At 45.0% G+C, this 70,938-nt stretch overlaps 5 protein-coding genes and 2 pseudogenes across 5 annotated transcripts in view; all 7 read right to left on the bottom strand.

Annotated features, from left to right (window-relative positions):
* LOC139262589 (ferritin heavy chain, oocyte isoform-like) overlaps window positions 1–330 on the bottom strand; it is a 15,591-nt gene extending 15,261 nt beyond the window's left edge. The window contains exon 1 of the mRNA XM_070877750.1: window positions 229–330. Within this exon, the coding sequence (XP_070733851.1) occupies window positions 229–330 (102 nt within the window). The remainder of the gene's footprint in view (window positions 1–228) is intronic.
* Window positions 331–6,728: 6,398 nt separating this feature from the next.
* Window positions 6,729–9,943, bottom strand: LOC139262588 (ferritin, higher subunit-like; annotated as a pseudogene).
* A 4,043-nt stretch (window positions 9,944–13,986) lies between these two features.
* Window positions 13,987–18,276, bottom strand: LOC139262215 (ferritin heavy chain, oocyte isoform-like; annotated as a pseudogene).
* Window positions 18,277–28,312: 10,036 nt separating this feature from the next.
* LOC139262587 (ferritin, higher subunit-like) lies at window positions 28,313–30,863 on the bottom strand. The gene is made up of 4 exons (XM_070877748.1): window positions 30,753–30,863; window positions 29,192–29,338; window positions 28,840–28,965; window positions 28,313–28,468 (listed from the first exon to the last, which is right to left on the bottom strand). The coding sequence occupies exons 1-4, from the start codon at window positions 30,861–30,863 to the stop codon at window positions 28,313–28,315; spliced, it is 540 nt and encodes a 179-aa protein (XP_070733849.1).
* A 5,022-nt stretch (window positions 30,864–35,885) lies between these two features.
* LOC139262586 (ferritin heavy chain-like) lies at window positions 35,886–44,858 on the bottom strand. The gene is made up of 4 exons (XM_070877747.1): window positions 44,757–44,858; window positions 37,087–37,233; window positions 36,350–36,475; window positions 35,886–36,041 (listed from the first exon to the last, which is right to left on the bottom strand). The coding sequence occupies exons 1-4, from the start codon at window positions 44,856–44,858 to the stop codon at window positions 35,886–35,888; spliced, it is 531 nt and encodes a 176-aa protein (XP_070733848.1).
* A 7,691-nt stretch (window positions 44,859–52,549) lies between these two features.
* LOC139262585 (ferritin, higher subunit-like) lies at window positions 52,550–55,154 on the bottom strand. The gene is made up of 4 exons (XM_070877746.1): window positions 55,053–55,154; window positions 53,471–53,617; window positions 53,101–53,226; window positions 52,550–52,705 (listed from the first exon to the last, which is right to left on the bottom strand). Exons 1-4 carry the CDS (start codon window positions 55,152–55,154, stop codon window positions 52,550–52,552), a joined length of 531 nt encoding a protein of 176 aa, XP_070733847.1.
* Window positions 55,155–60,233: 5,079 nt separating this feature from the next.
* LOC139262214 (ferritin heavy chain-like) lies at window positions 60,234–68,921 on the bottom strand. Its single transcript, XM_070877360.1, has 4 exons — window positions 68,820–68,921; window positions 65,902–66,048; window positions 60,699–60,824; window positions 60,234–60,389 (listed from the first exon to the last, which is right to left on the bottom strand). Exons 1-4 carry the CDS (start codon window positions 68,919–68,921, stop codon window positions 60,234–60,236), a joined length of 531 nt encoding a protein of 176 aa, XP_070733461.1.
* Between the last annotated feature and the right edge of the window lie 2,017 nt (window positions 68,922–70,938).

The raw sequence follows: 70,938 nt of genomic DNA, 5'->3' as shown, positions 1-70,938 counted from the left end.
GCAGCTAGGCTGGTTTCAGATATTAAACTTCAACAGAGGGCAGCTGCTACAGGGAGCAGTCCATGAACTCAACAAGTTCCCCCTGTATTACACACCTGAAGTCCTCACTGCCCAAAGACTCTGCTCCCCCAGGGAAGGAAGTCCAGAGAAAAACAACTTAAAGCCAGTTCATTGAACTGGAGAATTAACAACTTTTCAGATTGCAGGAACAAGGAATACACAACTCACCATGGAGAGATAAACATAGGAGGAACAGAGCTCCATGTTGATCTGCTTGTTGACAGCAGCCTCACATTCCTTGTGGTAGTTCTGACACACTTGGGAAGCCATCTTCACCATCTATATTTCACTGTCACCTACACAGTTCGAGAACTCACTATGTCTGACACAAGCTCCTGTAGTTATACGATTGGAACGGCTGCATGCAAACAGAGTATGACATCACCAATGATGATTAACAATCCCTGAGAGCCAATCAGGAATCTTCGCTGAATTCAGGCACCAATTAAAAAACGAGAGGGAGTTTGGGGGAGGGGTCTGGGGAGATCAGTCTCAGTGCTGTCACTGCCTTTGGGTTCCTTGAACCTCTTCAAATCTGAAAGTGTGCCGTTGTTTAACACTCTCACTTGAATGAAATGATAATTTTCTACTTTCGCCAAAGGGGTTTTTCATAATCTGGTGAAGTTTGTTACTTGCAAGTTTCTGTGGCACTGAGACAATATTCAAAGCAATCAAGTCGTCTTGGTGCATTTACAAACCAAGCATTGGCCAGTGGAATGGGAATTCCATCCTGTGGGTGGTGTGAACTGCCCCCAGTTCGAATATAGAGAATGGGCATGTGTCTGAGGATTGGCTACATGGGGGCATCAACGATCTGTCATTTTTATTCTCATGGAATGATGCCTGGTAAAATTCAATATAGTGAGCGAGAATGAGAGGGAGTGAACATTACTGAACACATTGTCACCCACATCTCCATTTGATAGAGATATTCAAAATCATGAGGTGTCTGGACAGAGTCGACAGTCAGTAACTGTTCCCATTGGTGGAAGGGTCGAGAACCAGATTTAAAGTGACTGGCAAAAGAACCAAAGGCAACATGTTTACGCAGCGAGTGGTTGGGATCTGGAATGCAATGCCCGAGAGGGTGGTGGAGGTAGACTCAATTGTGGCTTTCAAAAGGGAATTGGATAAGTATCTGAAGGAAAAATTAACAGCAGGGTTGCGGGGAAAGGGCGGGGTAGTGGGACAAGCTGAACTGCTCTTGCAGAGAGCCGGCACGGGTTCGATGGGCCGAATGGCCTCCCTCTGTGCTGTACCCATTCTAAGATTCTATGATTTCTCCGCCGTGTTTTGCGGCAGGCTTGATGGACCAGCTGGTCTTTTCCTGCCCCTCAATTTGATGTGTTGGACGTGTCCTTTTACAGTCGGCTTTCAGTGAGGCAAAAGAATATTTAAATCTGATTGAAATGATGAGGCTCAGATATGCTCTAACTGTCTGGCTCATCATAGATTCTATCAGCACAGAAAGAGGACATTCAGCCAACGTGCCTGTGCAGGCTCTTTCAAAGAGCGGTCTAATTAGTCTCACTTCTCAGCTCCGTCCCCATAGCCCTGCAACTTTTGTCAAGTATATATGCAATTCCCTCTTTAAAGTTGCTGTTGAATCTGATTCCTCTGCCCTTTCAGGCAGCGTGTCCCGGTTCACCACAACACGCTGCGTAAAAATAATCGTCCTCATCTCTCCCCTCTGGTCATTGGCCTTTCATGTTGGTGTTTCTGGGAGATCCAAAGCCGTGTCATCTGGTTTCAGTGCAGAAGTGGTTCAGTCCTGGATGAGCTGATGAGAGATGTTCCCTTGGATTAAAACTCTGCTTTAGATTGGGCAGAGAGTGCGGCAGTGATTGAGATCCAGAGCCACCAATCACACCACAGGCACTGCCCTTTTGCGGGAGATGCCAACAATGAGCCCAGTTGACCCTCCTGAATCAAACATGTGTCTGTGTATTTACACCTGTATTGATCGAAGGAGCAGGGAGGTCTTAATGCAGTTGTACAGGACATTAGTGAGGTCTCACCTGGAATATTGTGTTCTGTTTTGGTCTCCGAAACTGAGGAAGGATGTTCTTGCTGTTGAGGGAGTGCAGCGAAGGTTCACCAGACTGATTCCCGCGATAGCAGGACTGACATATGAAGAGAGACTGGATCGACTAGTCCTGTAATCACTGGAGTTTAGAAGGATGAGGGGGGATCTCACAGAAACATATAAAGTTCTGACGGGACTGGACAGGTTAGATACAGGAAGAATGTTCTCAATGTTGGGGAAGTCTTGCATCAGGGGACATTTAGGACTTAGATGAGTAGAAACTTCTTCAGAGAATTGTTAACCTGTGGAATTTACTACCACAGAGAGTGGTTGATGCCAGCTCTTTGGATATAGTCAGGAAGGACTTAGATATGGCCTTTATGGCTAAAGGGATCAAGGGATATGGAGAGAAAGCAGGAAAGGAGAACTGAGGTGAATGATCAGTCATGATCTTATTGAATGATGATGCAGGCTCAAACGACCAAATGGCCTGCTCCTGCACCTATTTTCTACATTTCTATGCAGTGAATGTCCTCACAAAGGGCTGCGAGCAAATTGATGGACATCACATGGTTACACTCAATGGCCACCCCGGTGAGCACCAGATACTGCCATTCGATATATGGTGACTGGAAACTTCTTCGTGATGCAAATACATGGAATGACACAACAGCAATTTCATTGCACTCACTGCAGCTCTGAACTAATTTTCTAAAATTAGTTTGTGTAAATGGGAAGTTGAGGGGGGATTTCCTGTAGTGCATGTAGCACACAAATCACTGACTCCACACAGTCTGGTGTTGATACAACTGCTGTGACCTTAGTCCTTTATTGTGTAACTCCAGAGTGCCGCTGAGGTGTGGTGGACAGCCTTTTATACTCTGTCTTGCAGGTACCCCTAGGTCTCCCACCACAGCGCCCTCCGTGGTGCACCATTGTACTTATACATTTAATGTACCTGAACAATACATTACATCTCACTACCCCCGCCAATTCCAAAAGCCATTGCCCGTGACCTTGGCCTTGTTCGCCCTGGTTGATTTCTGAGTGTGAGTCCATGACCATCCACTTCCCTCTTCTCCCCCATGTGGAGGACCCGGTGCAAGCATGTGGTATTTGCAGTCCTTACCTGGGTGATAAGGTACACGAGCATAACCTCCAACAGAAAGCAGGTATACATAGACGGTACATTTGTATGGTACATATAATATGTGGTACAGATGTTATGTCAAAAGGTTGCAGGTCCACTAAACAGTTATTTAATCCCAACTCCTCTGGGTGAGATATGGTGGCAGTACACAGCCCCTTTTTGCCCAAGGTAAAAACTCTTTCCGTAATTCATATCCATTATTTTAAACACAGTAACCATTCAGCATTAAAATCTTAATTCTCATCATAAATACGTCATCCTACATTCTCATAGCTCATTTAGACTCACTCTTGCCTTCCAAAAGTCTTTATGTGGGGACCGCCAATGGTGTAAGGCCCTTTTAAGACTCCCACGTCCATTTCCCTTTTAGGACGCCATCTTGTGGCTCCCACGAGGCTTCCCTTGAGCGCCGCCATCTGAGGTGTTCTGCTGGCCTTTGTCTACAGAGCTCCGTTGCCACGAGGCTCACCACCATCTTGAGCTCGCTGGCGAAGAAAGAGCAGAAGGGACAAGGAAGAAAGGAAGGTAAAAAAACAGCCCAGAGCAACCCATCTTTGCAGAAGTGGCTCCCTGGACTCGATCAGTCACAGTCCCTGTGAGTCCCTCTGTACTTGCTGCTGCATCCATCACTCTGGCTCGCGTTCTCCCGAGTCATGCCAGCCGCCGCCGCAGCCTCCGCTCTTACCGCTGTCTCCGCACTTGCCGCCCCTCCTGCGGCCGCCGTGGCCACCTCTCCTGTGGCCGCCACCATTGCAGCCGCTAACGTCGCCTGGCTTTTCCTCTGCGTGGGCCCCCGGATCCGCCAGCCCTCGATGGACCTCCCGCTCATCGCCCGCAGCGCCCCGCCGGCCAGCACCCCAGCAATCGGCCCGCACCTGCAAACTTGCTGTTCCACGGTCTGCTCATCTGTGGAGGCTGAGGCTGCAGAATTGCTTGAGGTCAGGAGTTCTGAGCTGCTGTCGCCTGTGTGTGGATTTAGGTTGCAGCTCCAGCTCGGTCGGCGCTGCTCGTTGGGAACCCGGGGAACAGTAGTCTGTGGAGGAATGAAGTCTTCCCATTTCCCATGGACTTTTCCCATCCATCTTCTGCCAAGGAGCGTCGGCCCATCGCTGCAATGACCCACAAAAGGTAAACCGTGCGCCTCGCCCCCCCGAGATACCTGCACTCCCGCTCTGCCGAGAACAGGTATCAGTTCCTTGGTGTAGGTACGCTGCTTTGCCGTGTCGGGACCAGTTTGGGTCTTGCAGCCGGGTTACCCCACAGTTTCTCAAAAGTTCTCTGACTCATCAACGACGGACCCGATCCCATATCCACTGCCATACTCACTGGGACTCCGTCAATTTTTACTTCCATTATCACTGGGAGCAAATCGTCATTACACGTGTGCAGTCCCAACACCTCATCTTCTTCTGCCTGCTCCTCGCTGAACAGTGGATCATCCACCATCTCCTCAGCCACATGATGAGTCAGATTTCTTTTACACATATGCTGAAGGTGGCCTTTCAGGTGGCAGGTATTGCACGTATACTCCGCAAACCTGCACCGGTGAGCCCTCTAGTTTTCTCCGCAGTGCCAGCATGGTGCTGCTTGATTGGCCCCCCTCAGAGGACTCTGAGTTCTAGGACCATGAGGTCCGTGGTCTCTGCCCCGGGCAGAGCCACGTTCTGCAGTTTTGTCTGTGGCGGGCGCTATCCTGTGGACAGTGCCTGCCGGTTTCGAGACTGTGTGGATCATTTGCTTGGTGCTGCAAGTCGAGATCATATCGGCCCGGTTGATGATGGCTTTTGTCAGGGTGACTCTGGGTTCCGTGGCTAGGAACTTGTGAAGGAGGCACTCATGGCCAATCCCTAGAACAAAAACTTCCCGCAACGCCTAGTCAAGGTGTGCGCCAAAATCACAAGGCACCGCGAGTCTCCTGAGGTCCGCAGCATATTTGGTGACATTCTGGCCCTCGGGTCTGCAGTAGAATTTGTATCTGGATGCTCTCCTTTGGTTTCAACTGGTCACGAATGAGAGCGACCAGCTCCTCATGTGATTTGGCTTTGGCGCTCGCGGGTGCCAGCAAATCCTTGACGAGACAGTAAACCTCATCGCCACAACTGGAAAGCAATATCGCCTTATGCATCTCAGTGCGTCTGTGTCCCCCTTCAGGTCGTTTGCTGTGAAGTAGTACGCAAGCCTTTCGGTAAAAGCCTCTCGATCATTGCCCACGGTAAAATCCTTTAGCGAGCCCAGAGTAGCCATGGTTGCATGGAGTTCATCCACTTCCTCGTTGTCACTGTAATGGATGTAGTACACACATCACTGACTCCACACAGGCTGGTGTTGATACAACTGCTATGACCTTAGTCCTTTATTATGTAACTCCAGAATGCCTCAGGTGTGGTGGGTAGCCTTTTATACTCTGTCTTGCAGGTACTTTCACATCTCCCACCACACCACCTTCTGTGATGCACCATTGTACTTATACATTTAAGGTACCTGGACAACACATAACATTTCCCAGTCACCCAATTGTACTTCCCTTGCCCCATAATATCATGGCTCACTTAATGAGCTCAGATATTGGGAGTCAAAATCAGCATTCTGTGCTACGTTGCCCACAAAGCAGAACAGAAAGTCAATAGCAGCAATGATGAGTTCAGTTGAGTAAGCAACCTGCAGTGTAGTCTACAGGAGTAACTGAGTGGTGTTGGTAGCTTACTTTAAATAAATACCTAAACTGGGAGTGTTAGTTTGGAATGAAATGGTTAAACACTAATGGACTGGAAAACTCTCCATGCATTGAACATTACAGCAGCTGACATTTTGTTGTATTGAGGGGTTAAATTGTTGCCATTGATGCAAAGGGCAGAGAGAATATTCATCATTAGTGGGAGCAGTTACTTGTATTCAGCTGCCTTGGCCCTCTGCTCGAGAGTTCCCTCCCTAAGAAATAGGAGCAGGAGTTGGCCATTTGGGCCCTCGAGCTTAGTGCACTATTCAGTAAGATCACAACTGATCTGATCTTAGCCTCAACTTCACTTTGCTGCATGCTCCCCATAATCATCAACTCCCAAAGAGCATACGTTTATAGGTACTACATCAATGCAAGTTGTTAGATTACAGCATTGCAACAATCAGTGAAATGCACCAAATAATTTACTCGAAATGGACACACAGAATTGGAATGACATCTTCAACACAAGACGTTGACAATGCCGCTCAACAAGTCAGATGTACACCAGCAGGAAAGAGGAACAATAAAGTGGTTACACAGCCCAGTGTAATTCTGGGCTGATGTAAAGTTGAAAATAAGCAACCACTCACTCAAATTTACAATGAGACAAAGTCCAGTCCCATATTGAACAGTTTATATACACTTCACATCACGAGGCCAAGTCTCACAGCCTGCATAAAGTCACAGGCTGTCATTCTCTACAGGAATGAGTCTCACACACAATTATATAAACACTCGTACTGAACACAATAAGCTTGTTCCTGGCAGTCAGTTCAACCGCTCATCCCTAGCATGTGCTTATCAAACAGGTACTTCCCCAGGCCATTTTCAGGGGCTCCCAGTCTCTTCAGGTTGGTGATGTGATCTCCAAGCTTCTTGATCATCTTCACTTGTTCATCCAAGTAGTGGGTCTCCAGGAAGTCACAACTGCAGGAGAAGAGGGAAACTAGTTGTGACCAGGAGCAGATATCAATGAATATCAGAGCTTACCCATCAAGAGTTTGGATTTTAATCCTCTTGAACTGGAGGTTAGTTAAGTGGTGCAATTGAACTTAATGGAATTACTGCATCATTTCGATTAAACTTGCTGCACGAAAGTTGCTGGCACACATTTACTAGTCAATGTCCACAGTAGGCCAACCTCCTGTCCCTTCCTACCACTGCTCCACTCCCCCCACCAAAAAAATACACACCAACAGGAAGCTATTGGGCAGAGATTTTTGTAATAGGCTCAAGGACAGCAAGGTTCAACCGCCTCCAACTTACCCAGAAACCCACATGAGGAACTTACATGAGGGTCAGTGCTCCCACTGGAGTGTTTATGCAGATCCAGCAGACTCTGGTTCACATTCTACGCCATCTGCAGAGCTCTCTGCATCATCTCCAGACCATTGCTCCACTCATCCTGCTCTGGTTTCTGAAGAGGAACGTCACAGTTCCTTTACAATGGATTAAACAAACAGTATTGAAGGAATTAGGGATGAAAAAAATGCAATCAGAAGTCAAGGATGCGATGAACCTATGTGTTAGAATATAGAATTACTGCATTAAGCCATCAACCATTGGAGTTAAATTGATCAGGTGAGTAGAATAGATGTATTGCATGGGGAGCTAAATAAGTAGACAAGGGAAAAATAAATCAAAGGATATGTTGCTGTATAAAAGCAAGGTGGGAGACATCTGGAGCCTAATCACCAGCATAGACCAGTTTGTCCAAATGGCTAGTTTCTGTGCTGTAAATTGGAACCAACTGCTTTAGAATGTATGGGGAGCAATCAGTCCAAGGGAAGCCAGACAGAAGGCCCATTGTTTATGGAGCCAAACCTTGATGTCCGCCAAGATGATGCGGCCCCCACGCCGATTCTGGAATTCCATCAGTTTCTCAGCATGCTCACGTTCCTCATGTGACTGCTCCTTGAAGAACTCAGCAAAGTGACACAGGGCAACATCATCCTGGTCAAAGTAGAAGGACTGCAGAGAGATCGGAAGAGTAGTTGGGTATCGCATGGCAGATCCATTATTGTGCGTATTGTACATAAACTCAATTTTGCTTCTTTCAAAGGGTACAATGTCTCCCTGAATTTCCATGTACAATGTTATACAAGCTAGCACCAGCCGACTGACTTCACTAATGTGGTAGAGAGGGGATAATCCCCTAGCAATAGGGAAGCTGGATAATGGAAAATCAAAAGGTGATTGGCAAATGGACCAGAGGCAACAAGAGACAACTTTTTTTTTTAAATAAATGCATGGGGTGCTAGAAAGGATGGTGGAAGTAATTTAAATGGCAACAGCTTAAAAAAAAACAAACAGTCACTTTTGCAGGGCTATGGGATGGAGCAGGGGAGTGGGACGAGTTGGATAGCTCCACCCAACATTCAGCACAGGCAGAATGGGCCGGATGGCCTCCTTCACTGCTGCATCATCCCATGGTTATCAATTCAGCTTTGATAGAACATGCTCAAAGCTATAACCTTAATCTTGGCACCCAATGCTCAAGTCTAGGTTTAGAAATTAGTGAATGATTATTAACAGTACCATTCCAATCATGGTTTATTGACCAAGATCCATTTTGTACAGGCTATGCAATGGGCACTACTGGAACTAGAAGCAAAGCCCTTAAAGTAGAGATCTAGTCACAGCACACAATTCATAGTACATCTGGCTCAAGTGTTACTGGCTACATTCATCCCGTGGAACCAAAACTAATCAGCATTCATTTGGCACCTTCAAAACTAAACATCAAGGCATTCCAGCAGACAACCAGATACTACCCTTCAGTTGGAGGTCACCAATGAAGGTCAAGGCAGGGAAGCAGAGGGGTTAAGGGAGAGCTCCACCGAGTAGGGGGGAAATGGCTGAAGGCTTTACCACCAATAAAGCAAAAGGGAGTTAGAGAAAAAAACAGAAGGGCAAAAACTGGTAAGTAAAGCGAGGAGATCAAGAGTAGGCCATTCAGCCCCTCAAACCTGTTCCACTATTCAATTTAGTCAGATCTGCAGCTTAACTCTATTTATCCAGCAAGTAATTAGGAAAGCAAATGGTATGTGAGCTTTTGTTAAAGGGATTGGAGTTTATGTAAAAATGTAGCTATAATTGCACAGGGCATTTGGTGTGTCACCAAAGTATTGTGTACAGTGCTGGTCTCCTTACCCAATGAAGGACATACTTGAATTAGAGGTGGAACAACAAAGTTTCACGAGACTGGTTTCTGGAATGATGAGATGGCCTGATGGGAAAAGATTGAGTAGACTAGGCCAATGTTCTAGAGTTTAGTAGAATGAGATGCAAATCTAATTAAACAAAATTCTTAAAGGGGCTTGACAGGGTTAATGCAGAAATAATGTTTACCCTAACTGGGGAAATCTCGGACCAGGGGGGTCAAAGTCTGAGAATAAGGGGTTGGCCATTAAAGACTGAGAGCAGTTGAAATTTCCTCACTCACAGGGTGATGAATTTATGGAATTCTCTACCCCAGAGGGCTGTGGATGCTCAGTCATTGAGTATATTCAAGACAGAGGTCAATAAATTTTTTGAAACTTAAGAAATTATGGCCCATGGGGATAGTGCAGGAAGGTGGAATTGAGGGGAGAGATCAGCCAAATGGCCTACTCCTATTGCTGATGTTCCAATCCCTTGATACCCTTAGCCAACAAAAACCTTGCCCAGGCAGCCACAGCCTTGGGTAGGTGGAATGTGGGAAGCAAGGAGAGAGAGAGAATATGTTCCAGACTTCCACCACACGAGTGAAGATTTGTTTCCCAACCATTATAGCAGAGCTTTAACAAATGAATTCACTGTGCATCAAGTGAGGGTGGGCCAGATACAGCACAGAATCTAGTAAATTGACATTGCAGCAGGTGCATTGTGAAGTGCTCAGAAATACAAGACTCACCATGGAAAGATAAACATAGGAGGAACTGAGCTCCATGTTGACCTGCTGGCTGACAGCAGCCTCACAGTCCTTGTGGTAGTTCTGAGAGGCCATCCTAATTTGCTTTTCCAAAAATCTGAGCCTTGTTGAAGCATGAAGCTGAGAGTTACCTATTTTCAAACTCCTGTCTTTACACTGCTGGATAATCCAGGGCGGGACAGTCTAGCTGTGAGTGTCATTCCTCAATACCCAATCACAAGTTGCAGCCTCTGTCAGAGCACCAATCAAGTAAAGGGAGGAGGGGCCATGACTCCCAGAGCCAGTCATGAATTTTGAAGAATGTGCATCTTTGGCTGACTCTTCTTTTTGTCGGCGGCAATTGTCAATTAAAAGTCAAGCATGGGCCCCTTTTTCAAAAGGCACAACCAATAAAGATTGCAACTTCACAAAAGATGTTGAAAGAAACTTAAACTTAAAGGAGGCTTGGGAACGTTTATCCTCTTAGAAAGAAGAAAGAATTCCATTTATATAGCCCTTTCATGGCCTCAGGATGTCTCAAAGCTCTTTACAACCAATCAAGTTCAGCAGTATGTTAATGACCAGATAATCTGTTTTGGTTGCGGGATAAATATTATCAAGGACACCGGAGAGAACACTCCCTGCGCTTCTTCAAAATAGCAACCTGAGAATTTTTACGTCCACCTAAGAGAGCAGACAGCCTCGCATCTCATCTGAAAGATGGTACCTCCGACAGTGCAGCAATCCCTCAGTACTGTCCCTCCGACAGTGCAGCAATCCCCTAGTACTGCCCCTCTGACAGTGCAGCAATCCCTCAGTACTGCCCCTCAGACAGTGCAGAACCCTGACAGTACTGCCCCTCTGACAATACAATGCTCCCTCAGTACTTCCTCTCCAACACTGCAGCACTCCTTTAGTACTGCCCCTCCGACAGTGCGGCACTCCCTCAGTACTGCCCCTCTGACAGTGCGGCACTCACTCAGTACTGTGTGAGTGTGTGTGTGTGTGTGTGTGTGGAGGCAGGGTCATTGAATACATTTAAGGTGGAGATAGATAGATTTTTGAACAATAGGGGAGTCAAGGGTTATGGGGAACAGGCAGGAAAGTGTTGAGACCAAGTTCAGACCAGCCATGATTTTATTGAATGGCGGAACAGGCTCGAGGTGCCAAATGACATTGCATGTTATTATGTAAACCTCTCTGCCTCCTTTAAGACACTAACATTTACCTGTGGTCCCACTGCCTTATGTGGCTGAACAAACGTGAACATTTTCAACTGTTGTATTGCAGCATTGCAACGCTAGATTGAAATGCATGAATAGAATTTGCAAGATATTCTCTTATGTATTAATGCGTGGGGGTCACAAGACACCAGAGGGTGCCGCGGTCGGAGGTCGTCGGGCTGTACACATGTGGCATGTGTGCTTGATCACCTGTATGTAAGCTGGGTGTAAGCTGGATGTCTTTGTCACACTGGCACTCTTGGGCTGGAATAAAGATGGATGATGTTGCACCTGAGTGAGTTTACAGTAACCAGATTTTTGAGTCATTACATATAAGTACAATTGAAATTAGGTCTTCAACATGTCTGAATAACTGTCGTAGATTGGGTATTATGCAATGAGAAGGAGTTAATTAATCGTCTTTTTGTGCGGGGTCCTTTCGGGAAGAATGATCATAACATGATTGAATTCTTCATGAAGATTGAAAGTGAAGTTGTCCAATCCAAAACTAGGTCCAAAATCTAAACAAAGGAAACTACGAAGGTATGAGGAATGGCTATGATAGATTGGGAAGAGTCATTAAAAGGCATGATGGTGGATAGTCAATGGCTAACATTTAAGGAACGAATGCATGAATTGCAACAGTTATACATTCCTTTCTGCTGCAAAAACACAAAAGGAAAAGTGGCCCAACCATGGTTTACACAAGCAATTAAGGATAGTATTAGATCCAAAGAGGAGTTATACAAAGTTGCCAGAAAAAGTAACAAGCCTGAGGATTGGGAGCAGTTTAGAATTCAGCAAAAAAGGACCAAGAGATTGTTTAAGAGGGGGAAAATAGTGCGAGACTAAACTTGCAAGGATCATAAAAAACGACTGTAAAAGTTTCTCCCAGTATGTAAAAAGAAAAAGATTAGCGAAGATAAATGTAGGTCCTTTACAGTCACAAATGGGATAATTTATAATGGGGAACAAGGAAATGGCAGAACAATTAGATACCTCGGTTCTGTCTTCACAGAAGAGGACACAAGTAACATCCGAGGGTCTGGTGAGCAAGAGAAAGTAAAGGGAATGATTATTAGTCAGAAAACAGTGCTGGAGAAACAAATGGGACTGAAAGCTGATAAATCCCCAGGGCCTGATAATCTGCATCCCAGAGTACTAAAAGTGGTAGCCATGGAAATAGTGGATGCATTGGTTATTATCTTCCAAAATTCTACCGATTATGGAACAGTTGCTGCAGATTGGAGGGTGGCAAATGTAATCCCACTATTTTATAAAGGAAGGAGAAAGAAAAGAGGTAACTACTGCCTGTTTAGCCGAACATTAGTAGAATGTGATAAAGGGACACTTAGAAAATATCAACGGGATTAGACAAAGTCAATATGGATTCATGAAAATCAAAGTGTTTGACAAACCTACTGGATTTTCTTTTGAGGATGTAACTGAGATTAGATAAGGGACAACCAGTGCATGTAGTGTATTTGGATTTTCAGAAGGCCTTTGATAATATCCCACAAGAGGTTAGTGTGCAAAATTAAAGCACATAGGATTGGGTGTAATATACTGGCACGGATTGAATATTGGTTAATTGATAGGAAACAGAGTAGGAATAAGCAGGTCTTTTCCTGGGTGGTGGCCAGTAACTAGTGAGAAACAACAGGGCTCAGTGCTTGGGCACCAGCTAGTCATATATATATATATCTTTATATAGATATATATAAATAAATAGATTGAGAGGAGGAAACCAAATGTAATATTTATAATTGTTCACAGTACAGGAGCAAGGATGTCTTACTACAATTATACAGGGCCTTGGTGAAACTACACCTGGTGTATTATGCACAGTTTTGGGTCTCCTTAACCAAGAAAGAGTGCAGCAAAGTCCCACCAGACTGATTCCTTGGATGGAAAGATTATCGTGAGAGATTGGGTTGACCAGGCCTGTATTCACTAGAAGAGTGAAAGGGGATCTTATTGGAACATATTGGATAGACTGGATGTGGGGAGGAAGTTGCCCCTGGCCGTGAAGTTGAGACTAAAAAGTGTCACAGGCTCAGGATATGGGGTAGGAAATTTAGCACTGAGATAAAAAATGTTTTCACTCAGAGGATGGGGAAGCTGGGGAACTATTAACCACAGAAGGCAGTGGAGCCCAATCACTGAATATATTTAAGAAGGAGATAGATATCTTGATACAAAAGGCATCAATGGCTATGGGGTAAAAGCATGGTGTTGTTAAAGGATCAGTTATGATCATATTGAATGGGATTGCAGGCTTCAAAGGTCCAAATGGGCTGCTACTGCTCCTAAGTTCTTATGAATATAAATGTCAATATATTGAAATTACCCCAGCAAAAAGCGAAAAATTATAGGACTGTTCCCACTGACAGAAGGGACAAGAACAGCAGACACAAATTTAAGGCAATTGACAGAAGAACCACAGCTGACATAAGGAAAAACTTTTATGCAGTGAGTGGTTAGTATCTGGATTGCGCTGCCCAAGAGGGTGGTGGAGGCAGTTTCAATCATGGAATTGGACAAGTACCTGAAGGAAAATAATTGCAGGGCTACAGGGAAAATGCAAAGGAGTAGGACTAGCTAAGGTGCTCTTGGAGAGCCGGCACAGGCTCGACGGGCTGAATGGCCTCATGTGCTGTAACCAATGTATGGCTGTTGCATAGCCGAGTGCAATACTTGTGCTGCAACCAAGTTATGGTAAATGGAAAATAAGCAGCCAGTCAAACTTGCAAGGAGACAAAAGCCAGTCCAATATTAGACAGTTTATTTACAGTTAATTATATTTCACATCAAGCGTCCAGGTCCCAGGCTGTACAAAGCCACCATTCTATGTAGGACAAAGTCTCACACACACACACACATTGTTTAAACACGAGTACTGATCAGAAGCTTCAGTCACTCTTCCCCCAGAGTGTGCTTGTCAAACAGGTACTCTCCCAGGCCATTCTCAGGGGCTCCCAGTCTGTTCAGGTTGGTGATGTGATCCCCAAGCTTCTTGATCATCTTCACTTGTTCATCCAAGTAGTGGGTCTCCAGGAAGTTACACAACTGAGAGAGAAAAGACGGAAACGAGTTATGACAGTAGTAGATATCGAGGAACATTGGAGCTTACCGCTTACGAGTTTGGATTTTAATCCTCTTGGACTGGAAGATAGTTAAGTGGTGTAATTGAAATTGATGGAATTACTGCACCATTTAGAAGAAAACTTGCTGTACAAAAAAAGGTGCTGGGATCTCACACATTTACAATATCGACCCCGAAAAATAGATCCAACACAAAGCTGTTGGGCATGGAGATCTTTTTAAATTAAGTTCAATGACAGCAACTTACCCAAAAGCACACATTGAAGCATGAGGAACTTACATGAGGGTCAGTACTCCCAGTGGAGAGTTTGTGCAGATCCAGCAGACTCTGATTCACATTCATCTCCATCTACAGAGCTCTCTGCATCACCTCCAGACCATTGCTCCACTCATCCTGCACTGGTTTCTGAACAGGAAATTATTGTTCACTTACAATGGATTAAACAAACACAAGTATTTTTTGTGTCTTCAGATGCTCTGGTAGTGACTCCATGAGGCAATGTATTGTACTCCAACTGTAGTGACTATAGTCCATTTAATGTAACTCGAGGGAGGATCACACCTCGTGGCCTGCCTTTTATACTGGGCCTGGCACACCTGTGCAGGTAAGCGACAAGTCTCCGACTGCAGTGCCCTCTGGTGGCACATATGTAATAGTACAACCAGTAAACAGCACAGTATTGAAGGAAATTAGGGATGAAAAAAAAATGCAATCAGTAGTCTAGGTTACCATGAACCAATTTTAGAATATTGATTTACAGCATTAAGCCATCAACCACTGGTATCAAATTGGAGGTGATTGGCATAGATGTATTTAAGAGGAAGCTAAATAAGTACATGAGTGAAAAAGGAATATAACGATATGTTGCATAGGTCAGTTTGTCCGAATGGCTGGTTCCTGTGCTGTAAATTGGAACTGACTGCTTTCGAATGTATTGTGAACAATCAGTCTAAGGGGAGCCAGACAGAAAGCCACTTTTTTTATTGAGCTAAACCTTGATGTCCACCAAGATGATCTGTCCTCCACGTCAATTCTGGAATTCCATCAGTTTCTCAGCATGCTCACGTTCCTCATGTGACTGCTCCTTGAAGAAATCAGCTAAGTGACGCAGGGCAACATCATCCCGGTCAAACTAGAAGGACTGCGGAGGAATCAGAAGAGTAGTTGATTATTGCATGGCAGACCCATTATCATAGGCACTGTACATGAAGCCAAACTCATTTTACTTGCTTTCAAAGGCTCAGTCTCACTGAACTTGTATGTACATAGTTATGGAAACTAGCACCTACTCAACTAACCTGGCAAAGACATTGAATAATCTCACCTCCAGCAATAGAGAAACTGGCAAATGGAAACTTCCTATTTCTCATGTTCTTGTGATCAGGAGTAGGCCATATGGCCCCTTGAGCCTGCTCCTCCATTCAAGATCATGGCTGATCTGATCATGGACTCATCTCCACTTCCCCGCCCGCTCCCCCATAACCCCTTAGCGTTTAAGAAACTGTATTAGAGTCTTAAATTTATTCAATGTCTTAGCTTTCCACAGCTGAGGCAGCGAATTCCACAGATTGACAACCCTCAGAAGAAATTTCTCATCTCAGATTTAAATGGGCAGTCCCTTATTCTAAGATAATGCCCTCTAGTTCTAGTCTCCCTCATTAGTGGAAAGGCCCTCTCTGCATGCACCCAGTCAAGCCCCCTCATAGAAACGTGGTAGATTATAAGATCACCACTCATTCTTCTGAATTCCAATGAGTAGAGCCCCGCCCCCGCACCACTGTACTGTGGCACTTTGCACTCTTGCTCCATTTAAATAAAACTTTGCTCTTTGATTTTTTTTTTCTGCCAAAGTGCATGACCTCACTTTCCACCAGTCAAATTTTTGCCCACTCACTTAGCCTGTCGATGTCCTTTTGCAGAACTGTGTGTCCTCCTCACTCATTACTGACAATACAAAGATGGGAGGAACAGAAAACTAGGCTACATTACCGACTTGGAAGAAGGGACCGAGTGCAATATAGATTGTAAATAGTTGGGGTCCCAGCACTGATCCCTGCGGCACTCTACTAGTTGCCAACCAGAGAATGAATCATTTATTGCAACTCGGTTCTTTAGCCAATCCTCTATCCATGCTAATATATTACCCCCAAAGCCCGTGAACTTTTATCTTGTGCAGTAATCTTTTATGTGGCACCTTGTCCACTGCCTTCTGGAAGTCCAAATATACCACATCCACTGGTTCACCTTAATCGACCCTGTTTGTTACATCCTGAAAGAATTCCAGCAAATTTGTCAAACACGACTTCCCCTTCATAAATCCATGCCGACTCTGCCTGATCAAATTTTCCTTTACCAAATGTCCTGCTTGTTTAATAATGGACTCGAACATTTTCCCAAACACACATTTGGCCAACTAATCTAAACTTTAGTTGCCTGCTTTTTGTTTGCCTCCTTTTTTTAAATGGGGGCATTACATTTGCAGCTTTCCAATCTGCTGGGACCTCCCCAGATTCCAGGGAATTTCAGTTAATTACAACCAATGCATCCACAATCCCTGCCGCTACTTCTCAAGACCCGAGGATGCAAGCCATCAGGTCCATTTATCTGCCTTTAGCCCCATTATCTTACTGAGTACTACCTCCTTAGGTGATTGTGATTGCATTAAGTTCCTCCCCCCTATAGCCCCTTGACTATCCACTGTTGGAATATTGTTAATGTCTATCGTAAAGACAGATACAAAATATTTGTTCAGATTTTCTGCCATCTCTATGTTCCCCATTACTAACTCCCCAATTTCATCCTCTTAGTGATTTGCAAAAACTTGCAGGCTATGGGAACATGGAGTTGTATCGCTCCACCCAACATTCAGCAAGGCACAATGGACTGAATGGCCTCCTGTGCTGCATCATTTCATGATCACCAATTCAGCTTTGATTGAACATGCTCAAAACTGGAAGCTTAATCTCGGCACCCAATAGTCATTGTAGCTCTGGAAATTAGTGAAGGAATTGTCACAAGATTTATACCCTGGTCACCAGTAGCATGCTCCAATAATCATTGTTTATTGACCCAAATATATTTTGTACAGGCTAGTTGATGGGCAGTATTGGAAATCAAAGCAACACGCTTAAAGTACAGTAGAGATCGAGTCACAGTGCAGAATTCATATCGTACAAGAAAGAAAACCTAGCTGAGTTTTACTGGCTACATTCATGCCAAGGAAATAAAACTACCACAAGCAGCATTAATTTGGCACAGTCTACACAAATCAAAGCATTGTAGAGGAGAACCAGAGACCACAGAATAAAAGTTATGAGAACCCCTCAGAATTTGAGGTGCTTAGTGAAGGTCACAGGAGTTAAGGGAGAGTCCACTGAGTACAGACAATTGATGATTAACTTTCTTTGCTTTATTGATGCTAAAAGTTAGAGGAAAGACAGATGGATGCAAACTGGTATTTAAAATTAAGAGGTTAGAAACACTAGGAACAGGAGGGAAGCAGAAACATTTGTAACACTTTCTTCCCATCCTCCCCCTGTGGAGGTGAGGGATGGCTGGGAAAGAAAGTGTTTCAGATTTCCACCACACTGGTGGGAAAGAATACTTCCTAACTTCCCTCCTAAATGGCCCAGCTGTATTTTTATGACATCATCCATTGAACCAACAATGTAAGGAAAGTCCATGGAGTGATTTAGAATGAGGATACAAATTCTGAATTCCTTGCATTGAGTGTAGAATGTATTCCAAATAAACTTCATCAAGCTCAAGATCCCAGGAAAAAAGAATCAAGATAATCAGAATATGATACAACTGCTGCAAGGAACAGAGAGAGTTTGTTAATGAATACACTGGAAAATAAATTGTATCATATTATAGCTTTAAAAGCGAATTCACTGCATAGATTGAAGGGGGTGGGGGTGTGGGGGGCACAGCACAGGATTTCATAAATTCACATTACATAGTCTCCATTGTGAAGTGGCAAAAAACACAAAACTCACCATAGAGAGATAAACATAGGAGGAATAGAGCTCCATGTTGATCTGCTTGTTGACAGCATCCTCACAGACCTGATGGTAGTTCTGACGCACTTGAGAAGCCATCTTAATGTTTTATTTTTCAAAAGTAAAAACTTCGTACAAGTACAAAAGTAACATTTAGCCAGACTCAAACTCCTGTATTATCCTGAGGGATAATCCAGCATGTGGCACTCTTGATGAGTGACAGTCGTCAATACCCAATCAGAAGTTGCATCTTCTCAGAGCACCAATCAAGTAAAAGGAGGAGAGGAGTTGGACTCCCAGAGCCAATCAGATCTTTGAAGAATGAGTATCATTGGCTGACATCTCAATGGGGATCTCAATTATCCTAACTTTCCTCAAACACAGTTCAAATATCCAGAGACACAGGTTTAATTGGATCCTCTATTCTTTGGGCTAATTAATTGGAATGATTAAATCAGCTATCGGAAACACTTAAACCACAAGTGCCCCCTTTATAAGGGGAAATAAACTGTCAGATCCACATTATGACAAAACTAACATAAAAACTTAAAAAATTTTACATTATTTCCCTGTATCTGCGCTGCACTCCACTTCCCTTTGGTGCCTACCAGTCACGGAAAGCCTCAAGCATACCGGCGGACACCGCGTGCTCCCTCTCCAGGGACACCCGGTCACGGATATAGCCGTGGAAGAGAGGCAGACAGATGGAGAGAACACCCCATCGACCGTGCTCTGCCTGGACCAGTTAATGGCCACCTTGAAAGAGTCAGTGTCTTTTTAATAGTTCTGGATTGTTCAGTGGTTTGGTCATTTGCAGGTATCTGCAGGTTTGAAACAACATCCAAACAACTCATTGGATATTTGTTGATTGTCTCTATTTCTAGACAGAAGTCTGAGAAGTCGAGGAAGGGAAGTGAAGTGACAGAGATGGACCATGTGAAGGTGAGTGAAGGGTGGAAATTGGGAACATAGTGAATAAAATTTTCCAGTTTATTGTGAGAGCAGGAAAAGGCACCGATGTTATCAATGTGCTGGGAAAAGAGGTGAGGGAGGGGCCATGGTGGGATTTTAATACAAGGATAAGAAACTTGAATTTGAGGCGCTGTCAGACCGGGAGCCAATGATAGTCCACAAGCACAGGGGTTATGGGTGAGTGGGACTAGGTGTGTGTTCGGATACAGGCAGCAGAGTTTTGGATAAGCTTAAGTTTATGGAGCATGTAAGGCCAGCAGGAGAGCATTGAAATAGTCAATTCTAGAGAGATAAAAAGGCACAGATGAGTGTTATCCATTAGCGCAGTTCTGAGCTCAGAGCGAGGAATACCTGCAGCTGAACCCATCATCATAGGCAGTCCCTCATCATCGAGAAAGACTTGCTTTCACTCTTATAGTGAGTTCGTTGGTGGCTGAACAGTCCAACATGAAAGCCACAGAACCTGTCACAGATGGGACAGATATTCGTCAGGGGAAGTGGGTGGGTGGCACTGATTTACCACATGCTCCTTCCGCTGCCTGAACTCTTCACGCTCGCAGCATTGAGACTCGAAGAGCTCAACGCCCTCCCGGATGCACTTTCTCCACCGAGGGCTGTCTTTGGCCAGGGTCTCCCAAGCATCAGTGGTGCTGTCGCACTTCATCAGGGAGACTTTGAAGGTGTCCTTGTAACGCTTCCGTTGCCCACCTTTGGCTCGTTTGCCAAGAAGTAGTTCCGCATAGAGCAGTTGCTTAATGAGTCTCATGTCTGGCATGTAGGCTAAGTGGCCTGCCCAGCGAAGCTAATCGAGTGTGGTTAGTGCTTCAATGCTGGGGATATTAGCCTGGGCAAAGACACGGACGTCGGTGCGTCTGTCCTCCCAGGTGATTTGCAGGATCTTGCGGAGACATCTTTGGTGATATAGCTCCAGCGACTTGATGTAAGTCGTCCATGCCTCTGATCCATACAAGAAGGTGGGTATTACTACAGCCCTGTAGACTGTGAGCTTGGTGGTAGGTTTGAGGGCCTGGTCTTCCAACACTCTTTTCCTCAGGCAGGCGAAAGCTGCACTGGTGCAATGGAAGCGATGTTGAATCTCCGCAGCAATGTCTGCCTTTGTTGACAGCAGGCTCCCGAGGTATGGGAAGTGGTCCACATTGTCGAGGGCCACGCCGTGAGTCTTGATGTCTGGGGGGCAGTGCCGTGTGGCGAGGACAGGCTGGTGGAGGATCTTTCCCTTATGGATGTTAAGCATAAGACCTATGATTTCATATGCCTCGGTGAATACATCGACTATATCCTGGAGTTCAGCCTCAGAATGTGTGCAGACAGGCATCGTCCGCATACTGCAGTTCACTGACAGAGGTTTGGTTAATCTAGGACCTGGTCTGGAGATGGCATAGATTAAACTGCTTCCCACTGGTTCTGTAGTTTAGTTCCACACCAGCGAAAAGCTTGTTGACAGCGAGGTGCAGCGTGGCACCAAGGAAGATTGAGAAAAGCGTTGGAGCGATGAAGCAGCCCTGTTTGACCCCGCTTCGGACGTGGAATGGGTCTGTAACAAATCGCCTGGTAAGGATCACGGACTGCATGTCGTCGTGGAGCAGGCGAAGGATGTTGACAAACTTTTGGGGGCATCCAAAATGGAGGAGGACGCTCCATAAGCCCTCACGGTCGACAGTGTGAAAGGCCTTTGTAAGATCGAAAAATGCCATGTGTAAGGGCTGGCGCTGCTCCCTGCATTTTTCGGCAGTTGGCGTGCTGCAAAGATCATGTCCGTTGTTCCCCGTAGGGGACGAAATCCGCACTGTGACTCCGGGAGGAGCTTCTCGGCCACAGGGACAAGACGGTTGAGGTGAACTGAACCACATCCCTGTGCAGCATGTTAAATTTATATAGAACCTTGGCGAGACAACACTTGGAGTATTGTACACAGTTCTGATCTCCACAGAATTATATAGAAAGTTAGAATTAATAATCGAAGAGAGACTTCAAAAGAAACTTCTTTACTCAGAGAGTGTTTCGAATGTTTAGCTTGCTATCGAAAGGAATAGTTGAGACAAAAAGCATAGACGGTGTTTAAGGATACTGGATAAACACATGAGGGAGGAAGAAAGGATTGGAAGGATATGCTGATAGGGTTAAATGAAGTTGGAAGGAGGCTCAGTGTGTGAAGTCAAGTCCTCTCAGTACTTTGCTCTCCATGCTCATGATTGAAAGACTATTAAATCGATCTTGTCCCATTCAGTTCCTCACCTCATCCTTGATGCATTTTACGTTTGAGAAGGACCACTCACCACTGAAATTTGACAGGCTGAATGGCCTTTTTCTATGCTGCAAATTCTATGTAATTCTTAAAACATGAGCACCTGTAAAGTTTTTCACATCGAGTGAGCTGAAGAATTTGTTTTGTCTGAAACATGAAGCCGTCGAACCCATCAGCACGCAACGCCAAGCCAACCTGAATTGTAGAATTGTGCGTCTTCAGCGTATGAATTGTGGTGACATCGATACTCCAAAAGTGCCATTGAGAGATGTAAAGTGTTATGTATTTAACCCCTTGCACCCTGTATTAATCACCACCAGAAGGCCTACCTGTTGGTGTCCAAAGGGATCCCAGCATCCCTTGGGAGCACAGTATATAAGCAGGCCACCCCACGGTACCTACACTCTGGAGTCTTATTAAAGAAGCTAAAGTCACACTTGCTCATTGTTCACAGTACTCAGTTTTATCCTTTATAGTGAAAGCATCACACAGAGTACGGTAACTGTAGTGTATGTAGGCATCTTTAGTAATGACTCCACGAGGCAGGGTATGATACTTAAACTGTGCAGACCTGCAGTCCTTTGTTTGCAGCTCCTGAGTGAAGACAATAAGCTGTGTGTTCCTTTTTATACTGGGTTACCTGTAGTGTGCAGTTAACCCTTAGGTCTCCAGCAGCAGCACCCTCTGGTGTACAGGCAAGGGTACATTCAGTGTTGCATAACAGTGTTACAGACATCACACAGTAAACAGGCATGCAGACACAACACTTCCTTCCTAAGCATTTTTCATACCATTATTATCGTGCCCAGTGGAGGCGAGCACTGGTGGGCTAGGGGTGGTTGCAGTGAGCATTGTGTGGTCGCTAGGTGTGACCCCTGTGCTTGAGGCTGGCCTCATGTTTCCCCTCCCTCACACACAGACCATGTGTGTGTTACTGTTGTGGGATCCCTCGGTGGAGGGGCGGGTAGCAACGGCAGCAGTGGGTGGTGTGTATACACTGTGAGATGGGTAGTTGTGGGCAGGGCCACAAGACTGGGTGGGCTCCTTGTCCATCAATTGGGATAAGGGTCAGGTCATTCCAGGGAAGCTGGAGGGTATTGATCTCATGCTCCTGGTCTTGGCCCTGGTGGCCAGGGGTTGGAGGGTTGATCTGGTGCAGGTTGCCATTGGTGGTGGCTGGGCTGCCCATTGACCACTGTCCCTGAAGTGGGTGTGCTCTCACTGGCTGTGTGTGTGTGTACTGCAAGGGGCATCACATTCTTTCCAAAACTCCAAGTTACATGGTCAGCTAGCCTGCTAGAGCTGGGGGGTCTCCCACCAGGGAATTTTTATTGACAAACATAGTCCCTATAAGACCCAATGTCCTTTGGCAGTGTCCTACCGCTATACATGATACATTGGCTCTGATCACACATTCAGGCCTGCATTATACATTCTAGCATTTGCATCACTTTTGGGTGTCCTAGTTTCAACAGACATGGTTACATTAGGCATTTTGTATTCTCTATCATTATCGTTAAGCGCAACAAACTTGTTCTTAACGTGACTGACACCTGCATTCATCTCATTAGTCACATTAGTTAAACCAGCATCACAATTCATTGTTACATTGCATACATTTTCATATTTGCATCCTTTAATCGCATCTTTAGCTTTAAAAGTCTGTGTACTCAAATAGTTGAAACGTCCCCTTTATATTTATTTGGTTACCGGTCTCCTTTCAGGGAGCTTTCAAATCCAATTGGCCGCTCGGTGTCACGTGACGCTCCTCCATGTTCACTCGTGGCATGGCGGAGTTCATTTTGATTACAGGTTCTGCTGCTTGTAGTGCTGCAGCCATTTTCTAGTCTTGCTGCAGGTCGGCTGTGGTGCTCTTTTCTTCCACATGTTCAATCCTTGATGTTAGGAATCCATTTCTTTCATCGATGTTCACCTCTTGGAGTGCTGCCCCGGCCCGGAAAGTGGAGTTTAGATCCTCGTTCTCCGAGATTTCTCCGGGGTGCTGTGGGCAGTCAAGCTGGACCGTGGAACCTCCAGATACGGTGATGGATCCATGTTCGAGGTCGATTGCCGGAACCCGGAGGCCTGAGAGCAGCTTCGCTTGGACAGGCTGCCGTTGTGGTCGATTGGTGGGATTCATCCCACGTTCTTCAAAGGTCGCTTGGCTTATCGCACACTGGCTCACCCCTGTGTCGCTCTCCATAGAAAGCAGAACCCCGTCGATGTCTACTTCATCGGCCACCGAGAACTTTTAGTGGAGCAGGTATGAGTTCCATACTCTTCTTCCAGGGGTTGAGCAACTTCACCTTCCTCTGTGTCGGAGCCCCGGGTGATCAGCCAACTCATCAGAGACACGGTGAGTAAAGCTTTTTCTACACATTCTTTGAAGGTGCCTTTTCTCTTTGCAGTGGTACTGGGCTAGGCGGTTTGCCCCATGTGGCGGACTCAGGTTTGCAGGACTCGGGGCAGCATTTCTGCCCTTAGAAGTATCAATGCCGTGCACTGCTCTCGTTGGTTTAGAGTCCTGGGGTCAGTATTCACCTAGGTTCGCAGGCCGAAACCATGTAGGCCTGGCTCACTTGAATTGCTTTCTGCAGGGTGACCATGATGTCAGCCGAGAGTAATTTGTGTAGGAGGCCTTCGTGGCCGATTCCGATGACAAATATGTCCCTTAGTGCTTCATTAAGGTGGTCGCCAAAATCACATGGTGCAGCTAGTCTTAAGTGTGCAGCATACTTGGCAATTTCTTGGCCCTCAGGTCACCAGTAAGTGTAGAACCGGTGCCTGGCTGTGAGGATGCTTTCTTTCGGTTTGATTGTTACAAGTTGCTCATAGCGCTTGGTGGTTGCCTTCTGCTGGGCGAGTAAATCCTGTAGATGGCGGGCCCACAAATGCAAAGCATGGTGGCCCTGCGTTTCTTCGGTAGTGCAGCTGGTGTGTCCCCGTCCAGGTCATTGGCTATAAAGAAGTGATACAATCTTTCCACAAAAACATCCCAATCTTACCCATCTGTAAATTGCTGAAAGTTACTAAGGTTAGATATGTTGAGCGTGTACTTTGTGACCTTGTATTCCCGTCGCCAGTTGTAGTGTATGTAGGCACCTTTAGTAATGACTCCACGAGGCAGGGTATGATACTCAAACTGTGCAGACCTGCAGTCCTTTGTTTGCAGCTCCTGAGTGAAGACAATAAGCTGTGTGTTCCTTTTTACACTGGCTTACCTGCAGTGTGCAGGTAACCCTTAAGTCTCCAGCAGCAGCACCCTCTGGTGTACAGGCAAGGGTACATTCAGTGTTGCATAACAGTGTGACAGACATCACACAGTAAACAGGCATGCATACACAACATTAACATAGTGGTTAGGTTACTGGACGAGTAATCCAGAGGCCTAGACTAATGATCCAAAGTCCCACCACGACAGCTGGGGGAAGTTAAATTGTTAATTAAAATTGTTAATTAAATTAAAATCTGGAATAAAAAGCTAGTATCAGTAATGTTGCCCAAGGGCCTATCGGATTGTTGTAAAAACCCATCTGCTTCACTAATGTCCTAAGGGAAGGAAATCTGCTGTCCTTACCTCGCCTATATGAGACTCCAAACTCAAAGCAATGTGGTTGAGTCTTAACTGCCCTCCGAAAAGGCCTAGCAAGCCACTTAATTATAACAAACCACTACGAGAAACAAAAAATAAAACAGGACGGACCACCCCACATCGACATCGGCTTCTGACATGACAATGGTACACACAACCCAGTCGACCCTGCAAAGTTCTCCTCACTAACATCTGGTATCTTCTGCCAAAATGGAGAGCTGTCCCACAGATTAGTCAAGCAACAGCCCGACATTGTCATAATCAAAGAATCATACATCTCAGCCAATGTCCCAGATTCCTCCATCACCATCCCCGTGTATGTCCTGTCCCACCAGAAGGGCAGACCCACCAGAGGTGGCGGTTCAGTGGTATACAGTCAGGAGGGAGTAGCAATAGGAGTCCTCAACTGTTACTCTGGACCCGATCAAGTCCCATGCGTTCAGGTCAAGCATGGGCATGGAAACCTCCTGCCGATTACCAACTACTGCCCTCCCTCAGCTGATGAATCATTACTCCACCATGAAGGCTACTTGGAAGAAGCACTGATATTAGCAATGGACTTGAATGTCCATCACCAAGGAGGGGCTTGATAGCACTGACCAAGCTGGCTGAATCCTGAAGGACATCGCTGACAGATTGAGCTTGAGTCAATGGTGAGAGAATGAACACAAGGGTAAAACTTACTAAACTCGTCCTCACCAATCAACTGTCACAGATTCATCTGTCCATGACAGCATTGATTACCACAGTCCTTTTGGAGACAAAGACTTGTCTTCACACTGAGGACACCTTTCTTCGTGGGGAGTGTCTCAACCACAGTGTTAAGTGGAATAGATTCAAAACAGATCTACCAGTTCAAAACTGGGCATCCATGAGACATTGTGGGCAGTCAGCAGTTGCAGAATTGTATTGCACCACAATCTGTAAATTCATGCCCACACCTCTAGCCAAGCTCTTCCAGTAGAGACAATGACATCTACCCAACAATGTGAAAAACTGCCCTGGTACATCCTGTCCAGAAAAAGGACAAATCCATTCAAGCCAATTACCTCCCCATCAGTCTACTCTCAATCATCAGCAAAGTGATGGAAGATTTTGCCAACAATAATCTGCTCACCGATGCCCAGTTTGGGTTGTGCCAGGATGACTCGGGTCCTGACTTCATTGCAGTCCAAATATCTACAAAGGATCTGAATTCCCAGTGAGGAGAGAGAGACTGCCTTGGATAGCAAGGCAGCATCTGACGGAGTGCGGCATCTTGTATCCCTCGTAAAATTGATGTCAATGCGAATATAGGAAACTCAACGAGCTGGAGCCATATCTAGCACAAAGGAAGATAGTCGTGCTTGTCGGAGGTCCATCATCTCAGCCCCAGGACATGGGTGCAGGAATTCCTCAGGGTAGTGTCCTTGGCCCAACTATCTTAAGCTGCTCCATCAATAACCTTCCCTCCATCATAAAAGGCCAGAAGTGGGGATGTTTACTGATGATTCCAGTGTTCTGTTCCATTTGCAACACATCAGACAATGAAGCAGTCCATGCCCATATGCGCCAATACCTGGATGACATTCAGTGTGGGGCTGATAATGGGCAAGTAACAATGGCACCACACAAGTGCCAGGCAACGACTATCTGCAACAAGGAAGAATCTAACCACCTTCCCTTAACATTCACTGTTGCTGCATTCCCCAGCATCAGCCCCTGGGGGTCACCACTAATCTTTAATTTAACTAGCCCGGACGCATAAATACTCAGGTAGGAAGAGCAGGCCAGAGGCTGGGTGTTTTGAGTAAGCGTCTCATCTCCTGACACCCTAAAGTCTTTCCAGCATCAACAAGGCACAAGAGTGTGGTGCAATACTCTCCACTTACCTAGTTGAGTGTGACAATAAAGAAGCTCGACACCATCTAGGACAAAGCAGCCCACTTGATTGGCACCCCATCCACATACACTGCTTCCACCAATGGCGCACCATGGCTGCAGTGTGTACCATCAACAAGATGCACTGCAGCAACTCGCCAAGGCTTTTTCAGCAGCACAAGCTATGCCACAAGCTCTAGCAATTAGAAGGAAAAGGGCAGAAGTTAGGGAATACTATCACCTTCAAGTTACACACCAACCTGACCTGGAAATATATCACGGTTCCTTTTTTGTCACTGCAGTAAAATCCAGGAACTCCCTGCCGAAAAGCACTGGGAGTACCTTCCCACCAAAGCTGCAGCAGTTCAAGAATGTGGCTGACCAGCACCTTTACAACAGCAATTAGGGAGAGGCAATCAATGCTGTCCTTGAGCTCAGACATTGCTGATGTCAATAGCTGTTACTCACTTCATTGCACACACATCTGAACACAAAATCTGCAGCAGCAGCACATTTACTGAGCTACCCACAGTAATAATTCTGAATGCCAAGAGTATAGATGCATTTAAGGAGAAGCTTAATAAACACAAGGGACAAAGGAACCACACCCACTAGGGTATCCACACTAACCAATGAAGCTGTGACAGCAAGCTGATGGCACCTGTTGCTTTCCCTCCTCGCCCAATTGTAGTGGGCAGAGTTCCATGAGCTGAGACATTGCTTGTCTGCCGACAAAGCTCAACAGAAAGGCTACAGCAGCAGTGGTGAATCCCATTGCTTAACTACATGGATAACTGAACAGGATCTAGTGCAGCTACACAATACCAACAACTTCACAAGACAGATACACAAAATAGGAAGCTAATCCAGGACTTTTTCTTCACTGGATTGAAATGGTGCAACAATGATTTAATGGCAAATCAGCCCCCTGTTTCTTGTTGGATTGAATTTTCATTTATGCAAGGGGAGATAGCAGGAAGTCAATTTTATGTAGCTTTTAAGTCCCCAGCTCTAGAGATCCCTCCTTAAACATCTTAATACATACCTCCAATCATGCTTTTTGTCACTGAGCCAATATCCCTTGGGGCTGTCAGTTATCTGACCACACCCTTGAACATTTTAGATCTTACAACAGGTGCCTGCATATCCTAGTCAATATAGCAACATTACACTAGAGAATAAACACATTTCATAGGACTGAATCCCATATAACTGTTGCCCAGATCAACATAATTCTTGTTTGATGTAAACAATGTTAAGTAAAATGAAAAATGAGCAACCACTCAAACTGACAAGGTGACAAAGCACACTCCAGCATTTCCATTTAGTCACAGTGACAGGTCTCAGCTCTTTACACAAAGTTACAAGGCATAATTCCCTCAGGACAGGGGTCGATTATATAAATACAAGGACTAAGTATAATAATCTTGATCCAATCAGTCAGTTTAGTCACTCTGCCCCAGGGTGTGCTTATCAAACAGGTATTCTCCCATGCCATTCTCAGGGGCTCCCAGTCTCTTCAGGTTGCTGATGTGATCTCCAAGCTTCTTGATTATCTTCACTTGTTCATCCAAGTAGTGGGTCTCCACGAAGTCACACAACTGAAAGAGTGAAATGAGTTATGGCCAGCAGCAGATAATGGATGAGCATCCCCTGGATTTGGAATTTTAATCCTCTATGAGTGAAGAAGTGTCAAGTAGGGAAATTGAGATTGATGTACATTTGCTCTAATGATCCAGTAACTCCTGTACAATGAGCTTAGATCCTGGAAACATTGGGACACATTTATGTCTCAATGTCCACAGTAGGTGAACTTCACAATCCTCTCCCCCACCCCCTGAAGAACCCAAGAAAGAAACCCCCCCCACCCACAAAAACAAAGCTATTGGGCATGGAGCACTTTTGAAACAGGTCAAGGATAGCAATGTTCCACCACCTCCAAGTTACCCAGAAACCCACATGAGGAGCTTACATGAGGGTCAGTGCTCCCAGTGGAGATTTTGTGCACATCCAGCAGACTCTGGTTCACATTCTTCTCCATCTGAAGAGCTCTCTGCATTGCATCCAGACCATTGCTCCACTCACCCTGCTCTGGTTTCTGAAGAGGAAAGTCACAGGTAGTTCACTTACAATGGAAGGAACAAAATACACAAGACATTACAAGGAAAATAGGATGAAAAAGCAACCAGAAGTCCATTTTACCATAAAAATAGAATTACTGAATTCCACTACCACAACCATGGAATCAATTGCTTTCAGAGGTATTTGAAACAATCAGGTCCAAGGGTATCCAGACAGAAGGCCACTAGATAATTGACTCCAACCTTGATGTCCACCAAGATGATCCATCCCCCACAGCAATTCTGGAATTCCATCAGTTTCTCATCATGCTCACATTCCTCATGTGACTGCTCCTTGAAGAACTCAGCAAAGTGACACAGGGCAACATCATCCCAGTCAAAGTAGAAGGACTGCAGAGAGAAATTAAGACAGCTTATTTAGACCTTGATCTTCATATACAATGAAAGTTATTTTTCCCTGAGTGAGTGAATTCTTAAAAGATAGACACCATTTGTAAACTAGCAAAATGCCATTGACTTCATCAATTGGAGTTGAGCCTCACCTCCCCATAGCATGAAGAAAGTTTTTCCTTTGCTGGTTGAACATATAAAACGAAAGTTCAGGATTATATTTCATGTCCAGTCAAACTAAATTCTACTCCTGGATAAGCAATACCTCCTCTACTTTCTGGTCATTCACACAAGAGTGTGTCAGTCATCAGGTGGATGTGAAAGATCAAGGAAGAGAGATTGAGCAGACTGAGCCTCTATTCTAGAGGTTCAAAGGATGACAAGTGATGTCATTAGGAATGTACAAAATTCTTATAGGGCTTGAAGGATTGGATGCAGGGAGGATGGTTCCCCTTGCTGGAGAGTCAAGATCCAGGCGTCAGTCATTGAGGACTGAGATGAGCAGGAATTTCTTCACTCTGATGACTGAACCTCCACAGCTTCTGGGGTAGAGAATTCCAGTCAGAGTATATGCAAGAGCAATAGATTTTTGGATCGCATAGGATGTGGGGACAGTGCAAGAGGTGGAGTTGAGGTACAAGATTAGCAATGATCTTAGTGAATGACAGGAGTCAGCCATTGGTTCCTCAAGCCTTCTCCATGTTCTAGATACTACTGCATGGAGCTCTCTGCAGTGTCCTGGCTAATATTTATTCCTCAACCAACACTATAAAAACAGATGATCTGATCATTATCTCATTTCAGTTTGTGGGAGCATCCTGTGCACAAATTGGCTACTGCATTTCCCACATAACAGGTAACTACACTTAACTCCATGGGCAACAAAGCACTTTGGATATTCCAAGGTAGTCAAACACATTATAGAAATGATTATTCTTCCATTCTAAATCAAAGTTTGGGCATGGAGCGAGAAAAATCCTCCACCCTAGTAGTTTACACAGCAATAGTGCCATAAAGATCTCAGCAGTGATCAGGGCTCCAACACCAGGATTCTCAGTACATCACCTCCAATTAATGAGAGCACTAGTAAGAACCTACCCACATTTCACTCACTACAGTCCCCCACTGAAACAGAACATTGTCTCAGGTCAACAGGCCGCTGACCAGGTTTGTGCTCTTCTGTCACACTCAGGCAGCAACTGAGCTGGTTTCTGATATTAAACTTCAATAGAGGGCAGCTGCTGTTGGGAGCAGTCCATTAACTCAACAAGATCCCCTGTATTACACACCTGAAGTCCTCACTGCCCAAAGACTCTGCTCCCCACAGGGAAGGAAGTACAGAGAAATACAACTTAAAGCCAATTCATTGAACTGGAGAATTAACAACTTTTCAGAATGCAGCAACAAGGAATACACAACTCATCATGGAGAAATAAACATAGGAGGAACAGAGCTCCATGTTGATCTGCTTGTTGACAGCAGCCTCACAGTCCTTGTGGTAGTTCTGACACACTTGAGAAACCATCTTCACTGTCTATATTTCACTATCCTCTGCACAGTTCTGAAACTCACACTGTCTTGCACAAGCTCCTCTATTTATACTATTGGAACAGCTGCCTTCAAACAGGGTATGACATCACCAATGATGATTGACAATCCCTCAGAGCCAATCAAGAATCTTCCCTGAATTGAGGCACCAATTAACAAAGGAGAGGGGATTTGGGGGAGGGTGCTGGGGGAGATCAGTCTTGGTGATGTCACTGCCTTTGGGTTCCTTGAACGTCTGCCGTTGTTTAACGCTCTCACTTGAATGAAATGATAATTTTCTACTTTCGCCAAAGGGGTTTTTCATAATCTGGCGAAGTTTGTTACTTGCAAGTTTCTGTGGCACTGAGACAATATTCAAAGCAATCAAGTCATCTTGGTGCATTTACAAACCAACCATTGGCAAGTTGAATGGGAATTCCATCCTGTGGATGGTGTGAACTTCCCCCAGTTCGAATATAGAGAATGGGGATGTGTCTGAGGATTGGCTACATGGGGGCATCAACAATCTGTCATTTTTATTCTCATGGAATGATGCCTGGTAAATTCAATATATTGAGCGAAAATGAGAGGGAGTGAACATTACTGAACACATTGTCACCCACATCTCCATTTGATAGAGGGATTCAAAATCATGAGGTGTCTGGACAGAGTTGATAGACAGGAACTGTTCCCATTGGCAGAAGGGTCAAGAACCAGAGGACACAGAATTAAAGTGACTGGCAAAAGAACCAAAGGCGACATGTTTACACAGCGAGTGGTTGGGATCTGGAATGCAATGCCCGAGAGGGTGGTGGAGGTAGACTCAATCGTGGCTTTCAAAATGGAATTGGATAAGTACCTGAAGGAAAAATTAATAGCAGGGTTGTGGGGGAAGGGCGGGGGAGTGGGACTAGCTGAATTGCTCTTGCAGAGAGCGGGCACGGGCTCGACGGGCCGAATGGCCTCCCTCTGTGCTGTACCCATTCTATGATTCTATGATTTGCTCCGGCATGTTTTGGGGCAGGCTTGATGGACCAGCTGATCTTTTCCTGCCCCTCAATTTGATGTGTTAGACGTGTCCTTTTACAGTCGGTTTTCAGTGAGGCGAAAGAATATTTAAATCTGATCGAAATGATGAATATTTTAAACTGATTGAAATGATGAGGCTCAGATATGCTCTAACTGGCTCATCATAGATTCTATCAGCACAGAAAGAGGCCATTCGGCCCATCGTGCCTGTGCAGGCACTTTAAAAGAGCGATCCAATTAGTCCCACTCCTCAGCTCTGCAACTTTTGTCAAGTGTATATGCAATTCCCTCTTCAAAGTTACTGTTGAATCTGATTCCACCGCCCTTTCAGGCAGCGCGTTCCGGATCACAACAACACGCTGCGTTAAAATAATCGTCCTCATCTCTCCCCTCTGGTCATTGACCTTTCATGCTGGTGTATCCAGGAGATCCAAAGCCGTGACGTCTGGTTTCAGTGCAGAAGTGGTTCAGTCCTGGATGAGCTGATGAGGGGTGTTCCCTTGGATTAAAACTCTGCCTTAGATAGGGCAGAGAGTGCGGCAGTGATTCAGATCCGGAGCCACCAATCACACCACAGGCACTACCCTTTCGGGGGAGATGCCACCAATGAGCACAGTTGACCCACCTGTATCAAACATGAGTCTGTGCAACAATCCCTCAGTACTGCCCTTCAGACAGTGTGGCAATCCCTTAGTGCTGCCCCTCCGATAGTGCAGAATCTTATGAGTATTGCCCCTCTGACAGTGCAGCGCTCCCTCAGTACTGCCCCTCCGACAGTGTCGTGCTCCCTCAGTACTGCCCCTCTAACAGTGCGGCAATCCGTCAGTACTGCCCCTCTGTCAGTGCGGCACTCACTCAGTACTGTGTGTGTCTGTATGTGTGTGCGTGTGTGTGTGCGTGTGTGGAGGCAGGGTCATTGAATACATTTAAGGTGGAGATAGATAGATTTTTGAACAATAGGGGAGTCAAGGGTTATGGGGAACAGGCAGGAAAGTATTGAGACCAAGATCAGACCAGTCATGATTTTACTGAATGGCGGAACAGGCTCGATGTGCCAAATGGCATACGCATGTTATTATGTAAACCTCTCTGCCTCCATTAAGACACTAAAATGTACCTGTGGTCTCACTGCCTTATGTGGCTGAACAAACGTGAACATTTTCACTTGTTGTATTACAGCGTTGCAACGCTAGATTGAAATGCATGAATAGAATTTGCAAGATATACTCTTCTGTATTAATGCTTGGGAGTCACAAGACACAGAGGGCGCCGCGGTCGGAGATCATCGGGCTGAACACACGTGGCATGTGTGCATGATCACCTGTATATAAGCTGGGTGTCTTTGTCACACTGGCACTCTTGGGCTGGAATAAAGATGGATGATGTTGCACCTGAGTGAGTTTACAGGAACCAGATTTTTGAGTCGTTACATATACGTACAATTGAAATTAGATCTTCAACATGTCTGAATACCTATCGTAGATTGGGTATTGTACAATGAGAAGGGGTTAATTAATAGTCTTTTTGTGCGGGGTCCTTTAGGGAAGAATGATCATAACATAATTGAATTCTTTATGAAGATTGAAAGTGAAGATGTCCAATCCAAAACTAGGTCCTAAATCTAAACAGAGGAAACTATGAAGGTATGAGGAATGGCTATGATAGATTGGGAAGAGTCATTAAAAGGCATGATGGTGGATAGTCAATGGCTAACATTTAAGTAACGAATGCATGAATTGCAACAATTATACATTCCTTTCTGCTGCAAAAACACAAAAGGAAAAGTGGCCCAACCATGGTTTACACAAGAATATAAGGATAGTATTAGATCCAAAGAGGAGTCATACAAAGTTGCCAGAACAAGTAGCAATCCTGAGGATTGGGAGCAATTTAGTATTCAGCAAAAAAGGACCAAGAGATTGTTTAAGAGGAGGAAAATAGTGTGAGACTAAACTTGCAAGGATCATAAAAACTGACTGTAAAAGTTTCTCCCAGTCTGTAAAAAGAAAAAGATAAGTGAAGACAAATGTAGGTCCTTTTCAGTCACAAATGGGATCATTTATAATGGGGAACAAGGAAATGGCAGAACAATTGAATACTTTGGTTCTGTCTTTACAGAAGAGGACACAAATAATATCACAGAAATGCTAGGGAACTAAGGATCTCGTGAGCAAGAGAAATTAAAGGTAATGATTATTAGTCAGAAAATAGTGCTGGAGAAACTAATGGGACTGAAAGCTGATAAATCCCCAGGGCCTGATAATTTGCATCCCAGAGGAATAAAAGTGGTAGTCATGGAAATAGTGGTTGCATTGGTTATCATCTTCCAAATTTCTACAGATTATGGAACAGTTGCCGTAGAATGGAGAGTGGCAAATGTAACGCCACTATTTTAAAAAGGAAGGAGAAAGAAAACAGGTAACTGCAGCCCGGTTAGCCTAACATTAGTAGAATGTGATAAAGGGACACTTAGAAAATATCAACGGGATTAGACAAAGTCAATATGGATTTATGAAAAGAAAATTGTGTTTGACAAACCTACTGGAGTTTTTTTCGAGGATGTAACTGAGATTAGATAAGGGAGAACCAGTGGATGTCGTGTATTTGGATTTTCAGAAGGCCTTTGATAAAGTCCCACAAGCGGTTAGTGTGCAAAATTAAAGCACATGGGATTGGGGGTAATATACTATGGATTGAAAATTGGTTAATTGATAGAAAACACAGTCGGAATAAACAGGTCTTTTCCTGGGTGGTGTGTCGTGACTAGTGGGATACCACAGGGATCGGTGCTTGGGCCCCAACTAATCACATATATAAATAGATTTGGAGGAAGAAACCAAATGTAATATTTCCAATTTTTCCCACAGTACAGGAGCAAGGATGTCTTACTACAATTATACATGGCCTTGGTGAAACTACACCTGGTGTATTGTGCACAGTTTTGGGTCTCCTTAAGAGCGCAGCGAAGTTCCACAGACTGATTCCTTGGATGGAAAGATTGTCGTATGAAGAGAGAATAGTTTGACCAGTCCTGTATTCACCAGAAGAGTGAAAGGGGATCTTATTAAATCATAAAATTCAGACTGGTTTGGAGAGATTGGATGTGGGGAGGAAGTAGCCCTTTGCTGGGAAGTTGAGAATAAAAAGTCACAGGCTCAGAATATACTGTAGGAAATTTAGCACAAAGATGATAAATGTTTTCACTCAGGATGGGGAAATTGGGGAAGTATTGACGACAGAAGGCAGTGGAGGCCAATTTCTGAATATATTTAAGAAGGATGTGAGATATCTTGATACAAAAGGCATCCAGGGCTATGGGGTAAAAGCATGAACATGGTGGTGGTAAAGAATTAGTTATGATCATATTTAATGGTGGTGCAGTCTTTAAAGAACCAAATAGACAACGACTGCTCTTATGTTTTTATGAATATAACTGTCAATATATTGAAATTACCCCAGCAAAGAGCAAAACTATATGACTATTAACACTGGTAGAAGGGACGAGAACCAGCAGACACAAATTTAAGACAATTGGCAGAAGTACCACAGCTGACATGAGGATAAACTTTTATGCAATGAGTGGTTAATATCTGGATTGCACTGCCTGAGAGGGTGGTGAAAGCAGTTTCAATCATAGGATTGAACAAGTACATGAAGGAAAAACATTGCAGGGCAACAGGGAAAATGCAAGGGAGTAGGACGAGCTGAAGTGCTCTTGGAGAGCCAGTTGAGTGGTTACAGCATAGGAGGCCAATGTATGATTGTTGCATAGCCGAATGCAATACTTGTGCTGCAAACAAGTTATGGTACATGGAAAATAAGTAACCACTAACTTGCTAGGAGACAAAACCCAGTCCAATATTGAACAGCTTATTTACAGTTGATTACATTTCACATCAAGAGGCTAGGTCTCAGCCTGTACAAAGCCACCATTCTATGTAGGACAGAGTTTCACACACATTTGTATAAACATGAGTACTGATCAGAAGCTTCAGTCACTCTCCCCCAGGGTGTGCTTGTCAAACAGGTACGCTCCCAGGCCATTCTCAGGGGCTCCCAGTCTCTTCAGGTTGGTGATGTGATCGCCAAGCTTCTTGATCATCTTCACTTGTTCATCCAAGTAGTGGGTCTCCAGGAAGTCACACAACTGAAGGAGAAACAGAAAAGGAGTTATGGCCAGTAGCAGATATCAAGGAACATTGGAGCTTACTGCTTGAGAGTTTGAATTTTAGTCCTCTTGGACTGAGGATAGTTAAGTGGTGCAATTGAAATTGATGGAATTACTGCATCATTTAGATGAAAACTTGCTATACAAAAAGGTGCTAGGATCAGACACTTACAATATCTACCCTAAAATAGACCCAACACAAAGCTTATTGGCACAGAGATCTTTTTAAATTAAGTTCAAGGACAGCAACTTACCCAAAAGCCCACATTGAAGCATTAGGAACTTACATGAGGGTCAGTGCTCCCAGTGGAGAGTTTGTGCAGATCCAACAGACTCTGGTTCACATTCTTCTCCATTTGCAGAGCTCTCTGCATGGCCTCCAGACCATTGCTCCACTCATCCTGCTCTGGTTTCTGAAGAGGAAAGTCAGATTAAAACAAACCAAGTATTTTTTGTCTTTAGATACTCTGATAATGACTCCACGAGGTAATGTATTGTACATTAACTGTATTGACCTTAGTGCGTTTAATGGAACTCCAGTGGTGAGGATCACACCTGGTGGCCTGCCACACCTGTACAGGTAACCTGCAAGTCTGACTGCAGTGCCCTCTAGTGGCATATATGTAATACTACAAGCAGTAAAAACAAGTTTGGAAATAGGGCAGTATTGAAGGAAATTAAGGATGAAAAAAAATGCAATCAGAAGTCTAGTTTACCATGAACCAATGTGTTAAAATATTGAATTACTGAATGAAGTCAACTACTGGTGTCAAATTTATGAAGTGAATAGCATGGATGTATTTAAGGGGAAGCTAAATAAGTACATGAGGGAAAAAGGAATAGAATGATATGTTGCTGGATAAAGCAAGGTGGGAGGACGACGTCTGGAGCCTGATCACCAGCATGGACCAGTTTGTCCAAATTGGTGGTTCCTGTGCAATTGGAACGAACTCCTTTACAATGTATTGTGAACAATCAGTTTAAGGGGAACCAAACAGAAGGCCCCTCGTTTATGGAGCCAAACCTTGATGTCTGCCAAGATGATTCGGCCTCCACGCCGATTCTGGAATTCCATCAGTTTCTCAGCATGCTCACATTCCTCATGTGACTGCTCCTTGAAGAACTCAGCAAAGTGACGCAGGGCAACATCATCCCGGTCAAAGTAGAAGGACTGTGGAGGGATCAGAAGAGTCGTTGATTATTGCATGGCACACCCATCATCATGGGCACTGTACATGAAGCCAAACTCATGTTTCTTGTTTTAAGGGCTCAGTCTCACTGAACTTATGTATAGTTATGGAAACTAGCACCTACTCAACTAACCTGGTAAAGACATTGGATAATCTCAGCTCCAGCCATGAGAAATATGACTAGGAGTAGACCCCACAGCTGAGCCTCTTCCACCATTTAAGATTATGGCTGATCTGATCATGGACTCATCCCCACCCATTGCCACATAACCCCTTAGCATTTAAGAAACTGTATTACAGTCTTAAATTTATTCAATGTCTCAGCTTTCCACATCTCAGGCAGCAAATTCCACAGATTGACAACCCTCAAGAAATTTATCAGTTCTAAATGGTCAGCCCCTTATTCTAAGATCATGCCTCTAGTTGTTGTCTCCCCCATCTGTGGAAAAATCCTCACCTGTATCTACCCAGTCACACCTCCTCAATCTTATACATTTCAATATGACCTCATTCTTCTGAATTCCAATGAGTAGATGCACTCCCCCACCCCCCTCCACTCCTGCTGTACTGTGGCACTTTACAATCTTGCTCCATTTAAATAAACATTTGCTCTTTGTTTTTTTTTTCTGCTAAAGTGCATGACCTCACTTTCCAATAGTCAAATTTTTCCCCACTCACTTCGCCTGCCTATGTCCTTTTGCAGAAGTGTGTTCTCCTCACACATTACTGATACAAAGTTGGGAGGAATAACAAACTAGGCTACGTTACCAAATTGGAAGGAGGGACAGAGTGTAATATATAGATTGTAAACAGTTGGGGTCCCAGCACTGATCCCTGTGGCACCCTACTAGATACTGGTTGCCAACCAGAGAATGAACCATTTATCCTGACTCAGTTCTTTAGCCAATCCTTTATCGAGGAGGCGGGAGCTCGGAGCAGCGCGAGTCCGGGGTGGGCGAGAGGCCTATAAAGGCCAGCGGGAGCTCGGAGCAGTCAGTCGAGGAGGCGGGAGCTCGGAGCAGCGCGAGTCCGGGGTCGGCGAGAGGCCTATAAAGGCCAGCGGGAGCTCGGAGCAGTCAGTCGAGGAGGCGGGAGCTCGGAGCAGCGCGAGTCCGGGGTCGGCGAGAGGCCTATAAAGGCCAGCGGGAGCTCGGAGCAGTCAGTCGAGGAGGCGGGAGCTCGGAGCAGCGCGAGTCCGGGGTCGGCGAGAGGCCTATAAAGGCCAGCGGGAGCTCGGAGCAGTCAGTCGAGGAGGCGGGAGCTCGGAGCAGCGCGAGTCCGGGGTCGGCGAGAGGCCTATAAAGGCCAGCGGGAGTCGAGCAGGTCGAGGAGGCGGGAGCTCGGAGCAGCGTGAGTCCGGGGTCGGTGAGAGGCCTATAAAGGCCAGCGGGAGTCGAGCAGTCAGTCGAGGAGGCGGGAGCTCGGAGCAGCGCGAGTCCGGGGTCGGTGAGAGGCGTACCGGTGCAGCTACAGGGAGAAGGCAAAAAAACAAAGGTGACGTCACAGCCTAGGGGGTAAGTGATTGGCTGGTGATTGGTGAGTAGTTTTTCTTTTTCTTCTTATATTGGTCAGTAACTTTTAACATTGTTATTACCAGTTTAAGTGTATCTAAGGGTTAAGACATGGCAGGAGAGCTCAGTCGGGTGTTGTGCTCCTCCTGTACCATGTGGGAACTCAGGGACGCTTCCGGTGTCCCTGACGACTATGTGTGCGGGAAGTGTATCCGCCTCCAGCTCCTGACGGTCCGCGTTACGGAATTGGAGCTGAAGGTGGATTCACTCTGGAGCATCCACGATGCTGAGAATGACGTGAGTATCACGTGTAGTGAGTTGGTCTTACCGCAGGGAAAGGGTCCACAGCCAGATAGGGAATGGAAGACCAGCAGGAAGAGTAGAGCAAGGAAGGTAGTGCAGGGGTCCCCTGCGGTCATCCCCCTGCAAAACAGATACACCGCTTTGGGTACTGTTGAGGGGAATGACTCATCAGGGGAGGGCAGCAGCAGCCAAGTTCATGGCACCGTGGCTGGCTCTGCTGCACAGGAGGGCAAGAAAAAGAGTGGGAGAGCGATAGTGATAGGGGATTCAATTGTGAGGGGAATAGATAGGCGTTTCTGCGGCCGCAACCGAGACTCCAGGATGGTATGTTGCCTCCCTGGTGCAAGGGTCAAGGATGTCTCGGAGCGGGTGCAGGACATTCTGAAATGGGAGGGAGAACAGCCAGTTGTCGTGGTGCACATTGGTACCAACGACATAGGCAAAAAAAGGGATGAGGTCCTACGAAACGAATTTAAGGAGCTAGGAGCTAAATTAAAAAGTAGGACCTCAAAAGTAGTAATCTCGGGATTGCTACCAGTGCCACGTGATAGTCAGAGTAGGAATCGCAGGATAGCGCAGATGAATACGTGGCTTGAGCAGTGGTGCAGCAGGGAGGGATTCAAATTCCTGGGGCATTGGGACCGGTTCTGGGGGAGGTGGGACCAGTACAAACCGGACGGTCTGCACCTGGGCAGGACTGGAACCAATGTCCTCGGGGGAGTGTTTGCTAGTGCTGTTGGGGAGGATTTAAACTAATATGGCAGGGGGATGGGAACCAATGCAGGGAGACAGAGGGAAACAAAAAGGAGCCAAAAGCAAAAGACAGAAAGGAGATGAGGAAAAGTGTAGGGCAGAGAAACCCAAGGCAAAGAACAAAAAGGGCCACTGTACAGCAAAATTCTAAAAGGACAAAGGGTGTTAATAAAACAAGCCTGAAGGCTTTGTGTCTTAATGCAAGGAGTATCCGCAATAAGGTGGATGAATTAATTGTGCAAATAGATGTTAACAAATATGATGTGATTGGGATTACGGAGACGTGGCTCCAGGATGATCAGGGCTGGGAACTCAACATTCAGGGGTATTCAACATTCAGGAAGGATAGAATAAAAGGAAAAGGAGGTGGGGTAGCATTGCTGGTTAAAGAGGAGATTAATGCAATAGTTAGGAAAGACATTAGCTTGGATGATGTGGAATCTATATGGGTAGAGCTGCAGAACACCAAAGGGCAAAAAACGTTAGTAGGAGTTGTGTACAGACCTCCAAACAGTAATAGGGATGTTGGGGAGGGCATCAAACAGGAAATTAGGGGTGCATGCAATAAAGGTGTAGCAGTTATAATGGGTGACTTTAATATGCACATAGATTGGGCTAGCCAAACTGGAAGCAATACGGTGGAGGAGGATTTCCTGGAGTGCATAAGGGATGGTTTTCTAGACCAATATGTTGAGGAACCAACTAGGGGGGAGGCCATCTTAGACTGGGTGTTGTGTAATGAGAGAGGATTAATTAGCAATCTCATTGTGCGAGGCCCCTTGGGGAAGAGTGACCATAATATGGTGGAATTCTGCATTAGGATGGAGAATGAAACAGTAAATTCAGAGACCATGGTCCAGAACTTAAAGAAGGGTAACTTTGAAGGTATGAGGCGAGAATTGGCTAGGATAGATTGGCGAATGATACTTAGGGGGTTGACTGTGGATGGGCAATGGCAGACATTTAGAGACCGCATGGATGAAGTACAACAATTGTACATTCCTGTCTGGCGTAAAAATAAAAAGGGGAAGGTGGCTCAACCGTGGCTATCTAGGGAAATCAGGGATAGTATTAAAGCCAAGGAAGTGGCATACAAATTGGCCAGAAATAGCAGCGAACCTGGGGACTGGGAGAAATTTAGAACTCAGCAGAGGAGGACAAAGGGTTTGATTAGGACAGGGAAAATGGAGTACGAGAAGAAGCTTGCAGGGAACATTAAGGCGGATTGCAAAAGTTTCTATAGGTATGTAAAGAGAAAAAGGTTGGTGAAGACAAACGTAGGTCCCCTGCAGTCAGAATCAGGGGAAGTCATAACGGGGAACAAAGAAATGGCGGATCAATTGAACAAGTACTTTGGTTCGGTATTCACTAAGGAGGATACAAACAACCTTCCGGATATAAAAGGGGTCAGAGGGTCTAGTAAGGAAGAGGAACTGAGGGAAATCTTTATTAGTCGGGAAATTGTGTTGGGGAAATTGATGGGATTGAAGGCAGATAAATCCCCAGGGCCTGATGGCCTGCATCCTAGAGTACTTAAGGAGGTGGCCTTGGAAATAGCGGATGCATTGACAGTCATTTTCCAACATTCCATTGACTCTGGATCAGTTCCTATGGAGTGGAGGGTAGCCAATGTAACCCCACTTTTTAAAAAAGGAGGGAGAGAGAAAACAGGGAATTATAGACCGGTCAGCCTGACCTCAGTAGTGGGTAAAATGATGGAATCAATTATTAAGGATGTCATAGCAGTGCATCTGGAAAATGGTGACATGATAGGTCCAAGTCAGCATGGATTTGTGAAAGGGAAATCATGCTTGACAAATCTTCTGGAATTTTTTGAGGATGTTTCCAGTAAAGTGGACAAAGGAGAACCAGTTGATGTGGTATATTTGGACTTTCAGAAGGCTTTCGACAAGGTCCCACACAAGAGATTAATGTGCAAAGTTAAAGCACATGGGATTGGGGGTAGTGTGCTGACGTGGATTGAGAACTGGTTGTCAGACAGGAAGCAAAGAGTAGGAGTAAACGGGTACTTTTCAGAATGGCAGGCAGTGACTAGTGGAGTGCCGCAAGGTTCTGTGCTGGGGCCCCAGCTGTTTACATTGTACATTAATGATTTAGACGAGGGGATTAAATGCAGTATCTCCAAATTTGCGGATGATACTAAGTTGGGTGGCAGTGTGAGCTGCGAGGAGGATGCTATTAGGCTGCAGAGTGACTTGGATAGGTTAGGTGAGTGGGCAAATGCATGGCAGATGAAGTATAATGTGGATAAATGTGAGGTTATCCACTTTGGTGGTAAAAACAGAGAGACAGACTATTATCTGAATGGTGACAGATTAGGAAAAGGGAAGGTGCAACGAGACCTGGGTGTCATGGTACATCAGTCATTGAAGGTTGGCATGCAGGTACAGCAGGCGGTTAAGAAAGCAAATGGCATGTTGGCCTTCATAGCGAGGGGATTTGAATACAGGGGCAGGGAGGTGTTGCTACAGTTGTACAGGGCCTTGGTGAGGCCACACCTGGAGTATTGTGTACAGTTTTGGTCTCCTAACTTGAGGAAGGACATTCTTGCTATTGAGGGAGTGCAGCGAAGGTTCACCAGACTGATTCCCGGGATGGCGGGACTGACCTATCAAGAAAGATTGGATCAATTGGGCTTGTATTCACTGGAGTTCAGAAGAATGAGAGGGGACCTCATAGAAACGTTTAAAATTCTGACGGGTTTAGACAGGTTAGATGCAGAAAGAATGTTCCCAATGTTGGAGAAGTCCAGAACCAGGGGTCACAGTCTGAGGATAAGGGGTAAGCCATTTAGGACCGAGATGAGGAGAAACTTCTTCACCCAGAGAGTGGTGAACCTGTGGAATTCTCTACCACAGAAAGTAGTTGAGGCCAATTCACTAAATATATTCAAAAGGGAGTTAGATGAAGTCCTTACTACTCGGGGGATCAAGGGTTATGGCGAGAAAGCAGGAAGGGGGTACTGAAGTTTCATGTTCAGCCATGAACTCATTGAATGGCGGTGCAGGCTAGAAGGGCTGAATGGCCTGCTCCTGCACCTATTTTCTATGTTTCTATGTTTCTATATTACCCCAAAGCCTATGAACTTTCATCTTGTACAGTAATCTTGTGGCAACTTGTCAAATGCCTTCTGGAAGTCCAAATACACCACAGCCACTGGTTCACCTTTAACCACCCTGTTTGTTACATCCTCAAAGAATTCCAGCAAATTTGTCAAACACTACTTCTTCATAAAATACATGCACATGCTGCCTGATCAAATTTTGTTTTTCCAAATGCCCTGCTATGTTAATAATGGAAACCAAAATTTTCCCCGTCACAGATTAGACTAACTGGGCTATAGTTTCCTCCTTCTTATTAAAAAATAGGGGCATTACATTTGCAGCTTTCCAAACTGCTGGGAGCTCCCCAGAATCCAGGGAATTTTAGTAAATTACAAACAATGCATCCACAATCCCTGCCGCTACTTCTCAAGACCCAAGGATGCAAGCCATCAGGACCATTTATCTGCCTTTACCCCAATTATCTTACTGAGTCCTACCTCATCAGGTGATTGTTACTACATTAAGTCCTTCCCCCCGATAGCCCCTTGATTATCCATCATTGGAATGTTGTTACTGTCCTCTACTGTAAAGACAGATACAAGATATTTGTACAGATTTTCTGCCATCTCTACGTTGCCCATTACTAATTCCCCAGTCTCATCCTCTTACGTGATTTAGAAAAATTTACAGGCTATGGTAACATGGAGTTGGATCACTCCACCCAATATTCAGCAAGGCACAATGGACTGAATGGCCTTCTGTAGTGCATCACTCCATGATCACTAATTCAGCTTTGGTTGAACAGGCTTAACTGGAACCTGAATCTTGGCAACCTATATTCATTGTAGCTCTGGAAATTAGTGAAGGAATTGCCACAAAATTTATACCCTGGTCACCAGTAGCATGCTCCAATAATAATAGTTTATTAACCCAAATACATTTTGTACAGGCTAGTTGAGGGGGTAGTATTAGAAGTCAAAGCAACTTCCAAAACTAGAGATCTAGTCACAGTGCAGAATTCATGTATTAAAAAAAAAGTGAAAAACTAGCTGAATTTTACTGGCTACAATCATGCCAAGAAACTAACTACCACAAGCAGCATTAACTTGGCACACAGTCTACACAAATCAAAGCATTGTAGAGGAGAACCAGAGACCACAGAATAAAAGTTATGAGAATCCCTCAGAATTTGAGGGTGCTTGGTGAAGGTCACAGGGGTTAAGGGAGAGTCCACTGAGCACAGACAATTGATGATTAACTATCTGCTTTATGATTGCAAAAAGTTAGAGGAAAGACAGAAGGATACAAACTGGTACTTAAAATTAGTGGCGAGAAATAGGAACAGGAGGGAAGCAGAAACATTTGTAACACTTTCTTCCCATCCTCCCCGTGGAGGTGAGGGATAGCTGAGAAAGAAAGTGTTTCAGATTTCCACCACACTGGTGGGAAAGAATACTTCCTGACATCCCTCCGAAATGGCCTAGATTTATTTTTATGACATCACCCATTGAACCAGCAAGGTAAGGAAAATCCATGCAGTGATTTAGAATGAGGATACAAATTCTGAATTCCTTGCATTGTGTACAGAATGTATTCCAAATAAACTTCATCAAGCTCAAGATCCCAGGAAAAAAAAGAATCAAAATAATCAGATGATACAGCTGCTGCAAGAAACAAAGAGAATTTGTTAATAAATACAAATTAAGATAAATTGGATCATATTATAGCTTTAAAGTGAACTCACTGCATAGATTCAGGGCTGGGGGCAGGTGGGCAGAAAGAGAGAAATAGGTGGGCTGGGTACAACACAGGATTTCATAAATTCACATTACATAGTCTCCATTGTAAAGTGGCAAAAAATACAAAACTCACCACAGAGAGATAAACATAGGAGGAATGGAGCTCCGTGTTGATCTGCTTGTTGACAGCATCCTCACAGTCCTTGTGGTAATTCTGACGCACTTGAGAAGCCATCTTAATATTTTATTTTTCCAAAGTAAAAACTTTTTAGAAGTACAAAGATAACATTTCACTAATATCAAACTCCAATATTTATACTGAAAGATAATCAAGGGTGTGGCACTCTTGATGATGAGTGACAGTCATCAATACCCAATCAGAAGTTGTATCTTCTCAGAGCACCAATCAAGTAAAGGGAGGAGGGAGATGGACTCCCAGAGCCAATCAGATCTTTGAAGAATGAGCATCATTGGCTGACATCTCAATGAGGATCTCAATTGTCCGAACTTTCCTCAAACACAGTTCAAATATCCAGAGTCACAGGTTTAATTGGATTCTCTATTCTTTGGGCATTTTAATTCAGCTATCGGAAACACTTAAACCATAAGGGGGAATAAACTGTCAGATCCACATTATGACAAAACTAACATAAAAACTTAAAAAATTTATATTATTTCCCTGTATCCACACTGCGCTCCCCTCCCTCTGGTGCCCTCCGATGACGGAAAGCCTCAATCATACCGGCAGACACCGCGTGCTCCCAATCCAGGCATACCCGGGCATGGATATAGCCGCGGAACAAAGGCAGGCAGACAGAAAGAACACCCTATCGACCGTGCTCTGCCTGGACCAGTTAATGGCCACCTTGAAAGGTTCATTGAATCCTCTGTTGTTTGCGATTCAGTGTCTTTTTAAGAGTTCTGGATTGTTCAGTAGGTTGGTCATTTGCAGGTATCTGCGGGTTTGAAGCAACATCCAAACAGGTCATTGGATATTTGTCTGATAGACTGAGGCGATAGACAGAGAAGTCGAGAAAGGGAAGTGAAGTGACAGAAATGGACCATGTGAAGGTGAGTGAAGGGTGGAAATTGGGAACATAGTGAATTAAATGTTCCAGTTTATTGTGAGAGCAGGAAAAAGCACTGATATTATCAATATGCTGGGAAAAGAGGTGAGTGAGGGGCCATGGTGGGATTTTAATACAAGGATAAGAATCTTAAATTTGAGGCGCTGTCAGACCGGGAGCCAATGATGGTCCACAAGCACAGGGGTCATGGGTGAGTGGGACTCGGTGTGTGTTAGGATACGGGCAGCCGAGTTTTGGATTAACTTAAGTTTATGGAGCATGTAAGACTAGCAGGAGAGCATTGAAATAGTCAATTCTAGAGATAAAAAGGCACAGATGAGTGTTAACCATCAGCGCAGATCTGAGCTCAGAACGAGGAATACCTGCAGCTGAACCCATCATCATAGGCAGTCGCTCGGCATCGAGGAAGACTTGCTTTCACTCCTAAAGTGAGTTCTTTGGTGGCTGAACAGTCCAACATGAAAGCCACAGACCCTGTCACAAATGGGACAGATATTCGTCGGGGGAAGGGGGTGGGTGGCACTGATTTACCACACGTTCCTTCCGCTGCCTGACCTCTACACGCTCACAGCATTGAGATTCGAAGAGATCAACGCCCTCCCGGATATACTTTTTCCAATGAGGATGGTCTTCGGCCAGGGTCTCCCAGGCATCAGTGGTGCTGTCGCACTTCATCAGAGAGGTTTTGAGGGTGTCCTTGTAACGTTTCCACTGCTCAACTTTGGCTCGTTTGCCATAAAGGAGTTCCGCATAGAGCAGTTGCTTAGGGAGTCTCATGTCTGGCATGTGGACTAAGTGGCCTGCCCAGCAAAGCTGATCACATGTGGTTAGTGCTTCAATGATGGGGATGTTAGCCAGTGTTAGGACACTGATGTCGGTGTGTCTGTCCTCACAGGGAATTTGCAGGATCTTATGGAGGCATCTTTGGTGATATATCTCCAGCGACTGGATGTGCCTTCTGTAAGTTGTCCATGCCTCTGATCCATACAATAGGGTGGTATTACTACAGCCCTATAGAGCGTGAGCTTGGTGGTAGGTTTGAGGGCCTGGTCTTCGAACACTCCTTTCCTCAGGCAGCCAAAGGCTGCACTGGCGCACTGGAGGCGATATTGAATCTCCGCATAAATGTCTGCCTTTGTTGACAGGAGGCTCCCGCGGTATGGGAAGTGGTCCACATTGTCGAGGGCCACGCCGTGAATTTTGATGTCTGGGGGCCGTGCTGTGCGGCGAAGACAGGCTGGTGGAGGACCTTTCCCTTTTGGATGTTAAGTATAAGGCCGATGATTTCATATGCCACAGTGACTGCAGCGACGATATCCTGGAGTTCAGCCTCAGAATGTGCGCAGACGCAGGTGTCGTCCGCATAGTGCAGTTCAACGACATAGGTTTGGGTGGTCTTGGACCAGGTCTGGAGAGGGCATAGGTTAAACTGCTTCCCACTGATTCTGTAGTTTAGTTCCACTCCAGCAGGAAGCTTGTTGACAGTAAGGTGGAGTTGGCAGCGAGGAAGATTGAGAAAAGCGTTGGAGCGATGAAGCAGCCCTGTTTGACCCCGCATGTCGATGTGGAGCAGGCGAAGAATGTTGATAAACTTTTGGGGGTATCCAAAATGGAGGGAGGAAGCTCCATAAGCCCTCACGGTCGACAGTCTCAAAGGCCTTTATAAGATCGAAAAATGCCATGTATAAATGCGCTGCTCCCTGCATTTTTTCTGCAATTGGCGTGCTGCAAAGATCATGTCCGTTGTTACCCGTAGGGGATGAAATACGCACTGTGACTCCGGTCGGAGCTCCTCGGCCACAGGGAGAACACGGTTGAGGTGAACTGAACCACATCCCTGTGCAGCATGTTAAGTTTATACAGAACCTTGGCTAGACAACACTTGGAGTATGGTGCAAAGTTCTGATCTCCGTAGAATTATACAGAAAGTTATAATTAATAATCTAAGAGAGACTTCAAAGAAACTTCTTTACTCAGAGAGTGTTCAGAATGTTTAACTCGCTATCAAAAGGAATAGTTGAGACAAAAAGCATAGACGCGTTTAAGGTGAAGCTGGATAAACACATGAGGGAGGAAGGATTGGCAGGATATGCTGATCGGGTTAAATGAAGTTGGGAGGAGGCTCAGTGTGTGAAGTCAAGTCCTCTCAGTACTTCGCTCTCCATGCTCATGATTGAAAGACTATTAAATCGATCTTGTCCCATTCGTTTCCTCACCTCATCCTCGATGTGTTTTACGTTCAAGAAGGACCGCTCACCACTGCAATTTGCCAGGCTGAATGGCCTTTTTCTGTGCTGTAAATTCTATGTAATTATTAAAACAAGGACATCTGTAAAGTTTTTCACATCGAGTGAGCTGAAGAATTTGTTTTATCTGAAACATGAAGCCATGAAACTCATCAGCACGCAAAACCCAACATGACTTGTAGAATTGTGACTCATCAATGTATGAATTGTGGTGACATCTATACTCCAAAAGTGCCATTGAGAGATGCAAAGAGTGCGGTAACATCGTGGTTATGTTACTGGACGAGTAATCCAGAGGCCTGGACTAATGATCCAAAGTCCCACCACGGCAGCTGGGGAATTGAAATTCAGTTAATTAAATTAAAATCTGGAATAAAAAGCTAGTATCAGTAATGTTGCCCAGGGAGCTATCGGCTTGTCATAAAAACCAATCTGCTTCAGTAATGTCCTTCGGGAAGGAAATCTGGCCGATATGACTCCAAACCCAAAGCAATGTGGTTGAGTCTTAACTGCCCTCCGGCTTGCTAGGCCATTTCAATCAGTTATAACAAACCATTACGAGAAACATTAATTAGAATAAAAGAGGATGGACAACCCGGCATTGACCTCAGTACCGGCTTCTGACATGACAATGGTACACCCAGCCCAGTTGACCCTGCAAAGTCCTCCTCACTAACATCTGGTATCTTGTGCCTAAATGGGGAGAGCTGTCCCACAGGTTAGTCAAGCAACAGCTGACATAGTCATAATCACAGAATCATACCTTTCAGCCAATGTCCCAGATTCCTCCTTCACCATCCCTGCGTATGTCCTGTCCCACCAGAAGGGCAGACACACCAGAAGTGGCGGCTCAGTGGTATACAGTCGGGAGGGAGTAGCGGTAAGAGTCCTGAACATTTAATCTGGACCCTATCAAGTCTCATGGGTTTAGGTCAAGCTTGGACATGGAAAATCCTGCTGATTACCACCTACCACCCGCGCTCAGCTGATGAATCACTACACCTCCATGTTGAAGGCCACTTGGAAGAAGCACTGATATAGCAATCGGCTTCAATGTCCATCACCAAGAGGGGCTCGGTAGCACTGAGCAAGCGGGCTGAGTCCGGAAGGACATAGCATCCAGATTGGGCTTCCGACAGATGGTGAGAGAATCAACACAAGGGAAAAACTTACTGATCTTGTCCACAGCAATCTACCTGTCACAGATTCATCTGTCCATGACAGCATTGGTAGCAGTGACCACCATACAGTCCTTGTGGAGACAAAGTCTTGTCTTCACACTGAGGACACCCTCCTTCGTGGTGAGTGGCTTGACCACAGTGTTAAATGGAATAGATTCAAAACAGATCTCGCAGCTCAAAACTGGGCATCTATGAGGCACTGTGGGTCATCAGCAACTGCAGAATTGTATTGCACCACAATCTGTAAATTCATGGCCACACCTCTAGCCAAGCTGTTCCAGCACAGAGACACTGGCATCTACCCAACAATGTGAAAAACTGCTCTGGTACGTCCTGTCCAGAAAAAGCAGGACAAATCCATTCAGGCCAATTACCACCCCATCAGTCTACACTCAATCATCAGCAAAGTGAGGGAAGATTTTGTCGACAATAATCTGCTCACCGATGCCCAGTTTGGGTTGTGCCAGGACCACTCAGCTCCTGATCTCGTTGCAGCCTTGGTCCAAACATGTACAAAGGAGCTGAATTACAGGTGAGGTGAGAGTGACTACCTTTCACAGCAAGGCAGCATCTGATGGAGTGCGGCATCAAGTAGCCCTTGCAATATTGAAGTCGATGCGAATATCGAAAACTCTCGATGAGCTGGACTCATATCTAGCACAAAGGAAGTGGTTGTTGGAGGTCAATCATCTCAGCCCCAGGACATCTCTGCAGGAATACCTCAGGACAGTGTCCTTGGCCCAACTATCTTAAGCTGCTTCATCAATGAACTTCCCTCCATCATAAAGGCCAGAAGTGGGAATGTTTGCTGATGATTACACAGTGTTCTGTTCCATTTGCAAGACATCAGAAAATGAAGCAGTCCATGCCCACATGCAGCAAGACCTGGATGACATTCAGTGTGGGGCTGATAATGGGCAAGTAACAATGGCACCACACAAGTGCCAGGCAATGGCTATCTGCAAAAAGCGAGAGTCTAACCACCTGCCCTTAACATTCACTGCCGCTGAATTCCCCAGCATTAACCCCTGGGGGTCATCGCTGATCAGAAACTGAACTCGCCCAGCCGCATAAAAAGTCTGGTAATAAGAACAGGCCAGAGGCTTGGTATTTTGCGGTGAGTGTCTCACCTCCTGACACCTAACGTCTTTCCAGCATCGACAAGGCACAAGTCAGGTGTGTGGTGGAATACTCTCCACTTGACTGGCTGAGTGCAGCTTCAGCAATCATCAAGAAGCTCGACACCATCCAGGACAAAGCAGGCCGCTTGATTGGCATCCCATCCACCACCTTCCACATTCACTGCTTCCACCACCGGTGCACCATGGCTGCAGTGTGTACCATCGACAAGATGCACTGCAGCAACTCGCCAAGGCTTTTTCAGCAGCACAAGCCATCCCACGAGCTCTAGCAATTAGCAGGACAAGGGCAGCAGAAGTTTGGGAATACTATCACCTGCAAGTTCACCTCCATGTTACACACCAACCTGACTTGGAAATATATCACCATTCCTTTTTCGTCACTGCGGCAAAATCCAGGAACTCCCTCCCGAAAAGCACTGTTGGAGTACCTTCACCACAAGACTGCAGCGGTTCCAGAAGATGGCTGACCAGCACCTTCTCAAAGGCAATCAGTGACGGACAATAAATGCTGTCCTCGAGCTCAAACATTGCGGATCTTTATAGCTGTTACTCACTTCTTTACCCACACAGCTGAACAGAAAATCCACAGCAGCAGCGGTGCGTTTACTGAGCTACCCGCAGTAATAACTCTGAATGCAAAGAGCATAGATGCATTTAAGGGAAAGCTACATAAACACAAGGAGAAAGGAATAGAAGGATATGCTAATAGGTCTAGATGAAGTGGGGTGGGACAAGTTTCACATGGAACATAAACCACAGCATGGTCCAGTTGGCCCAAATGGTCTTTTTCCTGAGCTGTAAATTGTAAGTAATTCTTAAAACACGAGCACCTGTAAAGTTTCACATCGAGTGAGCTGGAGATTTGTTGATACATGAAGCTATCAAACCCATCAGCACGCAAACCCAGGCCAACTCGTGGAACTGTGGCTCATCAATATATGACATTTTGTAACATCGATAGCCAAAAGGCGCTGGAGTGTTGCCAAGACATTAACCTGGAATGTCTGTACATGGCTATTTAATTGCACTCAACACAGTTAAATTACTAAAAATAACTAGTAAATACTGGATTATTGGAGCTGCAGCAATACCATTTGTATCCATTCATAGCCACGGAGGAGAGAAATGGAGATCGAATCCAGGGTGATAGTACCACTGTGAATTTCATTACTAACAAAAAAAAAAAAATTGATGGGCTTATAAATTGAGTACTTCGGCATTGTGGCCAGAAATCGGTTTAACATCTTGTTCCTTTTGCTTTGTGGAATTAAATACATTTACACCTTCCCCAAGTATTAAATGTCGTTGGAGTATCGTTAGTCTTGCAATACCTTATTCATGTTTGAATGGAGGTTGTGTTGGCAAGTTATTCAACCATTAGGGGAGCAGACGGAAGAGAAGCTGTCCAAGAACGACTAGGGTATCCACACGAAGCACTGAAGCTATGACAGCAAGCTAATGCCAGCTGTTGCTTTCCCTCCTCACCCAATTGTAGTGCCCAGAGTTCAGTGTGCTGAGATATTGCTTTTCTGCCTACAAAGTTTAACAGCAAGCCTAAAGCAGCAGTGATGAGTCCCATTACTGAACGACCTGCATAACTGAAGAGGATCTGTTGCAGCTATTGAATACAAACTGCTGTTCATTCACGAGGCAGATAGACTAACTAGGAAGCTAATCCAGGACTTTTTCTTCATTGGACTGAAATGGTGCAACAATGAATTACTGGCAAATTGGCCCTGAGTTTAGCAGATGTTACATCTTGTTGGATTGAATTGTCATTTGTACAAAGGCAGATCATTGGATACAGCTTATCAGTCCCAAGCTCTAGACATGCCTTCCTAAACATCTCTGTACCTTATCAATACATACCTCTGCCCAGACTTTTGGGCACTGGGCCAATATGCCATGGGACTGTCAGTTGTCCAAACACACCATTGAACATTTTAGATCTTATAACAGGTGCCTGAATGGCCCAGTCAATACATAGACATTACACAAGGGGAAAACACATTTCATAGGACTGAATCCCATATAAATGTTGCACAGGTCAGTGTAATTCTTGTTTGATGGAAATCAAGTTATGTTAAATGAAAAATAAGTAACCACTCAAATTTACAAGGTGACAAAACACAGCCCAATGTTAAACAGTTTATTTACTGTTGTGGGTTTCAGCTCTTTTTGCACAAAGTCACAAGCCTTCATTCCCGACAGTATATGGGCCTGATTATATAAATGCAAGTACTAAACACAAAGCTTGATCCCAGTCAGTTTAGTCACTCTCCCCTAAAGTGTGCTTGTCAAAAAGGTACACTCCCATGCCATTCTCAGGGGCTCCCAGTCTCTTCAGGTTGGTGATGTGATTTCCAAGCTTCTTGATCATCTTGACCTGTTCATCCAAGTAGTGGGTCTCCAGGAAGTCACACAACTGAAAGAGAAGAGGGAAATGAGTTATGGCCAGTAGCAGATATCAAGGCTCAGAGCATCCCCCCCCCCACCCACCCCCCAAAGTTAGGATTTTAATTCAGAGTGGAGAAGGATCAGGTAGGGCAATTGAAATTGATGTACATTTGCTCCAATGATCCAGTAGCTACTGTACAATGTGAGCTTAGATCCTGGAAACATTGGGACCCATTTATGTCTCAATGTCCACAGTAGGCCAACTTCATGGTCCTCTCCCCCACCCCCTGAAGAACCCAAGAGAGACCACCCCCCCCCCTCTTAAAAACAAAGCTATTGGGCATGGAGCACTTTTGAAACAGCTCAAGGATAGCAATGTTCCACCACCTCCAAGTTGCCCAGAAACCCACATGAGGAACTTACATGAGGGTCAGTGCTCCCAGTGGAGATTTTGTGCAGATCCAGCAGACTCTGGTTCACATTCTTCTCCATCTGCAGAGCTCTCTGCATCGCATCCAGACCATTGCTCCACTCATCCTGCTCTGGTTTCTGAAGAGGAAATTCATAGGCAGTTCACTTACAATGGAACAAACAAAATACAAAAGACAATACAAAGGAAAATAGGATTTAAAAAAAGCAACCAGAAGTCCATTTTACCATAAACAATGTCACAGGAATATAGAATGACTGAATTCCACTACCACAACCATGAAATCAATTGCTTTAGGAGGTATTTGAATCAATCAGGTCGAAGGGTATCCAGACAGAAGGCCACTAAATAATTGAACCAAACCTTGATGTCAGACAAGATGATCCATCCTCCACGGCGATTCTGGAATTGCATCAGTTTCTCAGCATGCTCACGTTCCTCATGTGACTGCTCCTTGAAGAACTCAGCAAAGTGACACAGGGCAACATCATCCCGGTCAAAGTAGAACGACTGCAGAGAGAAATTAAGACAGCCTATTTAGACCTTGATTTTCATATACAATGCAAGAGTTATTTTTCCCCCCCGAGTGAATGAATTCTTAAAAGATAGACAGCATTTGCAAACTAGCAAAATGCCATTGACTTCATCAATTGGAGTTGAGCCTCAGCTCCCCATTAGTACGATGAAAGTTTTTCCGTTGCTGGTTGAACATATAAAACTAAAGTTCAGGATTATATTTAATGTCCAGTCAAACTAAATTCTACTCCTGGATAAGCAATACCTCCTCTACTTTCTGGTCATTCACACAAGAGTGTGTCAGTCATCAGGTGCATGTGAAAGATCAAGGAGGAGAGATTGAGCAGACTGAGCCTCTATTCTCAAGGTTCGATGGATGAGAGGTGAGGTCATTAGGAATGTACAAAATTCTTACAGGACTTGAAGGATTGGATGCAGGGAGGATGGTTCCCCTTGCTGGACAGTCAAGAACCAGGGGTCATTGAGGACTGAGATGAGGAGGAATTTCTAAACTCAATGTGATGACTCTTTGAGCCTCCACAACTCCTGGAGTAGAGAATTCCAGTCAGAGTATATTCAAGAGCAATAGACTTTTGGATAGCAAAGGATATGGGGACAGTGCAGGAGGTGGAGTTGAGGTACAAGATTAGCAATGATCTGAGTGAATGACAGGAGTCAGCCATTGGTTCCTCAAGCCTTCGCCATGTTCTAAATACTACTGCAGGGAGCTCTCTGCAGTGTCCTGGCTAATATTTATCCCTCAACCAACACCATGAAAACAGATGATCTGATCATTATCTCATTTCAGTTTGTGGGAGCATCCTGTGCACTAATTGGCTGCTGCATTTCCCACATAACAGGTAACTACACTTAACTCCTTCATTGGCTACAAAGCACTTGGGATATTCCAAGGTAGTGAAAGGCATTATAGAAATGATGATTCTTCCATTCTAATCAAAGTTTGGACATGGAGTGAGAAAAATCCTCCACTCCAGTAGTTTACACAACAATAGTGCAAGAGATCTCAGCAGTGAGCAGGGCTCCAACAGCAGGATTCTCAGTACATCACCTCCAATTAATGAGAGCACTAGTGAGAACCTACCCACATGTCACTCACTGCAGTCCCCCACCTGAAACTGAACATTGTTTCAGGGCAACAGGCCCCTAACCAGGTTTGTGCTCTTCTGTCACACACTCAGGCAGCAGCTGAGCTGGTTTCCAATATTAAACCTCAATAGAGGGCAGCTGCTGTCGGGAGCAGTCCATGAACTCAACAAGAACCCCTGTATTACACACCTGAAGTTCTCACTGCCCAAAGATTCTGCTCCCCCAGGGAAGGAAGTCCAGAGGAATACAACATAAAGCCAATTCATTGAACTGGAGAATTAACAACTTTTCAGAATGCAGCAACAAGGAATACACAACTCACCATGGAGAGATAAACATAGGAGGAACAGAGCTCCATGTTGATCTGCTTGTTGACAGCAGCCTCACAGTCCTTGTGGTAGTTCTGACACACTTGGGAGGCCATCTTCACTATCTATATTTCACTATCCTCTGCACAGTTCTGAAACTCATACTGTCTTGTACAAGCTCCTGTATTTATACTATTGGAACAGCTGCATTCAAACAGGGTATGACATCACCAATGATGATTGACAATCCCTCAGAGCCAATCAGGAATCTTCCCTGAATTGAGGCACCAATTAACAAAGGAGAGGGGATTTGTAGGAGGGGTCTGGGGGAGATCAGTCTTGGTGATGTCACTGCCTTTGGGTTCCTTGAACGTCTTCAAATCTAAAAGTGTGCCGTTGTTTAACGCTCTCACTTGAATGAAATTATAATTTTCTACTTTCGCCAAAGGGGTTTTTCATAATCTGGCGAAGTTTGTTACTTGCAAGTTTCTGTGGCACTGAGACAATATTCAAAGCAATCAAATCGTCTTGGTGCATTTACAAACCAAGCATTGGCCAGTGGAATGGGAATTCCATCCTGTGGGTGGTGTGAACTGCCCCCAGTTCGAATACAGAGAATGGGCATGTGTCTGAGGATTGGCTACATGGGGGCATCAACAATCTTTCATTTTTATTCTCATGGAATGATGTCTGGTAAAATTCAATATATTGAGTGAGAATGAGAGGGAGTGAACATTACTGAACACATTGTCACCCACATCTCCATTTGATAGAGGGATTCAAAATCATGAGGTGTCTGGACAGAATTGATAGACAGGAACTGTTCCCATTGGCAGAAGGGTCGAGAACCAGAGGACACAGATTTAAAGTGACTGGCAAAAGAACCAAAGTCAACATGTTTCCACAGCGAATGGTTGGGATCTGGAATGCAATGCCCGAGAGGGTGGTGGAGGTAGACTCAATCGTGGCTTTCAAAAGGGAATTGGATAAGTACCTGAAGGAAAAATTAATAGCAGGGTTGCAGGGGAAGGGCGGGGGAGTGGGACTAGCTGAAGTGCTCTCGAAGAGAGCCGGCACGGGCTCGACAGGCCGAATGGCCTCCCTCTGTGCTGTACACATTTTATGATTCTATGATTTGCTCCGGCATGTTTTGGGGCAGGCTTGATGGACCAGCTGGTCTTTTCCTGCCCCTCAATTTGATGTGTTAGACGTGTCCTTTTACAGTAGGTTTTCAGTGACTCGAAAGAATATTTAAATCTGATTGAAATGATGAATATTTAAATCTGATTGAAATGATGAGGCTCAGATATGCTCTAACTGTCTGGCTCATCATAGATTCTATCAGCACAGAAAGAGGCCATTCGGCCCATCGTGCCTGTGCAGGCACTTTGGAAGAACGATCCAATTCGTCCCACTCCTCAGCTCCTTCCCCATAGCCCTGCAACTTTTGTCAAGTGTATATGCAATTCCCTCTTCAAAGTTACTGTTGAATCTGATTCCACCGCCCTTTCAGGCAACGCGTTCCGGATCACAACAACTCGCTGCGTTAAAATAATCGTCCTCATCTCTCCCCTCTGGTCATTGACCTTCGTGCTGGTGTATCCCAGAGATCCAAAGCCGTGACGTCTGATTTCAGTGCAGAAGTGGTTCAGTCCTGGATGAGCTGATGAGAGGTGTTCCCTTGGATTAAAACTCTGCTTTAGATGGGGCAGAGAGTGCGGCAGTGATTCAGATCCAGAGCCACCAATCACACCACAGGCACTACCCTTTCGGGGGAGATGCCACCAATGAGCACAGTTGACCAACCTGAATCAAACATGAGTCTGTACAACAATCCCTCAGTACTGCCCTTCAGACAGTGTGGCAATCCCTTAGTGCTGCTCCTCCGACAGTGAAGAATCCTGTGAGTATTGTCCCTCTGACAGTGCGGCGCTCCCTCAGTCCTGCCCCTCTGACAGTGCGGCGCTCCCTCAGTCCTGCCCTTCTGACAGTGCGGCACTCCCTCAGTGCTGCCACTCTGACAGTGCGGCACTCCCTCAGTACTGCCCCTCTGACAGTGCGGCATTCACTCAGTACTGTGTGTGTCTGTGTGTGTGTGCGCGTGTGTGGAGGCAGGGTCATTGAATACATTTAAGGTGGAGATAGATAGATTTTTGAACAATAGCGGAGTCAAGGGTAATGGGGAACAGGCAGGAAAGTATTGAGACCAAGATCGGACCAGTCATGATTTTACTGAATGGCGGAACAGGCTCGAGGTGCCAAATTGCATAGCATGTTATTATGTAAACCTCTCTGCCTCCTTTAAGACACTAAAATGTACCTGTGGTCTCACTGCCTTATGTGGCTGAACAAACGTGAACATTTTCACTTGTTGTATTATAGCGTTGCAACGCTAGATTGAAATGCATGAATAGAATTTGCAAGATATACTCTTATGTATTAATGCTTGGGAGTCACAAGACACCAGAGGGCGCCGCGGTCGGAGATCATCGGGCTGGACACACGTGGCATGTGTGCTTGATCACCTGTATATAAGCTGGGTGTCTTTGTCACACTGGCACTCTTGGGCTGGAATAAAGATGGATGATGTTGCACCTGAGTGAGTTTACAGGAACCAGATTTTTGAGTCGTTACATATACGTACAATTGAAATTAGATCTTCAACATGTCTGAATACCTATCGTAGATTGGGTATTGTACAATGAGAAGGGGTTAATTAATAGTCTTTTTGTGCGGGGTCCTTTAGGGAAGAATGATCATAACATAATTGAATTCTTTATGAAGATTGAAAGTGAATTTGTCCAATCCAAAACTAGGTCCTAAATCTAAACAGAGGAAACTATGAAGGTATGAGGAATGGCTATGATAGATTGGGAAGAGTCATTAAAAGGCATGATGGTGGATAGTCAATGGCTAACATTTAAGTAACGAATGCATGAATTGCAACAATTATACATTCCTTTCTGCTGCAGAAACACAAAAGGAAAAGTGGCCCAACCATGGTTTACACAAGAATATAAGGATAGTATTAGATCCAAAGAGGAGTCATACAAAGTTGCCAGAACAAGTAGCACTCCTGAGGATTGGGAGCAATTTAGTATTCAGCAAAAAAGGACCAAGAGATTGTTTAAGAGGAGGAAAATAGTGTGAGACTAAACTTGCAAGGATCATAAAAACCGACTGTAAAAGTTTCTCCCAGTCTGTAAAAAGAAAAAGATTAGTGAAGACAAATGTAGGTCCTTTTCAGTCACAAATGGGATAATTTATAATGGGGAACAAGGAAATGGCAGAACAATTAAATACTTTGGTTCTGTCTTTACAGAAGAGGACACAAATAACATCACAGAAATGCTAGGGAACTAAGGATCTCGTGAGCAAGAGAAATTAAAGGTAATGATTATTAGTCAGAAAATAGTGCTGGAGAAACTAATGGGACTGAAAGCTGATAAATCCCCAGGGCCTGATAATCTGCATCCCAGAGGAATAAAAGTGGTAGCCATGGAAATAGTGGTTGCATTGGTTATCATCGTCCAAATTTCTACAGATTATGGAACAGTTGCCGCAGAATGGAGGGTGGCAAATGTAACCCCACTATTTTAAAAAGGAAGGAGAAAGAAAACAGGTAACTGCAGCCCGGTTAGCCTAACATTAGTAGAATGTGATAAAGGGACACTTAGAAACTATCAACGGGATTAGACAAAGTCAATATGGATTTATGAAAAGAAAATTGTGTTTGACAAACCTACTGGAGTTTTTTTCGAGGATGTAACTGAGATTAGATAAGGGAGAACCAGTGGATGTCGTGTATTTGGATTTTCAGAAGGCCTTTGATAAAGTCCCACAAGAGGTTAGTGCGCAAAATTAAAGCACATGGGATTGGGGGTAATATACTGTGGATTGAAAATTGGTTAATTGATAGAAAACACAGTCGGAACAAACAGGTCTTTTCCTGGGTGGTGAGTCGTGACTAGTGGGATACCACAGGGATCGGTGCTTGGGCCCCAACTAATCACATTTCTAAATAGATTTGGAGGAGGAAACCAAATTTAATATTTACAATTTTTCCACAGTGCAGGAGCAAGAATGTCTTACTACAATTATACATGGCCTTGGTGAAACTACACCTGGTGTATTGTGCACAGGTTTGGGTCTCCTTAAGAGCGCAGCGAAGTTCCACCAGACTGATTCCTTGGATGGAAAGATTGTCGTATGACGAGAGAATAGCTTGACCAGGCCTGTATTCACCAGAAGAGTGAAAGGGGATCTTATTAAATCATAAAATTCAGACTGGTTTGGAGAGATTGGATGTGGGGAGGAAGTAGCCCTTTGCTGGGAAGTTGAGAATAAAAAGTCACAGGCTCAGAATATGCTGTAGGAAATTTAGCACAAAGATAATAAATGTTTTCACTCAGGATGGGGAAACTGGGGAAGTATTGACTGCAGAAGGCAGTGGAGCCCAATTGCTGAATATATTTAAGGATGTGAGATATCTTGATACAAAAGGCATCAAGGGCGATGGGGTAAAAGCATGAACATGGTGGTGGTAAAGGATTAGTTATGATCATATTTAATGGTGGTGCAGTCTTTACAGAACCAAAATGGACAACAACTGCTCTTATTTATGTTTTTATGAATATAACTGTCAATAGATTGAAATTACCCCAGCAACGAGCAAAATTATAGGACTATTAACACTGGTAGAAGGGACGAGAACCAGCAGACACAAATTTAAGACAATTGGCAGAAGAACCACAGCTGACACGAGGATAAACTTTTATGCAATGAGTGGTTAATATCTGGATTGCACTGTCCGAGAGGGTGGTGAAGACATTTTCAATCATAGGATTTAACAAGTACATGAAGGAAAAACATTGCAGGGCAACAGGGAAAATGCAAGGGAGTAGGACGAGCTGAAGTGCTCTTGGAGAGCCAGCTGAGTGGTTACAGCACAGGAGGCCAATGTATGATTGTTGCATAGCCTAGTGCAATACTTGTGCTGCAAACAAGTTACAGTAAATGGAAAATAAGCAACCACTAATTGCAAGGAGACAAAACCCAGTCCAATATTGAACAGTTTATTTACAGTTGATTACATTTCACATCAAGAGCCCAGGTCTCAGCCTGTACAAATCCATCATTTTATGTAGGACAGAGTCTCACACATATTGTATAAACAAGAGTACTGATCAGAAGCATCAGTCACTCTCCCCCAAGGTGTGCTTATCAAACAGGTACTCTCCCAGGCCATTCTCAGGGGCTCCCAGTCTCTTCAGGTTGGTGATGTGATCTCCAAGCTTCTTGATCATCTTCACTTGTTCATCCAAGTAGTGGGTCTCCAGGAAGTCACACAACTGAAGGAGAAACAGAAAGGAGTTATGGCCAGTAGCAGATATCAAGGAACATTGGAGCTTACTGCTTGAGAGTTGGGATTTTAGTCCTCTTGGACTCAAGGATAGTTAAGTGGTGCAATTGAAATTGATGGAATTACTGCATCATTTAGATGAAAACTTGCTTTACAAAAATGTTCTGGGATCAGACACTTACAAAATCTTCCCTGAAATAGACCCAACACAAAGCTATTGGGCACAGAGATCTTTTTAAATTAAGTTCAAGGACAGCAACTTAACCAAAAGCCCACATTGAAGCATTGGGAAACTTACATGAGGGTCAGTGCTCCCAGTGGAGTGTTTGTGCAGATCCAGCAGACTCTGGTTCACATTCTTCTCCATCTGCAGAGCTCTCTGCATGGCCTCCAGACCATTGCTCCACTCATCCTGCTCTGGTTTCTGAAGAGGAAAGTCAGATTAAACTAAGTTTTTTTTTGTCTTTAGATGCTCTGATAATGACTCCACGAGGCAATGTATTGTACTTTAACTGTAGTGACCTTAGTTCATTTAATGTGTCATATATCTTACATTATTATATATAACTGTATCCTAACATACTATACATGACTGATAAGATATGACCTGTAACCACCAGCATACCTTACCACCAGGTGTGCACTTGCAAGAGACAGGTATACAAGGACAGGTCTCAGGCAAGTGCAGCATTCCAGAGCTGTGAAATAAAAAGGTACAGGTCCAGAGTGACCTTGACTTCACTACATGCTTTGTGAGAATCTGTACTGAGGGGACAGGACTTTACAGTGGCGACAAGTTACGGGATTACAGAATGGCAAACAACGGATTAGATGAAAAGTACAATGCTGGAGACAATTGGGAGGGATTTATAGAAAGGCTCCAGCAAAGCTTTGTAACAAAAGACTGGTTAGGAGACGACAAAGCAGACAAGAGAAGAGCTCATCTCTTGACCAGCTGTGGCTTGAAAACATACGCTTTAATGAAGGATCTGCTGGCACCCAAGTCATTTGAAGAATTGAGCACACTGGTAAGAGACGACCTGAAGCTGGCAAGCAGCCGACACATGGCCAAACACAAGTTCTACAACTACAGACGCTGTGTGGGCCAGAGCATACCCAACTTTGTGGCAGAACTTGAGGTTGGCTAGTCTGGGAGTTCTCCGATGAACTGAGGAGAGAAATGCTGAGAGACTTTTCATTGAAGGAATAGGCCAAGCAGGCATATTCCAAAAGCTCAGAGACCAAGAACTTGACCTTAGAGGCAGCAGCACTGGTTGCAGACATTCTTGGTGGGAGAAGAAGAAACAAGGTTGATTTACAATGCAGGTACGACAACTAACAAAATATCAGAACAAGTAGTTCACAGCATTAAACAAGCTGCTCCCCCACAGACCAAACTGTGAGAACAGGCTCTCGACAGCAGGCAGTGGTACAAGAAGCCATCAAGGGCCACAGAAAAGGACATTCACACATCAACCCACAATGCGAGCAATCAACTACAAACTGAGAGAAGCTCAAGAGATCAGCCAGACACAGCTCATTCTTTGGGAACAATGGAAGCGGTCTGTGCTGGAGGTGTGGGGGTGGGCACTCAAGGGGGTGTCAATTTCTGCAGGCTGTTTGCAGGAACTGTGAATATACAGGGCATTTCGCCCACTTATGCAAAAAACAGCTCGGCTGGTATACAAATCGGATGGGTCGGAAAGCGGACCAGAAGACGGTGGGGACAGTATCCGGGACACCGATGTACAGCGGGTCAACATGATCAGGGCCGCTGCTCCTACAACAGGACGCCACCTATAAATGATGAGGATCTGACTCAATGGGATACCCATCAACATGGAGCTGGATACAGGAGCGAGTCAATCTCTCATGGGCCCTCAACAATTTGAGCAACTGTGGCCGCATAAAAGACAGACCAAAACTCAAGGGTCGACACCAAACTAAAGACCTATACCAAAGAAATCGTACTAGTCCTCAGCAGCGCCATGCTCTCTGTCACACACAAAGGGACAGTGAACAGACTTCCCTGTGAATTGTCCCCAGAGACCCCCCAGCACTGCTGGGGAGAAGCTGGCTGGCAAAACTAAGCTGAAAATGGGATGATGTCCATGCTATGTCATTAGAGGGACGGACCTCCTGCTCAACAGTTATAAAGCAATTTGAACATCTTTCAGCCAGGTGTGGGCACTTTCAAAGGGGCCAAAGTCAAAATCTACATCACAGGATGCTCAACCGCTCCATCACAAGGCCAGAGCTGTACCCTGTGTGATGAGGGAAAAGATTGAACACGAACTAGGCAGGCTTCTGCAGGAAAGAATTATATCACCTGTGGAATTTAGCGTCTGGGCAAGTCCCATCGTCCCAGTCATGAAGTCTGATGGATCTGTACGAATCTGTGGGGACTACAAATCTACCATAAACAGAGTCTCCCTACAGGACCAGTACCCACTGCCCAGAGTGGAGGACTTATTTGCCACATTGGCTGCAGGTAAACTTCTCAAAACTAGAGCTCACATCTGTATATATGATGCAAGAATTGACCAAAGAATCCAAGCTACTCACCATCAACTAACAGAGGCCTTTTCATGTACAATCGACGCCCATTCAGTATCAGGTCGGCAGCTGCCATATTCCAGTGCAACATGGAGTCTACTCAAATCCATCCCGGGGACGGTTGTATTGCAAGACGACATACTCATCACGGGCAGGGACACCGACTCCCATCTCCATAATTTGGAGGAAGTACGAAAGCGGTTGGATCAGGTCTGCCTATGAGTCAAGAAATCAAAGTGCCTGTTTCTCGCACCAGTGGTTGAATTTTTGGGCAGAAGGTTTGCCACTGATGGAATCTGCCCAATAGTGTCCAAAACAGAAGCAATTCGCCTGGCACCCAGGCCCCAGAACTGCACGCCTTTCTCAGGCTACTCAATTATTTTGGGAACTTTATGCAGAACTTGAGCACGCTGCTGGAGCTTCTCCATGTGCTACTCAGGAAGGGGTGTGATTGGTTTTGGGGGTGGCAGGGATGCACCTTCAATAAAGGCACACAACCTTCTGTGTTCCAACAGTGTTTTGAGTCTTTGATCCATTTAAAAAGCTAGTTCTCACATGCGATGAGTCAGCGTATGGGGTCGGGTGCATTTTGCAACATGTCAATAGTGCGGGCAAATTACAACCCATAGCTTATGCCTCCAGGTCACTTTCGCGTGCGGAGCGCGGGTACAGAATGGTAGAGAAGGAGGCGCTCGCGTGCGTGTACAGTGTCAAAAAGATGCACTATACCTTTTCGGAGCGAAGTTAGTGTTAGAAACCGACCACAAGCCCCTCACATCCAAGAGCAAGGCAATAAACGCTAACGCCCCAGTGAGAATTCAACAGTGGGCACTCATGCTGGCGTCGTACGACTATACCATAAGGCACACAGACAACTGTGCCGACGCGATCAGCAGGCTACCCCTGGTGACCACGGAAGGGTCTGATGACGAGGACGAAGATAGTCATGGCAATCAATGCTTTGGAGTCCACAGGTTCGCCAAATCAGAGCCTGGACGGCCAGCGACCCCACACTATCCTTCGTAAAAAGATGTGTCCTAACTGGTGACTGGCTCGCGATGACTGCCCCGAGGAATTAAACCCTTTCACAGGCGCATGCATGAGCTATCACTACAAGCAGACTGCCTGATGTGGGGCAGCCGAGTAGACATGCCTCTGCGAGGCAGAGAGGCATTTGTCTGGGAGCTCCACTGCGAGCACCCGGGGATCATTATGAAGGCCATAGCCAGATCCCACATCTGGTGGCCTGGTGTTGACGCGGACTTGGAGCTCTGCGTACGAAGGTGCACCATTTGTGCCCAGCTCAGCAATGCCCCCAGGGAGGGTCTCCTGAGCCCCTGGGCCCTGGCCTACCAAACTGTGGTCGCGGGTGCACATCGACCACTGGAGAACCTTCACCACTGGAGAACCTTGCAACTACGTTTGCAATGCACGGAATCCCTGACATATTGGTCAGTGACAATGGTCCGTGCTTCACCAGCACAGAATTCCAAGATTTTTTAATTGACCATGGCATAAATCACATCAAGCCGGCCTCCAACAGCCAGGCGGAGAGAGGAGTGCAAATCATTAAACAAGGCATGCTTAAAATACAAGGTCGCATGCTACAGGATCACCTGTCGCGACTGCTGCTGGCATACAGATCTCGTCCGCACTCATTGACTGGGATCCCCCTGTGCAACTGTTGATGTTAAAGACTTTAAAAACAAGGCACTCATTAATCCTCCCAGACATGCATGAAATCGTTGAGGCAAAGCGCCATAAGCTGATTGAATAGCATGACAGAAATTCGAGGGGGAGATGGAATGAGATAGGGGACAAAGTGTTTGTACTAAACTATGGCAGGGGTCCCAAATGGCTTGCAGGGACAGTACCGGGCAAGGAAGGAAACAGGCTACTGGTAGTACAAATGGACAATGGCAAAACCTGCCAGAGGCATGTAGGCCAAGTCAAAATTAGATTTACCAACAACACTGTGGAACCAGAGGGGCAGACTACAATGTGGAACTCGCATCACAACTGATGGACAGATGGAGAGAACAACCTGAGGAAAGGGCAATCGCAACAGACAGCCCAGGCAAAATACCAGCAACCACACCCAAAGAAAAACAGACACCAAGGCAAACAACTGAACCACAACTCAGACGCTCCATGCTAGAGCACAGACCACCTGAGACTGAACCTATAAAGACAACAAGACCTTGGGGGGAGGGTGATTATATATAACATACTATACATGACGAATAAGATTGACCTGTAACCACCAGCATACCTTACCACCAGTGATGCACTTGCAAGAGACAGGTATACAAGGACAGGTCTCAGGCAAGTGCAGCATTCCAGAGCTTGAAATAAAGGTGTAGGTCCAGAGTGACCTTGACTTCACTACATGCCTCATGTGAATCTGTACTGAGGGGACAGGACTTTATTTAATGGAACTCGAGGTGGTGAGGATCACACCTGGTGACCTGCCTTCTGTACTGCGCCTGGCGCACCTGTACAGGTAACCTGCAAGTCTGACTGCAGTGCCCTCTGGTGGCACATATGTAATAGTACAAACAGTAAAAACACATTTGTAAATAGGACAGTATTGAAGGAAATTAGGGATGAAAAAATGAAATCAGAAGTTTAGGTTACCATGAACCAATATGTTAGAATATTGAATTACTGCATTAAGTCAACTAACGGTGTCAAATTTATGAGGTGAACAGCATAGATGTATTTGAGGGGAAGCTAAATAAGTACATGAGGGAAAAAGGATTAGAACGACATGTTGCTGGATAAAGCAAGGTGGGAGGACGACATCTGGAGCCTGATCACCAGCATGGACCAGTTTGTCCAAATTGCTGGTTCCTGTGGAATTGGAACCAACTCCTTTACAATGTATTGTGAACAATCAGTCTAAGGGAAGCCAAACAGAAGGGCCCTCGTTTATGGAGCCAAACCTTGATGTCTGCCAAGATGATTCGGCCTCCACGCCGATTCTGGAATTCCATCAGTTTCTCAGCATGCTCACGTTCCTCATGTGACTGCTCCTTGAAGAACTCAGCAAAGTGACGCAGGGCAACATCATCCCGGTCAAAGTAGAAGGACTGCAGAGGGATCAGAAGAGTAGTTGATTATTGCATAGCAGACCCATCAGCATGGGCACTGTACATGAAGCCAAACTCATTTTTCTTGCTTCAAGAGCTCAGTCTCACTGAACTTGTATGTATATTTATGGAAACTAGAACCTACTCAATTAACCTGGTAAATACATTGGATAATCTCAGCTCCAGCCATAGGGAAACCTAACCTGAGAAATATGAACAGGAGTAGACCACACAGCTCAGAGCCTGTTCGACCATTTAAGATTATGGCTGATCTGATCATGGACTCATCCCCACATAACCCCTTAGCATTTAAGAAACTGTATTACAGTCTTAAATTTATTCAATGTCTCAGCTTTCCACAGCTCAGGCAGTGAATTCCACAGATTGACAACGCTCAAGATATTTCAGTTCTAAATGGGCAGCCCCTTATTTTAAGATCATGCCCTCTAGTTGTAGTTTCCCCATCAGTGGAAACATCCTCTCTATCCACCCAGTCAAGCCCCCTCAATCGTATACACTTAAGAATGTGGTGAACTTATTGAATTCCAAATGAGTAGAGGCACCCACCACACCCCACCCCCCTCCGCTCCTGCTGTACTGCGGCACTTGGCAATCTTGCTCTATTTCAATAAACATTTGCTCTTTGATTCTTGTTCTGCTAAAGTGCATGACCTCACTTTCCTACAGTCAAATTTTTGCCCACTCACTTAGCCTACCTATGTCCTTCTGCAGAAGTGTGTTCTCCTCACACATTACTGATACAAAGTTGGGAGGAACAAACTAGGCAACATAACCGACTTGGAAGGAGGGACAGAATGTAATATAGATTGTAAATAGTTGGGGTCCCAGCACTGATCCTTGCGGCACTCTACTAGATCCTGGTTGCCAACCAGAGAATGAACCATTTATCCTGACTCGGTTCTTTAGCCAATCCTCTATCAATGCTAATATATTACCCCCAAAGCCTGTGAACTTTCATCTTGTGCAGTCATCTTTTGTGGCACCTTCTCAAATACCTTCTGGAGGTCCAAATACAAAACAGCCACTGGTTCACTTTCATCCACCCTGTTCATTACATCCTCAAAGAATTCCAGCAAATTTGTCAAACACGACTTCCCCTCACAAATCCATGCCGACTCTGCCTGATCAAATTTTGCTTTTCCAAATGTCCCTGCGATGTTAATAATGGACTCCAACATTTTCCCTATCAGATATTAGGCTAACTGGTCAAAAGTTTTTTATTTAAAAAAAAAGGGGCATTACATTTGCAGCTTTCCAATCTGCTGGGACCTCCCCAGAATCCAGGTAATTTTGGTAAATTATAACCAATACATCCACAATCCCTGCTTCTCAAGGCCCAAGGATGCAAGCCATCAGGACATAATTGAGCCCAATTATCTTACTGAGTACTACTTCCTCAGGTGATTGTTATTGCATTAAGTACCTCCCCCCAATAGCCCCTTGACTATCCACCATTGGAATGTTATTGTCTTCCACTGTCAAAACAGACACAAGATATTTGTTCAGATTTTCTGCCATCTCTATGTTGCCCATTACTAATTCCCCAGTCTCATCCTCTTACGTGATTTAGAAAAATTTGCAGGCTATGGAAACAGTTGTATCGCTCCACCCAACATTCAGCAAGGCACAATGGACTGAATGGCCTCCTGTGCTGCATCACTCCATAATCACCAATTCAGCTTTGATTGAACATGCTTAAGACTGGAACCTGAATCTTGGCACCCAATATTCATTGTAGCTCTGGAAATTAGGTGAAGGAATTGCCACAAGATTTATACCCTGGTCACCAGTAGCATGCTCCAATAATAATTGTTTATTAACCCAAATACATTTTGTACAGGCTAGTTGAGAGGCAGTAAAAGCAACTGCCTAAACTAGATCTAGTCCCAATGCAGAATTCATATATAAAAAAAAAAGAAAAACTAACCGAGTTTTACTGGCTGCATTCATGCCAAGGAATTAAAACTACCACAAGCAGCATTAATTTGACAGTCTACACAAATCAAAGCATTGTAGAGGAGAACCAGGGACCACAGAATAAAAGTTAGGAGAACCCCTCAGAATTTGAGGGTGCTTGGTGAAGGTCACAGGGGTTAAGGGAGAGTCCACTGAGCACAGACAATTGATGATTAACTATCTGCTTTATGATTGCAAAAAGTTAGAGGAAAGACAGAAGGATACAAACTGGTACTTAAAATTAGTGGCAAGAAATACTAGGAACAGGAGGGAAGCAGAAACATTTATAACACTTTCTTCCCATCCTCCCCGTGGAGGTGAGGGATGGCTGAGAAAGAAAGTGTTTCAGATTTCCACCACACTGGTGGGAAAGAATACTTCCTGACATCCCTCCGAAATGGCCTAGATTTATTTTTATGACATCACCCATTGAACCAGCAAGGTAAGGAAAATCCATGCAGTGATTTAGAATGAGGATACAAATTCTGAATTCCTTGCATTGTGTACAGAATGTATTCCAAATAAACTTCATCAAGCTCAAGATCCCAGGAAAAAAAAGAATCAAAATAATCAGATGATACAGCTGCTGCAAGAAACAAAGAGAATTTGTTAATAAATACAAATTAAGATAAATTGGATCATATTATAGCTTTAAAGTGAACTCACTGCATAGATTCAGGGCTGGGGGAAGGTGGGCAGAAAGAGAGAAATAGGTGGGCTGGGTACAGCACAGGATTTCATAAATTCACATTACATAGTCTCCATTGTAAAGTGGCAAAAAATACAAAACTCACCATAGAGAGATAAACATAGGAGGAATAGAGCTCCATGTTGATCTGCTTGTTGACAGCATCCTCAGAGTCCTTGTGGTAATTCTGACACACTTGAGAAGCCATCTTAATATTTTATTTTTCCAAAGTAAAAACTTTTTAGAAGTACAAAGATAACATTTCACTAATATCAAACTCCAATATTTATACTGAGGGATAATCCAGGGTGTGGCACTCTTGATGATGAGTGACAGTCATCAATACCCAATCAGAAGTTGTATCTTCTCAGAGCACCAATCAAGTAAAGGGAGGAGGGAGATGGACTCCCAGAGCCAATCAGATCTTTGAAGAATGAGCATCATTGGCTGACATCTCAATGAGGATCTCAATTGTCCGAACTTTCCTCAAACACAGGTCAAATATCCAGAGTCACAGGTTTAATTGGATTCTCTATTCTTTGGGCATTTTAATTCAGCTATCGGAAACACTTAAACCATAAGTGCTCCCTTTATAAGGGGGAATAAACTGTCAGATCCACATTATGACACAACTAGCATAAAAACTTTAAAAATTTACATTATTTCCTTGTATCCACGCTGCGCTCCCCTCCCTCTGGTGCCCTCCGATGACGGAAAGCCTCAAGCATACCGGCAGACACCGCGTGCTCCCAATCCAGGGATACCCGGGCACGGATATAGCCGCGGAACAAAGGCAGGCAGACAGAGAGAACACCCTATCGACCGTGCTCTGCCTGGACCAGTTAATGGCCACCTGGAAAGGTTCATTGAATCCTCTGTTGTTTGCGATTCAGTGTCTTTTTAAGAGTTCTGGATTGTTCAGTAGGTTGATCATTTGCAGGTATCTGCGGGTTTGAAGCAACATCCAAACAACTCATTGGATATTTGTCTGATAGACTGAGGCGATAGACAGAGAAGTCGAGAAAGGGAAGTGAAGTGACAGAAATGGACCATGTGAAGGTGAGTGAAGGGTGGAAATTGGGAACATAGTGAATTAAATGTTCCAGTTTATTGTGAGAGCAGGAAACAGCACCGATATTATCAATGTGCTGGGAAAAGAGGTGAGGGAGGGGCCATGGTGGGATTTAATACAAGGATAAGAATCTTGAATTTGAGGCGCTGTCAGACCGGGAGCCAATGATGGTCCACAAGCACAGGGGTCATGGGTGAGTGGGACTACGTGTGTGTTAGGATACGGGCAGCAGAGTTTTGGATAAGCTTAAGTTTATGGAGCATGTAAGGCCAGCAGGAGAGCATTGAAATAGTCAATTCTAGAGATAAAAAGGCACAGATGAGTGTTAACCATTGGCGCAGTTCTGAGCTCAGAGCGAGGAATACCTGCAGCTGAACCCATCATCATAGGCAGTCACTCAGCATCGAGGAAGACTTGCTTTCACTCCTAAAGTGAGTTCGTTGGTGGCTGAACAGTCCAACATGAAAGCCACAGACCCTGTCACAAATGGGACAGATATTCGTCGGGGGAAGTGGGTGGGTGGCACTGATATACCACACGTTCCTTCTGTGCCTGACCTCTTCACGCTCGCAGGGTTGAGATTCGAAGAGCTCAACGCCCTCCCGGATACACTTTTTCCAACTAGGATGGACTTTGGCCAGGGTCTCCCAGGCATCAGTGGTGCTGTCGCACTTCATCAGAGAGGTTTTGAGGGTGTCCTTGTAACGTTTCCACTGCTCAACTTTGGCTCGTTTGCCATAAAGGAGTTCCTCATAGAGCAGTTGCTTAGAGAGTCTCATGTCTGGCATGTGGACTAAGTGGCCTGCCCAGAAAAGCTGATCGCATGTGGTTAGTGCTTCAATGCTGGGGATGTTAGCCTGCGCGAGGACACTGATGTCGGTTCATCTGTCCTCCCAGGGAATTTACAGCATCTTACGGAGGCATCTTTGGTGATATATCTCCAGCGACGAGATGTGCCTTCTGTAAGTCGTCCATGCCTATGATCCATACAGTAGTCCTGTAGAGCGTGAGCTTGGTGGTAGGTTTGAGGGCCTGGTCTTCGAACATTCCTTTCCTCAGGCAGCTGAAGGCTGCACTGGCGCACTGGAGGCGATATTGAATCTCCGCATCGATGTCTGCCTTTGTTGACAGGAGGCTCCCGCGGTATGGGAAG

The sequence above is a fragment of the Pristiophorus japonicus genome, chromosome 4 (assembly GCF_044704955.1).
Source record: "Pristiophorus japonicus isolate sPriJap1 chromosome 4, sPriJap1.hap1, whole genome shotgun sequence".
Classification (NCBI taxonomy): domain Eukaryota; kingdom Metazoa; phylum Chordata; class Chondrichthyes; family Pristiophoridae; genus Pristiophorus; species Pristiophorus japonicus.
The sequence above is the reverse complement of the archived record's forward strand: the minus strand, read 5'-3'. Positions and strand labels throughout refer to the sequence as shown.

Excerpts from the sequence above, each read along its gene's own strand:
- LOC139262587 (XM_070877748.1), bottom strand. The coding sequence starts at position 30,863 with ATGGTTTCTCAAGTGTGTCAGAACTACCACAAGGACTGTGAGGCTGCT. Across the intron at positions 29,339-30,752 it reads ATTTCTCCATGATGAGTTGT|TCCTTCTACTTTGACTGGGA; the intron begins GTATTCCTTGTT and ends TTCTCTCTGCAG. Across the intron at positions 28,966-29,191 it reads TCATCTTGGTGGACATCAAG|AAACCAGAGCAGGGTGAGTG; the intron begins GTTGGAGTCAAT and ends TTTCCTCTTCAG.
- LOC139262586 (XM_070877747.1), bottom strand. The coding sequence starts at position 44,858 with ATGGCTTCTCAAGTGCGTCAGAATTACCACAAGGACTGTGAGGATGCT. Across the intron at positions 37,234-44,756 it reads CCTATGTTTATCTCTCTGTG|TCCTTCTACTTTGACCGGGA; the intron begins GTGAGTTTTGTA and ends ATCCCTCCACAG. Across the intron at positions 36,042-36,349 it reads CTGGGAGCACTGACCCTCAT|TTGTGTGACTTCCTGGAGAC; the intron begins GTAAGTTCCTAA and ends TTTCTCCTTCAG.
- LOC139262585 (XM_070877746.1), bottom strand. The coding sequence starts at position 55,154 with ATGGCCTCCCAAGTGTGTCAGAACTACCACAAGGACTGTGAGGCTGCT. Across the intron at positions 53,618-55,052 it reads CCTATGTTTATCTCTCCATG|TCGTTCTACTTTGACCGGGA; the intron begins GTGAGTTGTGTA and ends TTCTCTCTGCAG. Across the intron at positions 52,706-53,100 it reads CTGGGAGCACTGACCCTCAT|TTGTGTGACTTCCTGGAGAC; the intron begins GTAAGTTCCTCA and ends CTTCTCTTTCAG.
- LOC139262214 (XM_070877360.1), bottom strand. The coding sequence starts at position 68,921 with ATGGCTTCTCAAGTGTGTCAGAATTACCACAAGGACTCTGAGGATGCT. Across the intron at positions 66,049-68,819 it reads CCTATGTTTATCTCTCTATG|TCCTTCTACTTTGACCGGGA; the intron begins GTGAGTTTTGTA and ends ATCCCTCTGCAG. Across the intron at positions 60,825-65,901 it reads TCATCTTGGCAGACATCAAG|AAACCAGAGCAGGATGAGTG; the intron begins GTTTGGCTCCAT and ends TTTCCTCTTCAG.